The sequence below is a fragment of the Dryobates pubescens genome, chromosome 37, assembly GCF_014839835.1.
Source record: "Dryobates pubescens isolate bDryPub1 chromosome 37, bDryPub1.pri, whole genome shotgun sequence".
In the NCBI taxonomy this organism is placed as follows: domain Eukaryota; kingdom Metazoa; phylum Chordata; class Aves; order Piciformes; family Picidae; genus Dryobates; species Dryobates pubescens.
In genome coordinates, this window is record NC_071648.1 from 656,912 (window position 1) to 720,647 (window position 63,736).

General features: G+C 46.6%; 1 protein-coding gene across 1 annotated transcript; it reads right to left on the reverse strand.

The window, feature by feature from the left end:
• Positions 1–20,930: 20,930 nt before the first annotated feature.
• On the reverse strand, positions 20,931–38,352 carry WDR75 (WD repeat domain 75). The gene is made up of 21 exons (XM_009911218.2): positions 38,242–38,352; positions 37,959–38,088; positions 36,584–36,649; positions 35,268–35,361; positions 34,216–34,340; positions 33,853–33,923; positions 32,810–32,926; positions 31,810–31,898; positions 31,331–31,489; positions 30,943–31,002; positions 30,738–30,853; positions 29,827–29,999; positions 28,869–29,032; positions 27,641–27,824; positions 26,614–26,708; positions 26,110–26,205; positions 25,009–25,178; positions 24,392–24,451; positions 22,470–22,613; positions 22,297–22,388; positions 20,931–21,356 (listed from the first exon to the last, which is right to left on the reverse strand). Exons 1-21 carry the CDS (start codon positions 38,325–38,327, stop codon positions 21,149–21,151), a joined length of 2,499 nt encoding a protein of 832 aa, XP_009909520.2. The 5' UTR covers positions 38,328–38,352; the 3' UTR covers positions 20,931–21,148.
• Positions 38,353–63,736: the final 25,384 nt, after the last annotated feature.

A 63,736-nucleotide genomic window follows, 5' to 3' on the forward strand; every position in this document is an offset into this window, starting at 1 on the left:
ACAGGGCAGGTGATTAAAGGATAATATAGGTTTTACCCTTCTAAAGAGCATTAAGGTGTTTTAATTGGTCAGATGTTACATGGATGGCAGTCAGCCACTGTGGAGAGGTCAAGTCAGCCAGAGGGGTGAGAAGCAACACTCCTAGAATGAGCAGAGAAGATGGCAATAATATTTCTTCCCTTCTTAGGCTTGTCTCTGCAATTTCTCAGTGGCAGTCTCCTGGCAGCTCTGGTGAAGAGGCTGTTGTGCATGACCTGTTCCTCTGGCACCTAACATGCCCAAGGTGATGCCAGCAGCAGCTGTGGTGCATCAGGGCCAAACCAAGAGGCCTGGCACACCAACACAGAGGCTGGAAAGAAGATGAAACTTGGAAGAGGGGTGCCCAGCCACCTTAGATGGACTTTGCCAAGTTCATAACAGTAGCCTCTAGCTGCACCCTGCTGATAAACCCAGGACTTCAATCTAGGGTTCCATTGCAGCAGGGCAGAAAGAATAAGGAAAGAGGTAATGAGAACTCAGAAAGAAGCTCTTGCCTATGAGCTACTGAAAGCCAGGAAACAGAGTCATTATAAAGCCTATTACAGGACAGAATTAACTTCAGCTGGAGCTTTTGAAATCAACTCTTAAAACCCTTCCCTCCTTGTTAAGGGTATTAAGAAGTCATGTTTTTCAGGACCTCAGAGAGTATAACTTTCTTCATCTTAATTCTGTCTTCAGATGAAGAAAGGCTCTTTTCTGCCTATGTTCTAAGAAATAACTTACAGACCATCTACTAAAAACATCACAGTCTCACCAGAGAGGGCTACAACTGAGAGATGAGTGGTAGCTGCTACCCATCAATGCTGTCTTTGGTCAAAGGCAAGTAAAGCCATTTTTTTCCTAAGGTGTCTCAACTCAGAGAGCTCACAGAATGCTTTGAGAATGTGGTGGGGTGGGTGTTTTCTGTTACAAGCTTCTGTTGTGAAAGGGAGAGCTGCTGTAGAAGAAAGCATACTTGCTGTTGTCTTTCAGAAAGTAAGAGAAGTCAGGAGAATGCTTCTTCATCCTTTGTGGTCATCAGCTGTTCAGCAGGCTTTCAACAATAGGGCCATTAATAGCTTGTACGTGCTTTGCCAAGTGGAATGCTGTTTTCAATCTGAGCCTAAAGGCATGATTCAGCAGTTTCCTCGCCAGCAAGTAGTTCAAACCTCTCCCAGAGTATTTTAAGACTTGTTATCACATGCTTCTTAGTAACAGTTTCCCTCTCTCACGTTATCTGTGATTCTATGGTAAATCGATTAATGTATCACTCATTAATAAGTTTGGCTGTGTGTAGGGTTATGTAGTGAGAGGACTTGAGCTGATCCAGTGATCACTGTAGGTATTCCTATTGACTCTCTAGTCCACTCCTTAAGATACTTTTAAGTCTTGTGAGAAACTGAAGTTTGAACTGAAGAAACCTGAAATCCACTAAATATAACCAGGACAGGGTCAACTTATTTGTATTGCAGCCTTCTGCTTGCATGTGAGTTGCACAGAGGTGGGAAGGCTTGTAATCTTCTCCAGGCTACTAACACAGAGGAGGCTACCCCTGAGCTGGGGTTCTTGTTGCAGTTATTTGTTTGACACTGACAATAAAAATACACAGTGAGCAGAGGTTGGAAGTTTGAGCTGACAGTTGAAAGGTGGATGGGAGCATAATAGAAAAGGGAAGAAATGACACGCTTCAAAGAGGGGAGGTGTGTGTGAGGTGCTCTTGTTGAATCTGCAGTAAGGTGTGGAGGGTTCATTCTGTACACAAATACAGTATCAGCAGCAGCAAGCAATGTTCTTGCTGCCTTTACCATAAAAATCTTCATCAGAGCTAAAAAGGAAACAGAACTCATGTGACAGACAGTTCAGCAGTTCATGAATCCCCTCTCTTTATTCACACAGGAAGATGTTTTTACATTTGTCTCTTTATTTTATGTCTCATTATAAAGCAGCAGCCATTTTTGTCATGGACCTGTAACTTCACAGTCTTTTTATGGCCTTTAGTGTCCCAGGACAGCCTTTCCAGGGATTTTCAGTTGCCAAAGAAGCAGAGTCATGCTTTGGCTCTTTGCTGTAGTTACTGCCTGAAGCTGGCAGATGCCCACTAGCCTCAGTGCAAAACTCACGTTATCTGCAGAAGAAGAAAATAGGTCTCAACCACCTCCCTGGGCAACCTGTTGCAGTGTTCCTCTACCCTCATGGTAAAGAACTTGTTCCTAACATCCAATCTAAATGCCCTCTTCTCTAGTTTGAATCCATTGCCCCTCGTCCTTTAACAATTTCCCTTTCCAGTCTTCTTGCAGGCCCCCTTCAGGTACTGGAAGGCTGCTATTAGGTCTCCCTGGAACCTTCTCTTCTCCAGGCTGAACAACCCCAGCTCCTTCATCCTGTCCTCATAGGCAAACGTGTTCCTCTGGGGAAAAATGTAATGCTATTTCCTTTGCAGGGAGGGGCAGGGAATGAGAGGTGCAAAGAATCTGACCTGATAACGCAGTGTGCACTGCGACAGCAAAGAATAACCACAGTTCTCGGTGTAGTTTTGTGATTCCTGTTGTTCACACGGGAATTAGGAACCTAAATGCCTTTGCAGATTCAGTCCGTGATCTACAACTGAAGTTTCCATCTAGGCAAAATAACTTTGTTGGGTCAATGACTGAACTGGGGATAAAGAGATTTTTTCAGAAGGAAGTACCCCATGGATTTTGCTCAGCCTCAAACACTTGATGCTCTTGGAAAAAACAAAACCCAGACAAACAAAATACTAATGAACAAAAGAATGCACCCTCCAAAATGTGCTTTGAGAGAGCCAAAATACAGAGCTTTATCCAAAGCATGACTGAAGAAGCAACATTCTTGAATAGAATTAACCAGGTTGGAAAAGACCTTGGAGATCGAGTCCAGCCTATCACCCAACATCACCTAATCAATTAAACCATGGCACCAAGCACCCCATCCAGTCTCTTCTTAAACACCTCCAGTGATGGTGACTCCACCACCTCCCTGGGCAGCACATCCCAATGGCCAATCACTCTTTCTGTGAAGAACTTCTTCCTAACCTTCAGCCTAAACCTCCCCTGGTGCAGCTTGAGACTGTGTCCTCTCATTCTGTTGGTGGTTGGCTGGGAGAAGAGACCAACCCCCACCTGGCTACAACCTCCCTTCAGGTAGTTATAGAGAGCAGTAAGGTCTCCTCTGAGCCTCCTCTTCTCCAGGCTAAGCAACCCCAGCTCCCTCAGCCTCTCCTCACAGGGCTGTGCTCCAAACCCCTCCCCAGCTTTGTTGCCCTTCTCTGAACAGGTTCCAGCAACTCAGCATCTTTCCTAAACTGAGGGGCCCAGAACTGGAAACCAAAGTAACTCTGCAACATAGAACACAAAAATGTTTTTACATGTCAAACCCCAAAACATTTTTAAATTAGGCTTCATAGGAAGCAATCACCAAATGAGGTCAGCTTCATGAACCTCGTGGCACTCCAGCTCAATGGTTTCTCCCTTTGCCTGTAGTAGTGCTCATTATTGGCTTTATTTCCTGAATTAAACAGAAGCCAGGAGAACTATGCAGTTAACTTGAGAGAGTAGGTGTGAAAAATGCACATTCAAGTTTTCCATAGCAGCCCTGTTTCTTTTGACTGGCTGAGATGTAGGAGTGGGCACAAGACAAAAATTGCCTGCAATAAAAAGTGCTTTAAAAGAAGCAAGTTGGGACTGTTCAGCCTGGAGAGAAGAAGGCTCCAGGGAGAACTTGTAGCAGCCTTCCAGTATTTGGAGTGGGCTACAAGAAAGCTGGGGAGGGAGCTTGTGGTGATAGGGTGAGAGGGAATGGATTAAAGCTGGAAGAGGGGAGATTTGGATTGGAGATTAGGAAGAAATTCTTTACAGTGAGGATGTACACAGGTTACACAGGATGCCCCCTCCTTGGGGGCCAGGTTGGATGAGGCCTTGAGCAACCTGGTCTTGTGGAAGGTGTGCCTGGCCATGTCAGGGGAAGTAGATGATCTTTAAGGTCCCTTCCAGTCCAAACCAGTCTGAATAAGCTGTCATGTTTTGAGAACAGGTTGTTGCACAGCAACCACTGAGAAAAGCAACAAAAGTCTCTGTGATTCTGTAACTCTTCCCCTTAACAACTACCAAGGTGGAAACTGCATCTGTCCTGGTCTCAAACAGTGACTGCAAAGATTCTCGACCAGTTCTAAAGGTTATTCTACCATTCAGACCTGCTGATCGTATTTAGCTTGCCATCCTAGCTTGAGCTTGTTCCTCTACTGTGTTTCCATCTAGATGGTAGCACTTTAAAGAGACTCATTAAGAAAGGGCTGTGAGAGCTCCTGCCCACACTACCATTATCCCCTCTGTTGTCCCTCCAAACACAGTGACACAGGGCTTATGCCACAATCCCAGTGGATCTGTAACTGGAAACTTGTAAGCTGCTTTTGATGGAAAGATCAGTAGTCCTCACTGTATTTTGTTAGGCTTCATATACTGATTTAATGACAAAAGAGTGGAAATGGAATCATAGAAGCTTTGGGATTTGAAAGGACCTTAAAGATCATCTAGTTGCACCCCCCCTGTCAGGGCAGGGACACCTCCTACTAGACCAGGTTGCCCTGGCAGCCTGGCAGGCTTGTAGACTCCACAGCTCTGAGCAACCTGTTTCAGTGCCTCACCCCCATCATAGGGAAGAATTTCTTCCTGGTGTCTAATTCAAATTGAGCTTCTTCCAGTTTGAGGCCATTACCCCTTCTCCTGTTACTCCATGCCTTTGGAAAAAGTCCCTCTACAGCTCTTCTTCTGGTATTTGAAGGGGGCTACAGGCTTCTGCCTCCCTGGAGATTTTATTTCTCCATGCTGAACAACCTTGAATCTCACAGCAGATGTGCTCCAGCCCTCTGTTCATCTTCATGGCCTCCTCTGGACCCATTCTACCAGTTCTAAGTCCTTCCTGTGCTGAGGGCTCCAGATCTGGACACTGCACTGCAGGTGGGATCTCTTGAGAGTGGAGCAGAGGTGGAGAATCCCCTCCCTTGACCTGCTGCCCACACTGCTTTGGCTGTAGCCCAGGACATGGTTGGCTTGTGGTCTGCAAGCACCACAATCAGAGGGGCTTGCCATGACTTTGAACGCAAGGATCTGTCAGCTCCATGTTCACATATGTCTGTGTGGGCTACGTGATGCCCCTTACCTCAGGATCCCTTGTTAGAACAGCTGCTATTCTTTCTGTACTTAAAAAGTCATGTTTCTCAGCACAGATACAGCAAATGTCATCATGCTGATACTTGTAATATGGGAGTTTCATTTCCTTGAAGCTCTTCTCTTTCCACTGTCCTTGGAAAAACAGAAATGCAATTAGGAAGTCAAATTGCTGTCTATTGGCTGTGTGGAGAGCTGGCACATGCCTCACATGATGGTTATTTTTGCCTTGAAAAGAGCTAATGTGCTCTTTCACCTGGCAGATGGTCTGCCGTGAACCCCTAGCTCCTGCAGAGAAGTTTTGTGTCCCTAACACAGACTAAAGGTAAAACAGCAGCAGCAACAACAAAAAGACAAGTTAAAATCTGAGGGTCAATATTTGATGAGCTAAAACTGTGTGTGTGTGTATCTGTATGTATGGGCTGCTCTAGTAAGGCCACATCTGGAGTGCTGTGTCCAGCTCTGGGCTCCCCAGTTCAACAGAGGCAGGGAAATCCTGGAGAGGATCAAGCAGAGGCTATAAAGAGGAAAACTGGGGCTGTTCATCCTGGAGAAGAGCAGAGTGAGGGGATCTCAGTGCTGAATGATACCTAAAGGGCAGGGGCAAGAGGATGGAGCTGGGCTGTTTTCAAGGGTACCCAGTGACAGGTCAAGGGGCAATGGGCACAGGTGTGTTTCCCAGCTAGGTTTTGGTGGTTCTAACTGCTGGAGAACTGCATTTTCAAGGGGAAGCAGGCTATGCTAGATCAGTCTTTGCTGATTTAGTGGCTGAGGGAACTGGGGGTGTTTAGCCTGGAGAAAAGAAGGCTCTAGAGAGACCTTTTCACTCTCTACAGATACCTCAAATGAGGTTGTAGTGAGGTGGGGGTCAGTCTCAAGTGACAGTACAAGAGGAAATAGCCTCAGGTTATGCATGGGAGGTTTTGGATGGATATTAGAAGAATCTTCTTTGCTGAAAGGGTTCTCAAAACTGGAACAGGCTGCCCAGGGAAGTGGTGGAGTCCCTATCCCTAGAGGTGTTTCAAAGAGGCAGAAATGTGGTGCTGAGGGATGTGGTTTAACACCAACCTTGGTTGGTGTTGACTGCATGGTTGCAGTCAACGATCTCAAAGGTCTTTTCCAACTGAAACTATTCTCTGATTCTGTAGTTCAGTACCAGAAGCATACTATGTGCATCATGTACAATGGTGCATCCTTATGTAAGCATACAGCTCAGACTAACTGGTGTGTGTGGGGGGTGGTGTAATTTCAGAAAGAGAACTTTCTTCCAGAAGGAAACTTGTAAATAGTCTCTTTTAATAGATCAAACCCTGAGCTGAGTGCACTCTGATTCCACCAAGAAGCATGCTCTGTGATTTGCCCCTGGGAGCAATCTCATTCATTGTGCTCATGCCATGTGAAAATATACAAGGAATTATACTTCAGAGGTTTCACATCCTTTCACAATGTAATCAGAAGACCCAGGAGGAGCTGCCTGAGCAGTGATAGGAGTAGTGTGCAGTCATATGCTTCCCATGGAAATCAGTTGTGACTTCCCGCTCTTTACTGCCACATGTCTTCAAAGCCCAAACAGCTTCTGTTTGGAGCAGAACAATTATTTGCTTTACATCAAAGTTTGGATGCAGGTCTTCATTCAAACTTTGTTTCAAAGGAGCAGAATTAATGCAGCTCTGTACAACTCATGGGTGGCTTCCGCTCCTGGGACACTTTCTGTTGATAGATCTGGGTGCACTTTACCATCCTGGGCTGCAGCGAAAGCACTGTGACCAGTGGGGCAAGGGAGGTGGTTCTGCCCCTCTGCTCTCAGGAGACTCCACCTGCAGTCCTGAATCCATTCTAGTGCCCCCAGAATAAGAGGGACATGGAGCTGCTGGAGCAGGTGCAGAAGAGGGTTACAAAGGTGATCAGAGGGCTGGAGAATCTCCCTTGTGGGAACAGGCTGAGGGGGTCGAGTCTGTTTGGCCTGGAGAAAAGCAGGTTCCGGAGAGACCTAACAGCAGCCTCCCAGTACTCGAAGGGCCTGTAGAAAAACTGGGAAGGGACTTTTTTTGTAAGGGCTTGTAGTGCTAGGATGAGGGAGAATGGATTGAAGCTTGAGGAGGGCAGATTTAGACTGGAGGTTAACAAGAAATTCTTTCCAGTGAGGGTGGTGAGACACTGGAACAGGTTGCCCAGGGAGGTGGTGGCTGCCCCTTCCCTGGAAGTGTTCAAGGCCAGGCTGGATGAGGCCTTGAGCAACCTGGGCTAGTAGAAGGTGTCCCTACCCATGGTGTGGGGGGCTTGTAACTAGATGATCTTCAAGGTCCTTTTCAACCTAAACCATTCTGTGACTTTATGAACACTAATTCAGCTGCTTGCCAGAAAGAAATAATTAGAACAAGGTCTGCTGAACCCTTCTATTTTGCAGAGAATTATGATAGCAGTCATCTCCACACCTTGTCTGATGCGTGATGGTGGAGTGATTGTAGGCTGATACATCTCCAAGTATTTAAGTTTGAAGTTTCTAGGTGGTATAGTTCTGTATAGTACAACTTTGCCTCTTGGGATCATACCCTTGTTGCTGCTTGTGTTGTCCCTGTGAGGGGATCTCCGAAGAGCCAGGCCTGTTGTCTTATGCTGGACAGGTTAGACCCATGGGCCAAGGCTAATTGCATGAGGTTTGATAAGGCCAAGTGCTAGGTCCTCCACCTGGGTCACAATCTGGTTCTGCAGACTGTAGAAAACCAGTTTTCACAGAATCCTGGCATGGTGGAGTTTGGGAGGGACCTCTGGAGATCAAGTCCAACCCCCCAGCCAGAGCAGGATCACCTAGGGCAGGTCATACAGGAATGCATCCAGGTGGGTTTGGGATCTCTCCAGGGAAAACGACTCCACAACCTCTCTGGGCAGCCTGCTCCAGGGCTCTGCCATCTGCACAACAAAAAAAGTTTGTCTTCATGTTGAGGTGGAGCTTCCTGTGTCCCAGTTTGAACCCATTGTCCTATCACAGGGTCCTGCTGAAAAGACACTGACCCCTTCTTGACCTCCACCCCTCAGATATTCGTCAGCATTAATAAGATCTCCTCCCAGTCTTCTCTGGGCTGAACAGCCCCTAGTCTCTCAGGCTTTCCTCATAGGACAGTTTTTATGTAGAGATTCACCCTCAGTCTAAAACTTGTGCAAACTGAATGTTGTCTGTGTTTCCTGAAAAGGTTTTAAACTAACATGGATGCATCCATGTTATCCATCCAGCCTTTCCACCTGTAGTTCTCTCAGGAAGCTCTATGCCTGCATGTGGCAAGAGAGTGTGGTTGCTTCCAGTCTTAGATTTACCTCTTGATAGCTCTTTACTGAAGTGCTCTTTAGAGTTGAAGATTTTTAAAGGAGGTTAAGTCTGGGAACAAAACTAAGGCTGCAGTTCATAGAATGGTCTGGGTTGGAAGGGACCTCCAGAGGTCATCTAGTCCAACCCTCTCTGCAGTAAGCAGGAGCATCCTCAGCTAGATCAGGTTGCCCTGTTGTTTCCCGTGGTCAGGAGCTGAGGTACCAAAAGCTCTTTTTCATTCCAGGCTGCTGTTGCAGTGGTGACAGCAACAGATGTATGCTGCTGCAGACAAATGACTTTGTTTTCCTGTCTGTGTGACTTAAATAGGCAAAGGCTCCTCTGGGAACAGGGAAACCTCACTCTTTAGTCCCAGATCTCCACCTCGGGCAAAATCCCAGTCAGGAGCAACAGCCAAGTAGCTTTTCTTGGTGCCTAACTACTCAATGCTGGTAACTTTGGTTTATATTTTTACTTTGAAACTCCAGGTTTTCTTTCTCTGCTTACAGGTCCTCAGTTCTTCTGCAAGATGCAGTTCTTTCCAGGCCAACACAAGAGAGGAGTCTTGGAAAGAGAAATAATAATGAAGTGTTTAAGGAGTACAATTTAAACATTGTACTTTCTTCTTATCTCTTCAGCTGCCCTTAGACATCTCTGCCTGCCTTGAGACTGGCTTATTTGTTCAGACTGCCAGACTTGCTGGAGTCAAATCCAAGGGGAACAAAGTGAACTCTATTAACCCCAGTTCTCCCACATGGCAAACTCCTTAGTGACTCTGAAGGATAATTTGCATAGTAAGGGTCAGAAAAATGTGGAAGTTAAAGTTTTCTAGCAAGCAGAGCCTGATGGAAGTCCTCACTCCCTAGCTGCCCTGCAGCACTGGATAGGGTTAATCTACGTGCTCTGCATTTTCTGTCAGGGTGGCTGTGTGGAGTGGCTCAGGGCATGAGAGCTGCTTCCATGCCTGGCTGTATGAAGTATATTTCATCTCTTAAAGGAAGCCAGCTCTCAGGAACCCGAGGAAGGAAATACTTTTCCTGTTTCATAGTAGCCCCAAAGAGTCTAAAGCTACTTTTGTGACCATAATGGAATTGCAGTTTGTCAGTATGAAGAAATGTGTGTTGCTTATCCCTGGTTTTCTTTCCTCTTGGGATCTCAGGCATGATATAAAATCCTTGATGTAGGTGTATTTTTGATAGGAAAGATGGTGTGTTTTCCTTCAGTCATAGAGTTTACCATAGAGTCATAGAATGGTTTGGGTTTGAAGGGTCCTTTAATGATCATCTAGTTCCAACTCCCCTGCCATGGGCAGGGACATCTTTCACTAGACCAGGCTGCTCAAGGCCTCATCCAACGTGGCCTTGAACACCTCTGTGGAGGGGTCATCCACAACCTCCTTGAGCAGCCTGATCCAGTGTCTCAGCATCCTCACTGTAAAGAATTTCTTCCTAATATCCAGTCTAAATCTGCCCTCCTCAAAATTAAAGCTCTTCCCCCTCATCCTATCTTTACAAGCCTTTTTACAAAGTCCCTTCCCAGCTTTCTTGTAGGCTCTCTTCAGGTCCTGGAAGGCTGCTATTAGGTCTCTCTGGAGCCTTCTCTTCTCCAGGCTGAACAGCCCCAACTCTCTCAGCCTGTCCACATAGAAGAGGTTCTCCATCCCTCTGATCATCATTGTGGGCCTCCTCTAGACCTGCTCCAGCAGTTCCATGTCTTTCTTACACTGGGGACACCAGAACTGGATGCAATACTCCAGGTGGGGCCTCATGAGAGCAGAGTAGAGGTGCAGAATCCTCTCCTCCATCCTGCTGCTCTCACTGCTTTTGATGCAGCCCAGCACACAGCTGTCTCGTGGGCTACCAGTGACCATTGCTGGCTCATGGTGAGTTTTTCATCAACTGACACCCCCAAGTTCTTCTCCTTGAGACTAGTCTTGAGCAGCCTTATCACCCAGGCTGTATTTGTGCTTGGCATTGTTCCAACGCAGGTGCAGGACCTTGCACATGGCCTTGTGGAACCACCACCTGAAAAATTAATCTCAGATCAGTCACAGCTGGAAAATAAAAGCACTCAGTGAGAGGCATACCTCATGCTTTCTCCATCGCAGCTGTTTGGTAGTTCTTTCCTAAAAACAGATTTGTAGCTAGAACAGGAGCCACACTTGGATCATTCAGCAGGGTCAGGCCACACAGCACAAGGTATGCTTTGTGGGAAGTGAATGATTAGGAATTGGCTTTGCTTCTGATTCTGGTCATTTCTGTGGTGCTGGAGGTCTTTGTGGGAATATGTTCCAGTGAAACTCCTAACACAGTTCCTTTTGCTACTGGGTGGTTCAATTTTTTGGCAGGATACTTAAACAAACAATGTATAAAACCTAAAGGAAAAGCTGAAATGCATGGAGACAGCAGGAGAGCTCAAAGACAGACAGGGCATTACTCAATAGTTGTGTTTTTTACTGTGGTTAGTCCAAGTGTCCTTTCTCTGCACAGCTGCCAGGATTGCCAAGCATGAAACATCCCCTTCTGTGGCCAAACCGCAGCAGATTTGCTGCGTCAGCTTTCTCATCGGCTTAGGTCCTGGGAGCAGGGGAGAAGTGCTGTGACTCATGCTGGGTTCAGTGACCAGATGTTTCTGAAGTGAAAATGACCTTTCAGTCACGTGAGTTGGAGCTGGAGAAAGGGTTCTTGGGATCGAGGCAAAGTTTGGCAGAGATTTCAGCTTTGACTAAAAGCAAAACTGTTTTGTGTATGGAAAAAGGTGAATTTAAAAACCAGGTGTTGAGGGATTAAAATCCACAGAATACTCAAGTAGGCTCTAAACTGCTTTGGTGAGCAGCTGGCAGTCTTGTTCCCATGTGAGAGCAGCATTTTCTTGGTAGTGGAAATAGTGGTGGATCATGCTTTTGGCTTCAATCTCTGGGATCTACCAGGCCTCAAAACTCTGCAATTTCACAGAATCCCAGCATGATGGGGGGTGGAAGGGACCTCTGGAGATCTAGTCCAACCCCACTGCTGTAGCAGAGTCACTTATATCAGGATGTATGTCCAGGCAAAAGTCTCCAGAGAAGGAGGCTCCACAACTTCTCTGGGCAGTGTGCTCCAGGACACTGACATCCTCACAGCAAAGAAGTGGAGGTGGTGGATGCCCCTTCCCTGGAGGTGTTAAAAGCCAGGCTGGATGGCTGGATGAGGCCTTCAGCAGTCTGTTCTAGTGGAAGGTGACCCTTGCCAAGGCCTCATCCAGCCTGGCCTTGAACGCTTCCAGCAAGGTGTTAGGTTCTAGGAATTTGCTTGAAATTACTTGAGAGAGTCCAGCACAGAGATGAGTGTGGAACATCTCCCTTGAGAGGAAAGGCTGAGGGAACTGGGGCTCTGCACATTGGAGAAGAGGAGACTGAAAGGTGACTTCATTCGTGTTCACAAAGATGTGAAGGGAGAGAGTCAGGAAGACAGAGCCAGGCTCTGCTCAGTGATGACCAATGACAGCACAAGAGGCAATGGGTGCAAGCTGGAGCTTAGGAGGTTCCACATGAACATAAGGAAAAACTTTCACTGTAAGGGCAACAAAACACTGGAACAGGCTGCCCAGAGAGGTTGTGGAGTCTCCTTCTCTGGAGCCATTCCAAATCAGCCTGGATATATTCCTGTGTGACCTGCTCTAGGTGATCCTTCTCTGGCAGGGGAGCTGGACTGCAGGAATTTGAGGTCTAATCCAACCCCTGGCATTCCACAATTCTGTGATACTTCCAGGAAATTTTCCCTCTCCTTTCTCTTGAGAGAGCAGAAGTGTAACTGAGCTGTATCCTCTGGAAACTCGAGGCTGAAGGTAGATTTACTGTCACAAAAGCTTTCAAAGCCTGTCTGTCCCATTTCCTCTTCTATTTCTGTTTGCTCTGTACAAGTGTGGTGTGCCTTCCCCTCCCCTATCCAGATACTGTTGCCATAACAGATCACGTACCTAATTAAATCAGTTAAATTCTAATAGACTACAAATATCTGAAGGATGTGATGGACCTTCTAAAGTATTTTTGAGGTTACTCATTACTTCAATCAATTAATGTTTGTTTAAATGCAAACACAGCTGTTTGGTTGGCTTTTACTCCTCTCACGAGGGACTTGCCGAGTGAGCAAACAGAACATACTGGGTTGACAAACCTTACTTCTTCAAAGTCCATAATCTCAAATGACAAATATTCTTGCTGTCCACATTCAGGGGGGAGGAATCACAGAATGGTTTGGGTTGGAAGGGACCTCCAAGGGTCATGTAGTCCAACCCCCTCTGCAGAAAGCAGGGAAATCCTCAACTAGATCAGGCTGCCCACAGCCCTGTTGAGCCTCTCCTTGGATATCTCCAGAGATGGGGCCTCAGCTACCTCCCTGGATAAGCTGTTCCAGGAGTCCACTGCTCTCACGGTAAAGAACTCGTTTCTAACCAATCTAAATCTGCTCTTGGGGAGGTGGATAGGATATTGGTTTGGGGTTTGGTTAGCTTTTTTTCTGATGTTGTTGCCTCCTGGGTTCTACCTTGAAGCCATCAAGTGAATAAAACTGAGCTTCTAGAAATTGCTTTGATGCTGGATCTTGTCTCTGGCAGTGTGACAGCAAAAGGCAGAGAACTATGTTCACAGGGTCCCCTTTGTGCCACCTCTGGAATACATATTTGGCTTTACAGACCTTGAGTATTAAAACCCAACACATTTGCTTTTGACTCTCATCTCTGTCAGCAACACGATTTCCCCTCTGCCCCGGATGAGGCTTGGGCTCCACTTAAGCAGCAACCACCCCCCATAAGACAAGGCAGGCTTCACCTTGTCAGAAGCAGCACTGGTAACCTTTCCCCCTTAAAAAACCCCAAACTTGGATCCACACAATATTTGCTTGTCCCTTTTAACCCCTGTGATCTGATATATCAACAATGTAGCCCAGTTTTACTATTGCTTCACCAAAACCAACACCAGAAACATCCCCTGCTCTTCCAGCTCCCTCAATAACACTTTTCTGCAGGGCACTGCAGCATTTCCCAGCTGTTCCATGCTTTGCCAATGATCTCTAATATCCTAGGTTTTGTTTCTTTAAGTATCCATTCCCTTCATTTTGTCTTTCTGAACAGGAAATGCCTAGCCTTCTGGATAGCCTGAGCAAGGAGTCAACAGGGGATTAGTGCACTTGTGCAATGGCTTGGTTCCTATTTCTCTCTTTGCAGTGTGAGCTCATTAAGGAATAGTCAAACTGAATTTGGAAAATGAATGCAGGATTAAAACCCCAACACCCCACAAGCTGCTTTGTACCTCTCAGACCCTGCTGAAGGAATAATTACTGTTGACTGGATCTAATAAGAAGCTAGCCTTTTCAATTTAGCATTTCAAATTGAATGCTCACCACAAAATCCCTTATTTCTGGAGACATAACAACACCTAAAGATCCTGAGATCATTTTTCTGGAACCCTGCTGATTTCATTCTCACAAATTCTACTGATCTGAGCTTACAGCTCTTAATGAAACAGAAAAGACAATGGCAGTTGGAGTGATTATTTCAGTAAAATGTTCAGAAAATTAACCTAATCACTGTTGTGGACAGATTTCCACACCCCCCAGTGGAGAAATGAATGATAACAAATACTCAGAAAACCAGACCTTTCTCTGAGTAACTGCATCAAACTATATTTAGATCAGAGCCATGTTTGCATGAGTCTGGATGGTGTTTCTTAGTAACTTTTGAAGCTCTCTTAAAATGATGTCTGTGACAAGCTGTGTGTTTAGATTCCTTAGTGCAAGTAGCCTACTTCTGCAGCTCAGCTCTGCTTGCTTGTTAATGAGCATTTGGCACATTAAACAGAGCACAATGGCTTGTTCCCTTTTCGTGATGGATACCCAGTACACAGTAGCTGTGAGTGCTTCATGTCTAGAGCATTTTGTTTGATCAGCAAGTACTTGTGAATGGAAAAAGTATGTGTGCTCTGAAAACAACAGAAGTTGAGCACCTCTGCCAGTGCTTTGCTTGTGCTGAAGCAAACTGCAGTGCCACAAGCATGATGGCCAGAGCTTGATTACTTGAGGAAATTCAAACAGAAACAAAAAAAGCAACAGCTCCCAGAGGATATCTGCATCACAGAATCACAGGATGTTAGGGGTTGGAAGGGACCTCAAAAGATCATCCAGGCCAACCCCCTGCCACAGCAGGATCACCAGGGCTCTGCCACCCTCATAGTGAGAAAGTTTTTCCTTACATTCTTGTGGAACCTCCTTTGCTTCAGTTTCCACCCCTTGCCTCTGTGCCACTGGACACTGGTGAGAGGAGCCTGACTCTGCCCTCCTGACACTCACTTTTCACCTTTTTATAAACATCAATAAGGTCACCCCTCGGTCTCCTCTGAGCTGAGGGGACCCAGCTCCTTCAGCCTTTCCTCATAAGGGAGGTGTTCCACTCTACCACCTTTGTGGCTCTGCACTGGACTCTCAAGTACTTTCAAGCAAATTCCCAGAACTCAGAGCCCTACACCAAGAAAGTTTCCATTTAAAACACAAAACCAGTGTTGCCTGCAGTCAAAGCCAACCTCTTTTTTTGTCACTTTCTATTGTGCCATCTGCTGTGTTGCTCTTGTGAGTTTTTGGGTTGTCTTTGGTTAAACTCTGATGTGAATTACTGTCAGAAAATGATTACAAGCTTTCAGTAACTCTTCATGCCCATTTGACATGGCTGCAGGAAGCCTCCTTTCTGCTTTCCTCCAAGGATTGTTACTTAGAAACTATGATCTGGGCTGAACTACTTAGATTTTGTTTTCGTGAATATCTTCTAAAGTCTACAGGTCAGCAGGATTTTGATGTAGGATTCTGGTCATCAGCACAGGATCATCTGAATCATTTTCCATAGCCCATTACCAGGGGTGGCCAAGTGTGTGAGTAGAGGGGAAAGGCACAGGAGCACCTCTCCAACTTGGCATGGCTAGGAGAGTTACACAAAAGGAGAAAATTGATTTCTAGGTTGGTTCCATTAGAAAAATGAAGCTGTTGTGTGCAGCTCCCTCCTGTCCCCTCCCCTTCCAAATAACTTTTGAACCCTTTGGTCAGTTTTAAGCCTGTTGGATCAAGAGGTTATGCTCCAGAAAGTTAATTGAGATGAGCAGTTGGTAGGAGGGTAGAACTGTCAGGAGCATCCTGCTGAAGAGGAGTCTGGAGCTTGGCACCAGAAAATGCAGATGGAAGAGACATGAATGCTCCAGGTAGATGGGAAGCAGTTGCTGGAGATCAAGCAAAACCCAGAGCCACAAACCATGGGAAAACTGGCAGCGCTGGGCTGTGCATGGAACTCTTGGCTTTCCTTTTCCTGAAGAATTAAGGCATGTTTCTCTATTCTTTTTGTTTCTGATTGTGTGTCAGTTCCCTTCTGCTATTCCTTCTCTTGCTGGCACTACTCTTGCACTCTGAACAGGCACCCGAGTCTCTGTGCAGATTCCTTTCTTGAGTAACAAAGAGCTAAAGATGTTTAAAATAGATTTGGGATTCAGTTGTATTTAGCCTGAAAAACTGTTTGAGAACTGCTTGGATGTTTATTGTAAACAGGGAGGGCTCTTGGTTTTGAAATGTCTGTTTGAGCTGGTACCCATCTCTGAGCTGAGTTCTCCGGCATGGTTGTATTACATAGAAAGAGACACACACAACAGACATCTTCGCAGCGTTGCTGTGGGGTCTACTGGATTGTTTTGACTCAAACCTCTAAGTGTTTTGATTTCCTACTGAGCTGAGAAGAGCAGCAGAAAACCTCCACTGTTTGTGTGTCCCAGCTCATCTTTAACTGTTTTGTAAGAATTTCTGCTTACAGTGCATTGTTCAAAGCTGAGAGGGTTTGGAAATATTCTTTGCTGGTTAACTGGAGACTTCTTCATTATTGCTTCCAGGTGACTTGCACTGGTCTGCAGTCAGGGTGGCTTTCTGCCTTCCTCTAAACCACTTGCTTTAGAAGTGTGGTGGTTTGGTTTTTTCTTTTGCAAGGGATGGGAGTTTTTCTTTCCACTTAATCCTTGAGATCAGCAAGTGGGCTTCACGTCGAACAGGAACGCTGAACTGTCGGTGTGCCCCCGGCCTGCTCACAGCAGAGGCAGGCCAGCAATAACACCCTGCTGACTGCTGGAGCAAGCACTCTGAACAGTTTTCTTTTCTGCCATATGTGGTAGTTCTCAGAAATCTAGATCCCATTTGCACTGTGCCAAGGGGAAAAGGGCTCTTTTCAGGATGGGATACTGCAGGGTTTAAATAGCCCCCTTGTACTGAGGGCATGTGTGGTGCCTTTTATTCTGCTTGTATTTTTAGTACTTTTCCTGCTATGACTTTGGAGTAACATGGGAAATGGAGCTACCATCTGCAGCTTCTGCACGTGAAAAATAAGGAGACTGAAGTGATGCACTTTGGGACTTGCATTTCACTGTTCTGGCAGCCACAGAGAAGAGAATAGAATAGAATGGAATAGACCAGACCAGAAGAGACCTGGAATGTGCTCCTGATCACTGTGCATAGAGCAGAACATGACCAGCCCACTCTCATTCTTCTTCCAGATCATGTCTTTAAATTTTTAATTGCCTTCAGCACAGAAAAATCCTCTTTAATGTAACTTTAATTAATCCCCTGAACTTCTTATGACACTAATGTTTCAAAGTAAGAAAGTAAAAGCTGTTTCTGCTCTTCCCCATATTTCATTCTTAGAAGAGCTAGGGCTGATAGTAAGAGTGGAGCAGATCCCAAAGAAGCTCAGAGCACAGAGAGAATTTAACCTGGACAAAACCTTTCCTTGCAGAAGAGCAAACTGCATTTTGAGTAACAGACTTTACAAGGGTGCCAAATTATTGTTTGTGTTCTTTATTTGTAAAGCAGGTGGCTAAAAATTGAAGAGATGCCATCCCAGATAACACTGGAGAGTTTGTTGTTTTGGTTGGCTTGTTTGACTGCTGTGAGGAAGACCTGAAAACTCACTGAAGGAAACAAAATAGCCAAGATATCTGAAGCTTTGATCACAGCCTTCATGCTAAAAATAAGCTTCTAAACTAAGCAGCACTGCAAACAAACATGGGTTAAGGCATCAACAACCAAACCTGATAACCAGCTTTATGTCTGTGATGATTTAAAGTCTGTGCTATTTTCAAATAAAGGAGTTGGCTTTATGAGAGAGCCTTTTGGAAACACTGGCACAAAATCAGTCTTGCTTTTCTGGGTACTACCTGGAATCTCAAATCCTCTTCTGTTCCTGCTCTCCTGAAGAAATGAGACAAGTTTGTGGCTGCAGTGTCAGGTAAGCCTAATACTTAGGAAGTGTCTGAGAAGGCCAACAGAGGACAAAGGTCATGCCTCCAATTATACTTCATGTTAAAAAAAGTAATTATTTTCCTTTCAGAAGCTAAGGAAATATTCAGCTCCATAGACTCATAGGATGCCTATGTTAGAAGAGACCTTGAAAATGATCTAGTTTATCCCCCCTACCATAGGCAGGGACACCTTCCACTAGATCAGGTTGCTCAAGGCCTCATCCAGTCTGGCCTTAACAGCTCCAGGGAGGAGGGGGCATTCACAGCCTCCCTGGACAACCTGTTCCAGTGTCTCACTGCTCTCTCTGTAAAAAATAAATCTTGCTAATCTCCAGTCTGAATCTGCCCTCTTCAAGCTTCAATCCATTTCCCTTCATCAAATCACTCCACACCCTTGTTAAAAGTCCCTTTCCAGCTTCCTATTACCCGCTTCAGGTACTGGAAGGCTGCTCTCAGGTCTCCCTGGAGCCTTCTCTTCTTGTTTGTGAACAGCCCCAGCTCTCTCAGCCAGTCTCCACAGAGGATCTCTCTAAGCCCTCTGATCATCTTTGTGGCCCCTGTCTGGACATACTCCAGCAGTTCCATGTCCCTGTTGTGCTGGGGGCCCCAGACTGGATGCAGTGCTCTGGCTGGGGTCTCGCAGGAATAAAGTAGAGGGAGATTGTCACCTCCCTTGTCCTGCTGGTCACACTTTGATGCAGTCAGGACATGGTTGGCCATCTGGGCTGCATTCCTACTCAACAGTTAAATGCTAGAATCAATCTGAAACTCTTGTATTTTAACTGCAGGGTACTGCTTTATTTGAAGTTTGTTTAGCCCATTAGTTTGGGAGACGAGGAAGAGAGGGTAAGAGGAAACCAGGAGCTGCCACATGGGAACTGAAGTGTGTAAGTGCCATGTATCACATCAAACAAACACCTCTCAGGAATGCTCTGTGTGTGGTTGCAGCTCGCCCTAGCACAAGGCACAGGCTTTGTGAGAACAGTGAGATTTTGGGGGTGGGGTATTAAACCCTCAACTTCTGAGCATACAAAAACCTCTTGATGCCCTTCTCTATTCTTGATGGAACTTGGCTGCAGTTATGTGAACATCTTAAACTATTTATTCATTACTTGGTTTCATTCTAAGTCAGATTCCCCCCCTCCACTCCAGCCTAGTTCCCCACAGCTTGTGTTGGCAGAGGGGATGCAGAAACAAGAAGCAGCTGCTGGCTGGAAGGTGGGAAACCTTTCCATGGTAGCTGCTTACACTTCTGAGAAACCTGCAAGGCCAGGAATTGCTGATGCAGGCATTCCCAGAGCTGTGAGGGGCCTCCTCCTCACAGCAGCAGTCTGACATTTGTCCAAAGCCTTCATCCAGTGTCTTGTAAAGAGCTTCTTCATATTGCTCGTAAGTAGCTTTGACTGCTTTCACTTTCAGACCAAACACACTGCTCCCCACACAGCTTACAGCACTGTTTCAAGATTTAGTACTCTGCCTTGCTGTTGGCTCTGTGTCTTTGTTGCCAGGATGCATCCTGGGCTGCAAGTGCCCATTACTGGCTCATGTCCAGCTTCTCATCCACCAGCACCCCAAGCCCTTTCCTGCAGAGCTGCTCTCAATTTCATCATCCCCCAGCCTGTACTGACACCAAGGGTTGCCCTGACCTTGCACTTTGCCTTATTGAACCTCATGAGATCTCTTCAGCCCACCTCTCCAGCCTGTCTAGGTCCCTCTGGATGGCATCCCTCCTGTGAAGATATTCTGTGGTGACAAGTTCTCCACTTTTTGTGGCAAATTAGCAAAGCAGTTAAAATCCTGAGCTGTGCAGTCTTATTTCAATGTCTTTTGCAACCTTAGGGGTGAGTGACCTGCAGCCTTGGCTAAACTCCAGTTTACATGATTATAATCTGTTGAACTCCCCCCAAAAATGCTGTGCAGAGGCCCAAACTATTGCCTGCACTGCTCGGTCTGAACTGGGGTCTGCAGAGGGAACAGAGCCCTGCAGAGGTTCTGTCTGCAGCTGGAGCAATGCTTGCTGTGTAATGCTGTAGGGGTAGCTGGGGTGTAAATTACTGCCTTGCCTTCTGCCATCACCAAAGAAAGACTGCAGCAGATCCTAAAGGTAATCAACAGGGAATACAAGCCAGGACAGTGATATGATGGGCTTTAGGACTATCTAGAAACATTTATCAGTATCAAACAACCCTGACACATCTTGCCCTTGGAATGATAATAAATGAGTCTGAACAACAATTGACCTGTAAGCAATCAGCCTAGAGAAGGGCTGGAGGAGAATTCTGATTCTTCTGAGAGCCTAGGGGAAAGCAAAAATGAAAAGCTAAAGGACAGGATGGACATATCCTAGCAGGACTCTTATCAGAGGGCTGAAAGATGAGCTATCTGTGAGGAGTAAGGATAGCTCAGTTACTCTGCTTCAGGGCAGGACGGTGGAGAAGCTCTGTTGATGTCTCCCTGAGCTACCATTTCAAATTACTGTCAGTCCTGTTTTCTGATGCCTCTAATCCTAGCTCTTACCATGTGCTTTAAAATGCTCCTTGCAGGTACCTCAAATCTGCAACATCCCAGCCTGCAAGAGGCTGGCCCAAGGTGAGGCAGCCAGACCCCTCTGGGGCAGCCATACACGTGGATGACAAAGATCCAGGTGACGCTGAACCGCGCTGTTTGCGGTTCTTGTTTTCACCCTGTCCTTGGACAGCTGAGGAAAAACAGCCACTGCTCTTTAGTAATCCCAGCCTTGAACACAGCTCTCTTGTTAAGCCTGCCCACCAAGGACCAGGGCATGTTTGCTAGTAACCAGCCACAGTGATATTTCCCCCCTCCCCGCCTCGCAGTTGCTGTGGAACTTGACTAGAAGCAGTTGGTTAAAATTGCCTCTCCTCTGCATTTAGAGCAGCACCTGAGCAGTGTCCCATGGAAGCAGCATCTTGCCAACCCCCACTGCCATGACTGAGAACTCTCCTGATTTGCTCTACCAGGCCTTTGATGGCAGCAGCCCAGCCTTACTGGGGCAGACTTTCAGCAGCTTAACTGTCACTTGGCTAATTGATTACTAGCCAGAACATGAACTCAGTTTTACTGTTACCCTTCTAAATATGCCTGCAAGGGGAAAAAAAGCTCAAGCCCCCAGCTTAAACATTTTCTGTAGTCACAGAGTATCTGTAGTAAACCAGGGGCAGAACCAGCTTTCCAAAACCTGAATCCCTCCCCACCAGTTCTCCTTTCTCGTGGAAGTAGCTCTGTGCCAGCTCAAACCAGGACAAGACTGCTAGGGTTCATGGCCAAAGGACTTTTTTGTGTAGAATATTTAACCCACCAAGCTTCATCTTACAGTGTAAGCCCCCTCAAGATGTCTGTTTAGAAAGCTGCTACCCAGCTGTAGTCCATTCTCCTTATTTTCCGAAGCTCTTTTTCCTGGGATTTAGACAGTTTGCAGGGCAGCTCTCCTAACGACTCCACAGGACTTGCATCGCCTTGCTCCATTTCAGTCACGTCTCTTTCCTCCTCTGAATCATCCTCTGCTTCTTCACTTAACATTTCCACTTCATCAGCAACTTCCTCAGCACTGTAAGAAGATGATTGGAAGCAAGCAGTGAGCCACTTTCAGCACCTTCCTGTGCTGAGTAAAACAAAACCAACCTGTCATAGTTTAGAGCAGGACAGATTGCTCTTTTACCTCTTTCAGAAGGGGCAAAAGAAAAACCACACACTCACAGGATGGGAGAATAGTGGAAAGTTTAAAGGGAAAGGCTGTTTAGAATTACACTGCTACAGTGGTATAGTGCAAAGCACACAAAATACAAAGAAAGCCACACAAAAGCTCATTAAACCACAGCTTCACACAAACCGCCCCCTGACAAACCCCAGGCTTCCATGCCCGCCCCCCACTCCCTACCAGGCCTCTCTACCCTCCATACCACTCCATATATGACATGGCACAAAATTCAGCTTGGCAACTCCAGGCCCCAGTTAAGCTGCTCCAGGCCTGATTGGCAGCATTGCCAGAGAGCAGCCAGGCAGAAAGGGACATGGGGGTACTGGTTGACAGTAGGCTGAACATGAGCCAGCAGTGGGGCCAGGAAGGCCAATGGCAGCCTGGCTTGTATCAGGAACAGTGGGGCCAGCAGGAGCAGGGAGGTCATTGTGCCCTGTACTCAGCACTGGTTCCACACCTTGTCCTGTGTCCAGTTCTGGGCCCCTCAGTTTAGGAAAGATGTTGAGCTGCTGGAAGGTATCCAGAGAAGGGCAACAAAGCTGGGGAGGGGTCTGGAGCACAGCCCTGTGAGGAGAGGCTGAGGGAGCTGGGGTTGCTTAGCCTGGAGAGGAGGAGGCTCAGAGGAGACCTTCTTGCTCTCTACAACTACCTGAAGGGAGGCTATTAGGCTTCTCCTAATAAATGTGGGTCAATAGAAGAATGAAGCGTGTTAGAAATCTCCTTTTAAACACAGATGTACATATTCCAAAGTAACTTCAACAGCTGAAGAGAGTTCTGAATTTCTTCTTACCTTTTGCTCTCTTTGGAGATGAGCAGTGAATTAATAAATATGGTGCAGAGGAAGGACGCAGATGGCAAAACATGTGCTGGAGTGTGCAGAAGCTGCAAAGATAAACCAGAAGCCTCATGAAAGCTTTTGTCACTTATGGCTTTGTTTGCACACTGACTGTAATTACTCCCTACCTCTTTGACTGCAGGTGACTCTTGCTCATGCTTCTTCTGAACGACTTGTTTTCCAAGGTCTGTGTCCTCTTGTGATTGAGGGTGCCTGTGCTTTCCCAACAGCAAGCTGAATGGGGTCACAGGAAGACTTTCTTCTACTGCCAGCTGGAAAAAAGTGAAAGTTTTCAGTACAGCTGCAGTGTCAAAAACCTAAGTTCCATCTTGTTTTAAGTCACTAAAATTCAGAATCAACTCAGGTGACAAAACTCTGTGCTCAAGTTAAACTCGGCTGAGCCACGTGGCTCTTTGTACTCTTGCTCTGTCAGACACCCTGAGAGAATCCTACACAGATTTGGATTCAGGAACACTGCATTTCAGTTGCTTGATGTAGCAATTAACTCCCATATATGGAAGCTGGCATGTGTGCCAGAGAAGCCAAGGATGGCTTTCAGATTCCACCTATGACTAAAAGATCATTTGCACCTCCAGCATCATCTGCTGAGTCATTTAATTACAGAGACATAGAGATTGGCTTGGAAAGGGCCTTGAAGATCATCTTGTTCCAACCCCACTGCCATGGGCAGGGACACCTTCCCCTAGACCAGCTTGCTCAAGGCCTCATTCAAGCTGCCATTGAGCACCTCCAGGGAGGGGGGAACCATCACCTCCCTGGGCAACCTGTTCCAGTGTCTCGCTATCCTCACTGGAAAGCATTTCTTCCTGATCTCCAGTCTACATCTCCCCTCTTCCAGATTCAATCCATTCCCTCTCATCCTGTCACTCCAAGCCCTTGTAAAAAGTCCCCTCCCAGCTTTCCTGTAGGCCTTCTTCAGGTACTGGAAGGCTGCTATAAGGTCTCCCTAGAACCTTCTCTTCTTGAGGCTGAACAGACCCAATGCTTGCAGCCTGTCCCCATAGGGGAGGTTCTCCAGTCCTCTGATCAGCTTTGTGGCCTTCCTCTGGACCTGTTCCAACAGTTCCCTGTCCTTCTTCTCTTGGAAGCAAAAGAACTTGGTGCAGTGCTCCAGGTGGGGTCTCAAAAGAGCAGAGGGACAGAATCCCCTTCCTGACCTGCTGGTTACACTGCTTCAGCAGCTGTGTGCTGGGCTGCAAGTGATCCTTGCTGGTTCCTGTTAAGTTTTTCAACTGACACTCCCAAGTCCTTCTCCTGGAGACTGCTCTTGGGCCACTCCTCACTCAGCCTGTGTTTGTGCTTGGGATTGCCTGACCCAGGTGTAGACACCTTGCACTGGGCCTTGCTGAACTTACTGAGGTTGGCTAAAGTGGAAATGAAACATGGCAACTTTCCCTCTGATGCTCCTACATCAATGCACTTTAATCCAGGTACCAAACATTCCCCCCAGCCTCCAGAGAAAGGGATTGTTTCTAACCACATTCCCATTGGATTCTGTACTAGAGAGATGCTAAATTATACTTGGATCTATTTATCCAACAACCACAATCAACCAAGTGCTGCTGTTTTATCCTGCTCAGTGGGCATGAAGCACTTCATCAATGGGAATTTCAAAGCTAAAGTTTCCCAAGCCTAGTTTTCCACACAACACCACACTGGCATGTAACTGAAACTTGTTCTCAGTGAGAAGTCCCAACACACTGACACAGTTCATCCTCATCAGAACATGCAGCTCAGGCCACACTCAAGGTTCCAAGTGTTAATGGAATCAAGAGGGACTCAGGGGAAATGAGAAGAAGAGGCAGAGGCTTATTGATACTTCCTGGAAGTTTTCACAAACAGCAGTTCTGTCAAAAAAACCCAACCCAAACCACTAAGCAAACAGAGACTACTGCCCCTGCAGCTAAGTGCCTGCAACTCCACATAAGGATCTGCTTTTCCTGACAGAGGGGAATCTGAGCCTGAAAACTGAACACCACCAATTCTGAGCTGCTCTGTGCACCTCTGTCAGAGCTGCTCTAAGCAGTACCTGTCTGCTCGACGGCGTGAGCCTTTCTTCCAGGGTCTTTGTGCTAAGAGTCATCAGCTCCTGAAACACAGAATGATTTGCTGTTGGAGTATGTGGAACTGCTTTCCATATTGCCACACCTGGCCTGAAGATGCTTTCAACTGGCCCAAAAGCTTTTGTCAGTCAAGACAAACATCTCTCTCTCTCTCTGTTTTATAAAGGAAACAGGAACAGACCTAGAAGCTCTATCTAAATCTTTTGGTAAGACAAATAAAAAACCACCCAGCCACAAATTACAGAGGAAAACTGAGTATCACATGAAACATCTGGGTAACCAGCAATAATACACTTTCTAGGAGGCTGGCTAACTGAAACAGCTCAGGTCATGATCCTAAATTACCTGGTTCCTTGTATAAATGAGGCAGCAGAAACTACCAGCAGCAACAAACAACTTTGAACTTGAGCTGAGTATTAGCAGTGGAAAGCTTTTCATGTAGAACAACACATGGCTTATGCTGCCTTGAAATCACAAAGAGAGAGTCTTGCACTCAACAGCAGAACTCTGAATTAGTCTCAGTCCACATTCAGGTGAACACTTTCCCCCCCCCAGAAGCCACCTGCCAATCAGTGTTTCTTACTTGTGTCTCTGTAAGGAAGAAGAGCTGGGATCTTCTTAGCCAGAGGTATTTTTCTGAGCTGACCATTTCAGGCTCATCTCTTGGAACGAAGGCAGCGAGCTGGATCTTTAGTCTACAGAGGTTTCTCTGGATGTAGACTGGCTGTGTCTCATTTGGTTTGAACACAAACACTGCAAAACCAAGCATGACTCCTCTTGACATCACAGAATTCTTGCCTTCTATGATAGCTGTCAAAGCCCTAAGCTTAATGGTTGGGCTCAAAGTTCTTCAAGGTCTTTGCCAGCCTGAATGAGTCTACCACAGGCAGTAAGGGCTGGGCAGGATTGACTTTAAGCACTCATCTGCAGGAATTCTAACTGCAGATGCTTAGTACAAAGCCCCTTTCACAGTATTGCCATGCAGAGAACACTGGAAATTAATGTCCCTTTAGAACAACAGCTCTAGGAAGAGTAATCTTCCTTTACAGTCAAAGCCCTAAAATGAAGCTCTACAATTCAGCCACAGTTTTGCATTTACAAGAGAGGGTCAAGAACATTCATGACCCTTACCCAGAGAGGTCAATCCTGCACAGAAATTAACTGTTGGATGAAAAGATGGGGAGCAAGCATGCTCCTACAGCTACCTGAAAGGAGGCTGTAGTGAGGTGGGGGTTGGCCTCATCTCCTTATTAACAAGTGATAGGACAAGAAGAAATGGCCTCAAGTTGCACCAGGGGAATTCATTAGAAGGAGGATATTAGAAGAAACTTCTTCACTGAAAGGGTTCTCAAACACTGCAACAGGTTTCCCAGAGGGGAGGTTGAATCCCCATCCCTGGAGGTGTTTCAAAGAGGCAGAGATGTGGTGCTGAGGTTTAGCACCAAAATTGCTAACTAATGGTTGGACTCCATGACGTTAAAAGGGAGTTTTCCAACCAAAACAGTTCTGTGACATATCTGACTGCTGCTGTCAGACATGGCTCAGTCTTCCACAGGTGCAAACAGGCTTGGGTCTGTCTTGTGGCTTTCATGGGGCTGAATTCTAAGAAAACCTTTTCCAGAAATGATGCTTTCAGCTTCAGATTCCACTGGCTGTGACTTGTCAAAGAAACCTTTGTACTTACGGCTGGACTCATCTGGGAGCCAGGAGACAGCAGCAACATATTCTGAAAGGGGATCGGGCTGCAGAACTGAGATGTTGAGGTGGGTACTCCATTCCACTGAAAAGCAAACACAGCACCAGCCAGGCATTCAGTTCTGCCCCACTCCTTCACCAAACAAAAGGTCAAAAGGGAATGACACCTGGGGCCTGAACCTCTGGCAGAGGGACACAGCCTCACTTACTCCCAGGTGAACAGAACTACACAAATGCTATCAAGTGCTAGCCAAAGAAGGACGTTCTGGCCATGACTGTCGTCAGTGATCAAGGTGAAATTTGCTCTGCACGTGCACCCAAAGCACATTCATGCAGCCCAGGATGGATCTTGGCTGAAGGATGAAAATCATCACAGTTCAGCAGGACATTTGTAATGGGTCAGTCTGGAATCAAACCAGAATCACTTGAAGGTTTCATAGTAAATTCAGGTGTTAAATGTTACCACTGTAGCACACATTGAAGCTGATCTTACATGCACAACTGAGCAGGTTCCAGCAACACAGAAAGCCACAGTCAGTGGTACCAATAAGGTACTTGGAACAGGTTAGTCTCCCAAAGCACATGTTCCTACAGAAGTAAAAAGTCAAAGCAAGTTAGTAACCTTCATCTTTGTCTCTCTATGCAGTAATCACAGTATCACAGTACATTAGAGGTTGGAAGGGACCTCCAGAGATTGAGTCCAACCCACCTGCCAAAGCAGGATCACTTAGGGCGAGCAGGAATGCATCCAGGTGGGTTTTGAAAGTCTCCAGAAGGGGAGAGTCCACAACCCCCCTGGGCAGCCTGTTCCAGTGCTCTGTCACCCTCACTGTAAAGAAGTTTCTCCTCATGTTGAGGTCAAAGCCTCTATGTTCAAGCTTGAACCTGTTGTTCCTTGTCTTATTAGTGTCCACCAGCAAAAGGAGATTGTCCAGTCTAAACCCATTCTCCCTCAGCTTCAATCCATTCCCCTGGTCCTGTCTCTAGACACCCTTATGAGAAGTCCCTCTCCAGCCTTTCAGTATGCTCCCTTCAGGTATTGGAAGGTCCCCCAGCAACCTCTCTTCGTGACAGCACACAAGTGAGCATGCTGGGCCACTCTGCCAGGCAAACACAGATTTAAGAAAGGAGCAGTATTTATCTCTTCCTAATACCAACAAAGCAGATATTTGTGTGTGTGCCTACATGAATAAAGAACAAACTTCTTACATTTGTACTTCTTTCAGTACCTGCACTCATCCCTAGATGAAAGGGGAAAATCAAACGCTGCTGTGTACCCAGTGGCACATATCTGAGCATGGGAGGTACACCAGCCAGAAACAAGTATGATAAAACTGCAAGTTTGAGATTAACTTAACAGCAACTTAAGAACCACCTAAAAGCCATTCTGACGTCTTTTCTATGAACTTACAACGATGAAACTCAACATTTATATGAAGATATACAAGGGCTTGGACTACTATGAACTGGTTCTTTCTGTTCTGAGAGGTCAAGACACACAAAACAGATGGAAGACGTACCTGATTTTTCCAGGTGGATAGCAAAATGTACACTTCAGATCCCAAGTCACTGAGTCCCAGACGGTGACAGTTTCTTCAAAGCTAACAGCGAGCAAAGAGCCATCTTCTGAGAAACAGCAGCTGGTAGCTTGGTAGTTGTGGTAGCTGCCCACAAAGTCACAGCTCCAGCTCACTCTCTGCTGTGCTGCATTGAATAAAGAAGCTGGTTAATTCCAGTCTGCAAGCAAAGAAAGAAGAATTCCAAGTACTAAGGCTGCAAAAGGGGCTCAGGAGCAAGACCCTCCTGTTCCAGGAGGCTTACGTTTGGGAAAGGTACACACCTGGTCGAGGACAAGCAAACACCTAGTAGGTTTTCTGTCTGTCCTCAGTTTTGCATCTGAGTGGTGAATGCTGACAGTACAACATTCATGTTTACTTTGCCAGCTGCACTAACTGTGCCCTACAGCAGGCAGGTGTTAGATAAAAGGGGCAGTGAAGGGAGATTCGGCACGTGGTGTGCTGAAGCAGACTGCTCCTTCAGAACAGCAGCATCACTAAACATCTGAACACAGGTTACATTTCGGTCCAAAGCAGCTCAAGGATCATTTACAGGAAGTTTGAGGCTCACAAAGTGACCCATCAGCCTGCTTCCTTGCCTTGTTAAGCTGCCAGAGCAGTCAGCTGGGAGATCTTCCCCATAAATAAGCAGAAGCAAAGCGATGTGCTTACCAGAGAACATCCATTTCCCAGCATAAATAAATACATACAGCATGCTTTTGAAACATATGAGCAGGGTGAGGAAAGAAAGGAAAAGAAGTTCTCCCAACTCTAAGATATCCTTTAGAGAAGGAGACAAGTTGATGATTAAAAGACCTGCCTGTAAAAAAACCCTAGAAACAGTTCACTACTTCGAACTGCGTGGCGCCACCTAGAGGCACAGTCTAGATCTGCTCTATATACAAACATGCCTGAGGGTGTTCGGCGCAGCAACTAGGCAGCTTAGTCATCTTGGAACCATAGAACTGTTTCAGTTGGAAAAGCCCTCCAAGATCAACTCATAACACAGCAAAACTAGGCAAGAACTCCATCACAGAGGGTGCTCAGGAGAACACAACACTCCATGCAACAGCAGAAACATAAATGTGTGGGGCTTGAGGGCCTAGCTCTGAAAGGCTGAAGTTAGGATCAGAAGTTCTACAGCGTGCTACACGGTGGCAGGAAGAGCAAGTTGAGTTCGGACCACACTCACCTTCTGGGTCAGTGTCTTCCACCATGAGCCAGACTTTAAACACACGGTCTTTGCCAGTTGTTACCAGTACCAGAGAGTCATCTTCCAATTCCTCCACCTCACGGAAGCACATGTCTGTTATGTGGTCCTCATGGGGTGTATTTATCTGAGTATTCAGCTTAAAGCTACAGGGCAAAAAAGCAGAAGCTCACCACTTTGTTTCATTTGCAACTTGGGCAAGATTTCAGTGTAAGATGATTCTGGAAGGGGCAGGGAAGAAGAGGAATCAAAGCAAGCATCTTCAGCCTGAACTCTGGGCAGCCTTTCCAGTACTTAGGGAAAAAACAGTCACGAAGCCACTACACATCACAGAACTGTCAGGGTTGGAAGTGACCTCAAAGATCATCTAGTTCCAACCCCCCTGCCATGGGCAGGGACCCATCACACTCAATCAGGTTGTTCAGAGCGATGTCCAGCCTGACCTTAGAAACCTCCAGGGATGAGGCTTGTACCAGCTCCCTGGGCAACCTGCTCCAGGGTCTCACCACACTCATGGTGAAAGATCAGCTTTATTTTGCTTTGGCTCTTCCCCAGCTAGATCAGGTTGCTTAGGGCCCCACCAAGTCTGACCTTAAATGTCTCCAGGGATGGGACCTCACCCCTGGGCAACATGTTCCAGTGTTTTGCCGTTCTCACTGGGAAGAACTTCCTCCTAACGTCCAGCCTAAATCTCCCCTGCTGCAGTGTCAAACCATTGCCCTTCATCGTATCACCACAGGCCCTTCTGAACAGTCCCTCCCCAGTCTTCCTGTAGGGCCCTTCAGGTACTGGAAGGCTACTATATGGTTTCCCCAGAGCCTTCTCTTCTGCAGGCTGAACCCCAGTTCTTTCAGCCTGTTCCCACAGGAGAGGTGTTCCATCCCTCTGATCATATTTGGACCCACTCCAGCTTTTGGAAGGGCAGCTCTGTTATGGTTACCTTTGTGTTTCTTCATTAAAGAACCACAGCTTCAACTGTAACTCGGGGTCAGTCACTTCTTCTCTCTCTTCCACTGTTGCTAACCACTTGCCCTGTGCACCAAATGCAACTTTCACCAAGTCAGCTTGGTGTAAACCTGCTTGATGAATGTATTCTCGTTGCACGATATCCAACTGCAAAACAAGAAGGCCAACATCAAGTTTCCAAATTCAAGTGCAGACTGAGAGGTATCATTCATAAATCAATGGCAAAAAGAGGTTCTGAAAGCACTCATTTGAGCTGGCTGTGCTGCAGCACACACAAAATACAGGGGCAGCACAATGAGGGCATACACACTGCACAATGAGGTGAAGTGCAGGAAAGCAAATGAAGACAAAAGCTACCTTAGAGGGACTTCTGCTTACAGATTTTGGACATTTAAGAGGAGCAGCACACTGTGTCAAAGCATTTCCTCAACTATTACCAGTTAGCTGTGCTGAGCAAGTCAAACAAGTTTGTGATAAAGCTGAAAACATCTCAGCTTGGAACTCAGCCTTGCAGTAAAGCTGCTGGCTTTCCCCTCTTTGCCACATTAAGACTCTGTTATGGTTTGAGGCTGGACCTTTCTGGTCCTCCTGGAGGTCCTCAATTCTGTGGTTCTCAAAAGCATCCAGCCTCAAATCGTAACAGCCTCCTAACAAATTCTGATGCATAACTTCCTGAACAGGTTGCCCAGTTGAGGCCCCATCCCTGGAGATATTCAAGGTGAGGCTTGACAGGGCTCTGGGCAACCTGGTCTAGTCAAGGATTTCCCTGCTCACTGCAGAGGTGGGCTGGACTAGATGACCTCTGGAGGTCCCTTACAAGCAGACCATTCTATAATTCTATGACTGAAAAGAGTTAAAGATTTAGGACAAGCCCAACCAACTTACACTGAAGAGCTGTTGGTCAGTTTGGAGACAGTAGAACTGTAAGTGGCCAGGCTCTCCATTCAGGACCAAGGCTTTGGTTCTGGGATCAACCACTAGACCAGTCTTGATATTTGGACCTGGAAAGACAAAGCAGATGACAAAAGTTCTGTGAAGGGAAGTGACACATCCTGCCCTCTATGTGGAGGATTAGTTTTATTGCACTTACTTTTGATCAGACCTTGAATGCTTTTGGAGAATCTGAGGTTGCTGTCAATTATTGTAATTCCTGAAAGGAAAAGCAGATAAAGGCTTGCAAAAGGCTTCTGCAGCATAGCTACATCTGATGACAGGGAAGGGACCTCATCCAACTGTATTTCATCCCATAAATCTAGGACACCCCTACATCAAAGCAGACAGCCAGGTGACAGCAGTCACCAGGCAGCTTGATACAAGTCATGAAAGAAGACAAGATCCCTTCCAGCATCAGTGCTCTCAGGCCAGCATTATGTTCTTATGTAGTATCTGTAACTGATCTGGCACCAGCAAAACGAAGCTCCTGAAGCTTTGCATTCCACGCTGCATTAAGTGATACTTAACAACATCTCTGGGCTTACTGTTGTCTGTATGCAAGGTGCAGCACTGTGAACCATCAGCTGCCATGGAGATGTGCTCAATAGGAGATCCCAGCCGCGGAAGGAAATCCCTCTGGCAGTCTGATTCATTCGGCCACACAACCAGAACAGCTTCAACTCCACCGCTCAGCAAGTAGGTCCCTGTTCCAGTAAGAAAAATGCAGTCAGAGATTTTGCTGGAGAAATATGTTCTGTTTACAGTGGCAAAGAGGTCTCTCAAACACTCATGCTGCAACTTTGACACTGAGTTTATTTCTCCTTTTTCTGGAGGGGGGCTTTCAGTTTGCCTTCTTGGTTTTTTGGGTCATTGTTTTGTTTGAGTTTTTTTGTTGGTCTTGGATTGTTTGGTGTGGGGTTTTTTTGTTTGCTGTTTTGGGGTGGGGTTTGTGTGTTGGGTGGGGGTTTTTGTGAGTGTCTGTTAAGCTGGTTTGGGGTGGTTTTTGTTTTGTTTTGTTACTCACCCTCCACAGAATAAGCTAGATCCATGACAGTGTCATGATGCCAGTGCAGCGTGGAGTATGTGTACTCTTTCTTGTGGTGGAAATTCCTCCTGTGTGGGGAGGAACAGAACAGCTCCCTGAGCACAGCATCAGATCAAATGAAAGGAAACACTCAACCAAGTACACCATCTTCTCTTTTAACACCTAGGCTTTCTTTCATGCCATAGCAATGCAGAAGTGTCCCAATTTGAGCTGGGTACCTTTAAAAAGGAAACACAAAGCACACCTCCAGAAGGGAGAGTGTCCAGAAGATATACCAGAACATGTCATCTCTTTATTTCCTCCCATAAATCCTGAATCTCTGTAAATTTGACTGCAGAGTTATTGTCTTTCTCTTTCTTCCCTTTCTCCTCCCAGGATGCAGTGAGCTCCCTTACGTGGTGTGGCAGGAGGATGGTTCCACTCTTATCTGTGGCCTTCAAGGCCTGACTAGTTTTTACTGTGAAATCTTGGCCTGTTTAGCTCTAATGTCAGGGACTAAGGGGAGGCAGTTTCAGGCCAGCCTGAATCCAGCCTAGCAATGGTGGGTAAGAAATGGCCCTGTGGCATATGTTAAACCCCAGGTGGGGAGAAAAGGAGTACTGGGGTTTTGGTCTGATTTGGTGGAGGGTTTGTGTGAAAGGTTTTTGGCTTAACAAGCTTCTATGTTAAACCCAGATCATGCATTCCTCCATACTTTATAGGCTTTGCTATGCTCACCACTACATAACTGTAGCACTAGAGTTTGCTAATAGCCTTTCCATTTAGGCTCCCATCACTTCCCATCCACTCCAACCCTGTCAGCGTTATTCTTTAGCCCCTTTCTGGCGCAACAGAGCAACCTGCCCGCTCGTTAAACCACGACGAACGGGAGGGAAGGGTCTGCATCAGCAAGTCTCTGGCACCTGCCTGGTGCACACTGTGCACCTTGGACACGGTTCCAGCTATGGATGGGTGCCCAGGTGAATCAGGACACGCATACCATATTCGAATCTTGCCATCAGCGTGGCCGGTTGCGATGCAGTCCTCCGCAGGATGGCAGGCTACGCACGAGAACTGGTTGCTTCCACCGACTGCCTTGGATGAGCGCAGAGAAAACCTTCAAGAGTTCAGAAAGTCATGTTGGATTATGTGCCTCCTTTGGCTTTTCTTAATCAAAGCTTCAAAAGGATCACCCAGTACACATAAATGTTCTTCTGACTAGCAAAAATTGAACACCCTCTCCAGAGAAGAGTGACAGATCCATTTTTCTCTTCATTAGTTCTTGGCCTCTAATCAAGCAGAAAGGGTTCTCTCCTTCTCTCTCTCTCTCTCCCCCTGCTCCCACTGCCCCTGTTTTGGCACTGACCACATTAGGTCCCTTGTTTCAGTCCAGCACCAGCCTAAGTATTTACCTGCAAAAAACACAGGCCTGAGCTGGGTAAGATAAGCTACTGATTTCACTGCAGCACCTCACTGTGGGCCTCCACAGGAAACTTCTTATTGGCTGGCAGAGCGAGTCCAGAGGAAGGCTGAACACCTCTGCTATGAGGATAGGCTGAAGGAGCTGGGGTTGTTCAGTCTGGAGAGAAGACTCTGAGGGAACCTTAGAGCTGCCTTCCAATACCTGAAGGGAGACTACCGGAAAGCTGGGAAGGGACTTCACATAAGGGACTCTAGAGACAGGACAAGGGAGAGTAGTTTGAAGCTGAGGGAGAGTAAGTTTAGGCTGGATCTTAGGAAGAAGTTCTTCAGTAGGAAGGTAGTCAGACTCTGGAATAGGTTGCCCAGAAGTATTGTGGATGTCCCCTCCCTGGAGGTGTTTTAAGGCCAGAATGGATGAGGCCTTGAGCAATCAAGGCTAGCTGCAAGGCATGGCAGGGGGGCTGGAGTAGATGATCTTTGAGGTCCCTTCCACCTTGAACCATTCTGATGACTACATCCCCTCCAGCATAAAACCAAATGGTTGCTGATGAACACAAGATGATGTGTGCACATCATTGGATTGGATTGAACTGAATCAATACCCGACATTTTCACTCTTACCTTTGCACCAGCTTCTTTCTAAAGAAGTAAATGGTGAGATCCAACTGCTTCACTGATACCACATATTTACCCTGTCATGGTGAAACAACAACAGAGGATATACAGGTTGTGTTATGCCACATAAAAAAAGACCATGTTTCACTATGAAGTACTTCAAAGTTGGAGGTAACACATGATAGGAAAATATTTACTGTCAGCTTATTAGTAGTGGAGTTTCTTCATAAAGAAAGAAGAGGACTTGCACAGTCATTCAGTTTCAGTTTTGTTTCAGTGCTGCTGTGCTTGTACAAAAGCATAAAGAGCACAGAGAGGACAAGACCCAACCCACCCACCAGAAACAGAAGCCCCCAGAGGAGAGCATACTTCTCTTCCAAATGCGATGCACTTTGGGGACGAGTCCACGCCACTCAAGACCACTGAGAGTTCCTTGGCTTCCACAACTTGCCCTGCTGCTTTTGTAAGCTTGACTGAGATCAGCTGGAATGGACCTAACCCCCCCAAAAATAATAATCAATCATCTGTTGTCAAAAGGCTTCTCAGAACAAGCTTATGTAACGCCCTTTACAAGGAGGATCTATGTGGGGATTGAAGGGATTCTGCCTTGGGGATTCTGCCTTCAAACTAAGAAGTTTAAAACTTCAGACCAGTAGGTTAGCACCTTCTAGTATTTTTCTAAGTGGGAGAAAGTTTGTAAAAGCTTTCAAAAAATCCACTGTTTCAGGTGTTCTGACTCAAGGTTGAAGACTAGATAGTGAATACCAGTGGAACTGCAGGCACAAACCAAGCAAAGCTCTTGCTCCGAAGTGACCTTTGTAACAATATGTAAGAGTAAAGCCAAGCTGTATTTCCACTGATTTCAGGCAAAAGCTAGGGAAAAAAAAGCCTAAACTTGTTGTTGACAAGGACAAGTCTAGTTCTGTTAGCAGTGCTTCAAGTGGAAGGGTAGTCTTGAGTACCCTTCCATGATGGTAAGCACTGCTTTAAGGTTTATTGGAGAGCAGCGTAGGTGAAAAGGACCTGGGGGTCCTAATGGACAGAAGGATGATCATGAGCCAGTAATTGGCCCTTGTGGCCAAGAAGGCCAATGGCATCCTGGGGTGGATTAGAAGGGCTGTGGTTAGTAGGTCCAGAGAGGTTCTCCTTCCCCTCTACGCTGCCCTAGAGAGACCACATCTGGAATATTGTGTCCAGTTCTGGGCCTCTCAGTTCAAGGACCTCAGGGAACTGCTTGAAGGAGTCCATAGCAGAGCCAGAGATCCTGAAAAGAGTGGAACATCTTCCTTCTGAGGAAAGGATGAGGGAGATGGGGCTCTTTAGCTTGGAGAAGAGACTGAGGGGTGACCTCATTCATGTTTATAAAGATGTGAAGGGTGACTGTTAGGAGGATGAGAAGAATTTAGCTGATCATACTGTACCTCTGTTACCAGTCTGGGAAGCCACAACAAACACTGAGTCCTCAAAAGCAGGAGGTGCATAGAGTGCCACAAGTATGGATCCTACAGTGTAGGTCTGATGAAAAACAGACAAGGAACTCACTTGTGACTATGGTTCTCACCAGTGAAAAATGCTGGCTTTAAAGGAACTTGGATGTGTTAATTAAGATTCTCCATTCTAAGACAACTAAAAAGGCTTTTCTGCTTTTAACACAGATGTTAGAACAGTACTGATAAAATATGATGCACTAGATCTGCTAAAAAAACAAGAAGGGGTCTTACCCTCAATGCAAAGCAGAAAACTACAGGAAAGTCCTTCTATTCAGCAGAAAATGGAAGCAACAGGGCAGTTAACAGCCCATGTTTTAAGCCTTCACAGCAATTCCTATTCATAGAACAGAATGCTTTAGGTTGGAAGGGACCTTTAAAGATCATCTAGTCCAACCTCCCCATCAGGACATCTTCATCTAGAGCAGGCTGCTCAGAGCCCTAAACAACCTGACTTTGAATGAGTTCAGGGATGGGGCATCTACCACCTCTCTGGGCAACCTGGGCCAGTGTCTCACTACCTTCAGTGTAAAAAATGTCTTCTTTGCATCTAGTCTACATCTCCCCTCTTCTAGTTTCAAACCATCATCCCTTGTTCTGTCACTACAGGCCCTGCTAAAAAGCCTGTCCCCAGCTTTCTATTCGGCCCTTTAAGTACTGAACAGCCCCAAGGTCCTTCCGGAGCCTTCTCTTCTCCAGGCTGAACAACCCCAACTCTCGGCACAAGGGTTCCAGCCCTTGAATCATTTTTGTGGCCTCCTCTGGACCCTCTCAGACAGGTCCCTGTCTTTCTTGTGCTGAGAACTCCAGAGCTGGACAGGGTACTCCAGGTGAAGTCTCACCAGAGCAGAGGGGTAAAATCCCCTCCCTCAATCTGCTGCCCACGCTGCTGGGGATGCAGCCAAGGGCACATTTGGCTTTCTGGGCTGTGAGTGCACACTGCTGGCTCATGTCCAGCTTTTCACCAACCAAATGACACGCCTGTTGGCACAGTCACAAACTACAGCACTTTCCAAGACTCTGAACTGCAGCAAGTAGCAAAGTTGGCATGTCATTACCTATCCCATCTTTCCCTCCCCTACAAATCCTGACTTTCTACAGCGACACACACCCCCCAGCTGCCACATTCTATTCTGACACAAGCAGTGTCCACACCAGTCAGATTTGTGCCCACTTGTAGCTGCAGGAGTCCTTATCCTTACTCTCAAGAATAACTTTACCGTGTGCTCAACAGAAAGAAAACCACATACCTTAATGGCAATCCCATCCATGAAATCCCACAGCTTAATGGTGCCATCAAGAGAAGAAGAATAGAGCTGAGGAAAAAAAATGATTAAACAGGTAAGTTAAAGTGATGTATCAAAGCCAGCTGTCACATCAAATCACAGCTAGAAAGTCGAAAGGTTGATCAATGGAACTGTGATTCTGAGTGGCTGAATAATCAGAATCAGGGGGGCCAGACCAGGTCTGTGTTGCCCTCAGAGTGCAGTGAAAATACAGTACTGTTACTTTAATCTGAAATACACACTGCCATGGAGCGTGAACAACAGGACAGGCACCTGTGCTTCATCACTTCAGACTAACTGAGGACACACAGAACTCCATTCTGTGAACATTTACTACCATTTGCACCAGATTTTGCAAAGATAACAGGAAGATGCAGTCCAGCAGGTAAAAAATGCTCATTTACATACAGATCCCCCCCAAAAAAAACCAAACCCCAAACCAAAACCAACAAACCCAAGCAAACAGAGCCGAAGCAGCAGCCATCAGGAAAGTCAGGCAGAGAGCAAATGGTCAAATTCAAGGGAATTGGTCAAATCTGCATCACACCAGCACACAGTGAGGGGCAGACATGGTAAACACTCAGTTTTGCAAACACTTTTCCCCTTTCAGAGGAAGCTTTGCTAATGTATTCATTACACCATCATTCCATTCCACAGGTACAATCTTCATGCAGTTTCACATTTTCTTTTGTGGAAGGCAGATGTAACATTTACCCAGATTTCACAGTCATTAAGGTTGGAGAACACCTCCACGATCATTGAGTCCTGCTGTTAACCCAACATTGCCAGGTCACCACTAAACCACATCCCTCAGCACCACCCTCAGCTTCCAGAAACGGCGATTCCACCCCTTCCCTGGGCAGCCTGAGCCCTTTTAATGAGGATTCCCCCCCTAATATCCCGCCTGAACCTCCCCTGGTGCCACCTCGAGGCCGTTTGTCACGCCTGGGAAAAAAATGTTATCTACAGGACACGGTCTCAAGCTGTGCCAGGGGAGGTTTGGCCTGGATGTTAGGAAGAAGCTCGTCACAGAGATTGCCCATTGGAATGGGCTGCCCAGGGAGGTGGTGGAGTCACCATCACTGGAGGTGTTTAGGTAGAGACTGGATGGGGCTCTTGGTGCCTTGGTTTAGTTGATTATATGGTGTTGGATGATAGGTTGGATTCGATGATCTCGAAAGTATTTTCCAACCTGGTTAATTCTGTTCTATTGTCGCTTCCAGCTCGTTCTCAAAAGCCAGCCAACTCTCAAACACTCACGACAGCCCCCCCAGAGTCACGTAGGAGGGGGCAGAAGCCCCCCTAGAATCCCTCACAGCCCAACCTTCCCCTTCCAAACCTGCATGTGGTTGTGAGGGTTGAGCTGGATGTCCGTCACCCGGTCGGCGTGGCCCCCTATTAACCGCAGCATCTCCTCGGTTACCACACTGTAGACCTTCACGAAATCGCCAGAGGCGCAGAGCAGGTACCTGGAGGAGAAGGACGACATCAGTTACCCGCCGCCCGCGGGCGAAGGAACCCAAGCATCCCCGGGGCGCGGCAGGCCGGCAGACTCCAGCCGCCAGCCACCCCCGCTGCAGGCCTCAGAAAGGGCGGAAAGACCAAGCCGCGGTGCCACTTGCTTGGAATCGGCGGAGAAGACGGCCCTGGCCCCGGGGTGGTTGCCGCCGCCACATCGCACCACGCGCAGCCTTGCCGGCGCCACCATCTTGCCTTGGCGGAAGCCGCCACCTTTCACCCCTGACCCCGCGGCCCCTCTAGGCGCTCCTCTGCGGTCACTCTATGGTGCCTGGGAGAACCGCTCCGTGACTTCCGCCCGCCGCCGGCGCCCATTGGCTGCTCGGCTGTGACAGGCGCAGGGCAGGCTGCTCGTGCGCCCTCGTGCGTTCCTCAGGGCGCCTCGCAGTGAGGGGAATGGAGTTAGGCTAGGGAAGGGGCGGGAGTGGAGGGGGGCAAGGGAGGTGAGTGAAGGGAGTGGAGTCAGGGCAGTGGAATGGGGGGGGGGGAAGGGAAGTGGAGGGGGGGAGGGAGCGGAGTGAGGGGAGGGAAGGGGAGGGGAGGGAGGGAGGAGTGAGGAGTGTGGAGTGGAGGGAGGCGAGTGAGGCAGGTGAGGGGAGCAGGGCACGTGAGGAGAGAAGGGCGTGGAGGGAGGGGAGTGGAGGGAGGCAAGGATGTTAAGGGTTGAAGGGTGTCCTGGAGGTCTTGAGTCCAACCCCCATACCAGAGTAGGACCATAAAATGCAGTGCAGGTCATGCAGGAAGGCATCCAGTCAGGTCTTTTTTGTCTCCAGAGGAGGAGACTCCACAACCTCTCTGGGGAGCCTGTTCCAGTGCTGTGTGACCCTCACAGTAAAGTTCTTCCTCATGTTCAGGTGGAATTTCCTGTGCTGTAGTTTTTATCCACTGCCCCCTTTTCTGCCATGGGGTGCAAGTGAGCAGAGGCTGTCCCTTCCTGACACTCAGCCCTCAGGTATTTATAGACATTGATTAGATCCAGTTCCTTCATCATCCACAGAATGTTAGAGGTTGGAAGGGACCTCCAGAGATCATCGAGTCCAAGCCAACCCAACCCATTCTCTGATTCTGATATACCACACCACTCAGTAAAACAGATGCTGTGTAACAAAAGCCCTTTACAAGGTGGCAGAGCTCGCTTCTGCAGTCACAGGTTTGTGGTTTGGATAACAGTTTAAGTTCTCGATGTTTAGGTTTTATATTGTCAATGGGTCTGCTGGAGTGGCAGCCATGACATCAGTCCAAAACAGATTTACATGGAGAATGCAGACTTTGAACTGGCCAGCAGTGAAAGCATGTGCTAGACTGTCAGGGTTTATGCTGTGGAACAGATAGAAGGCCAAGTGTAGCAGCCACCAGCTGAATCATTTCTAAAATAAGCCAGTGGATTTTTTTCAACTAAAAGGTCACTTTTTCCATAGCTTCTCTAATCTTCTGCTTACACTTTCTGCTGCAGGAGCACTACTGCAAAGCAAATGCCCCAATACAGTCCAGGTTTGGTCTTGTTAATGAATTTTTTCTTTACAGCTATGTAAGTTTTTTACAGAATCATAGAATCATTAAGGTTGGAGAAGATGTCCCAGGTCATTGAATCCAACTGCTAACCCGGGACTGCCAAGTCCACACGTAAGCCAGACCCCTAAGTGCCACATCTACACGGTTTTGAACACTCCCAGGGACAGTGATTCCTTCCACTTCCCAGGGCAGCCTGTTCCAGGGCTTAACCACTCTTTTAGTGAAGAAATTTCCCCTAGTATCCAATCCAGACCTGCCCTGGGGCAACTTGAGGCCATTTGCCATTGCCCTATCACTTGTTACCTGGAAGCAGAGACTGAGCCCTATTTTGCTCCAACGTGCTTTCAAGGAGCTGAAGACAGCAATGAGATCTCCCCTCAGCCTCCTTTTCTGCAGACTGAATAACTATTTGGCTCAGCTGCTCCTCACAGGAGCTTCGTTATCCTTCTCTCGACCTGCTCCAGCCCTTCAGTGTCTTGTAGTGAGTGGCTCAAAACTGAGCCCAGTACTCAAGGTGTAGCCTCACCAGTGCTGAGCACAGGAGCATAATTCCTGCCCTGGTCCTGCTGGCCTGGTATTGCTGAGCCAGGCCAGGATGCTGTTGGCCTTCTTGGCTACCTAAGCAGTTAGCTGTCCATCAAGGACCCCCAGGTCCTTTTCCATCTGGCAGTTTCCAGTCGCTCTGCCCCAAGCCTGGAGCATTGCATAGGGCTGTTATGACCCAAGGGCAGGACCCAGCACTTGGGCTTTATCTGAAACCTCTTGGAAGAGAATTGGGAGATCTGTGCCATTTCAGACAATGCTATTAGGTAATGGAAATGGGAGTGGCAAGAGTCCTAGAGCTGATGATAACTTCCAAGTGTTGAAGACTTTGCCTCCTGACCATGTCTTGAAGTGCTGATGCAGGACAGCTGGTGATGTTCCCCTTTTAATTCTCAGCATGGAGCTCTCAAAACTCTTTTCCAGGAATTTTTAAAACAATTGTTTTTCCCTCTTAAAAGTGAAGTGATTTTAAGTGTCAGTTATCAAACTTAGCTTTGTTTGAATGATTGTGTGTGGAAATTATCAGCCCGAGCTTTGTGTACTGTCTGTCCTCTGTGTCATCTGTTCCTCTTGCTTCAGTTACAGGAAGAGAGTTGAAAACCCAATCAGTCTGGAGAAGAGAAGGCTCCAGGGAGACCTAGTTGTGGCCCTTCAGTACTTAAAGGGGGTTTACAAGAAAGATGGGGACAGACTCTTTAGCAGAGTCTGTTGCAACAGGACAAAGGGTGATGGTTTTAAACTAAAAGAGTGCTGATTCAGACTAGGTTTAAAGAAGAATCTTTTTAGAAACACTGGCACAGGCTGTCTGGAGAGGGTGGGAGATGCCCCCTGCCTGGCAACATTCAGCATGTTGGATGGGTCTAGTTGTGGGTGTCCCTGCTGGCTGCAGGGGGAGGTTGGACCAGGTGACCTTTCAAAGTCCTTCCAACCTGAACAGTTCTGTAATTCAATGATTGTGTGATTTCAGCTTGGAGTAGCAATCTACTTATATCTGATCAGTAGCAACTTGCTGACATTTTTGTCTGTCTGAGGAAATTGCAGGAAGTTTAGTCCAAGCAGGGGCAAAAAAAGAACAGCACCAAACAACAACTTTTTTCATCTCTACCAGCCTTTGGAACATCCTGTGCTATTTATTGCAGCTCTTTCCACCTTGGCATAGGATTTGGTGTTACAGCTACAAACCTCTGCCTGGTTTTGTAATCTCACTTTTCCTTCCAACAAAACTCAATACAAATATGAAGCCCTGGGTTTGTAGAAGATCAGGAATATGAAAACAAGGTTAACTTAAGAAGTGAACTATTCTTCCCTTCAGAGCCAGCCTTCAAAGATCTCTTTTAAGTCAGACTTGAGAACTATGTATGTCTTTCCTGTGCTGGGCTGTCATGTTCTGCTTGCCTCCTTGGTTTCTCATAGTGATACTTTAATTTTGCCTCTGTTTAGCCTTCACTTGGTTCTGTTGACTCCAACTCCTTGATGGGAATGACATCAGCATCACCTGATCATCCCCCCACGGCAGGGATGATCTTTTAGGACCCTTCCAACCCAAGCCATTCTGTGAATTTATGATTTTAATCTTACATCTGAGGGACGACGTGTATGTAAGAACAGAACAGAATAGACTAGACTAGACTAGACTAGAATAGACCAGGTTGGAAGAGACCTTCAGGATCATCGCATCCAACCCATCAACCAATCCAACACCACCTAAACAACTAACCCATGGCACCAAGCTCCCCATCAAGTCTCCTCCTGAACACCTCCAGTGATGGTGACTCCACCACCTCCCCAGGCAGCCCATTCCAATGGGCAATCACTCCCTCTGTACAGAACTTCTTCCTAACCTCCAGCCTAATATAACCAGATGACCAATTTTGAGTCTAAAGCTTCTTTTGAACTCTGCACAATTTGGACCTCAAATACATATCTAATTTAAAAAAATGATCTTTTGTGGCCAACAAGAGTGTCTCTTTTCTGCATGCTTCTGATCCACTCTGCTAGGCAGCTGTTAGTTGCAGTATTTTCACAGGTGTTAGGGGATATGCTTGATTTCTGTTTTGTTTCTTGGCAAGCTCTAAACTGAAACTAAAGAAATCATCCACAGCTTGGTAGTTAATGTGCAAAACAGTGGAACCATTTCTCCAAACACTTACAAATGCTGAGTGTGCTCAAAAAGAGCCAGCAACTGAACTTCCCTGGCCTTGTCTTGCTGTAGTTGTTTTGTTCTCCTTAATGGTCTTTCTGTGTATACCATCAGTGCCAGGTAGCATTCTGCTTCCCTATGATTTATGAACTACCCTTCAAGCTGGTTTTGAAGGTGCTTGCTAGAATTCACAGTATGATATTGTTCTCTCATAAAACACACCCATCCAACTCCTTGAAAGTACCATCTGTGGCAGATTACAGAGCAGAGCACACATGGTTCACATAAGGGGGGAAAATATCCATTGTTTACTAAAACTTTAGATTCTGCAACAGATTGCCACATGAAACTCAGAGCCCTTTATTTTCAGGGTTCTGTGTCAAATGTCAGGGCATAAAGCAGGAGGAATGCATGAATGTAGTGGCAGAAAATCTAGTGTTAGGTGTCTTGTACCTTGAAGTATGCCAAAAATCTGTTTGTTCTCAGAAAGGGCAGCTGTAAGGAGGGACAGAACCATGGCCTTGGTCTGACTGTCTAGGAAGGCAAAGCCAGGACAACCTCAGCTATTCTCTGCCTGCCACTGTGTTCACCAGGATGTAATAAAGCTTTCCAGGCATGGATACAGCCCAGACTTTCATCCCCACCGTTCAATACCCTTCTCACACAGCAGGTGATTTTTCCATTGCTGTCAGTAATGAGGTGACAACCTACCTTGCCACCATCAGTGAGAAGCAGCTGAAGGAACTGGGATTGCTTAGTCTGGAGAAGAAGAGGCTGAGGGGAGACCTCATTGCTCTCTACAACCACCTGAAAGGAGGTTGGAGTGAGGTGGGGATCAGTCATAACCCAGCTAGAGGCTTCTGAACATGCTTATTGAGTTGGTTTAAAACCATTCCAAGTACTTGGAGTTTGAGAGCTGACCAACCTGTTGTATAGGCAGCTGGAGCTGTATTGGTTTTTAAACCCCATCTAGAATGCTGAGAGCATTTTCACACACATTAATGTGTGGAAGTTTCACACATATTAAAATACATGTGGAACAGTTGTAGTAAAGTGTTATATCTCAGGCTAAACTCGCAGAATTCCAACATAGTAGATGTTGGCAGGGACCTCTGGAGAACATCCAGTCCAATTCCACTGCTACAGCAGGGCCACCCAGAGCACGTTTCTCAGGATCACAATGGCCAGGTGGGTTTGGAATCTCTCCAAAGAAAGAGACTCCACAACCTCTCTGGACAACCTGCTAGAGCTGCAGCACCCTCACAGCAAAGAAGCTTTTCCTTAAGTTCAGGTGTAGCCTCCTGCATTCCTGTTTGTGCCCATTGCCCCTTGTCCTGTCACTGAGCACCACTGAAAGGAACCTGGCCCCATCCTTGTACCCTCCACCCTTTAGGACTTGATCAGCATTGCTAAGATCCCCTCCCAGACTTCTCTAGGCTAGACAACCCCAGGTCAAAGAGATGGTCCAGCCCCCTCAGTGTCTGCTGGACTCTCTCCACTAGTTCTTTGTCTGTTTTGAATCATATCCCAGTGAAATCCATGGAAAACAAATGTTATTGTTTATATTGAGTGCAGGTTTAACTGAAACTGGTAAATCTATGCTTAAAAATAGGCATAGTAGACCAAAGTTGGTCTCAGGATGCTTATTACAGCTCCTATAAACTTTTTAGGTGCCACTTGTATGTCTTGTTTAATAACTTCTTATTCAGAACTCAACTGTCCCACTACAGGGACTACAGGGTGAGCATCAGCACCTGTGCTACTTCCATAGTGCCTGGAAGAGTTCTGGTTGATGCTGGTGGAAAGCTGAACCTCACTTAGGCAAGGTCTTCATACCATCAACTGAAGGAAGGGCAAAAGGTTCCCTCTGGCATTGTGCCTTTGCCCAGGGAACAAACCTGTACCAGTGGAAACTCTTTTCTTGTGGCCATCTCTATGTCTCCTTCACCCTGGCTGTAGCTGTTGGTGAAGGGACCAGCCAGAGGATGACAGCAGGTTGCAAAGGATAGAATCATTATTAGGTCATTATTAGGTCTCCCCAACACACACTCTGGGCAATCTGATCTAGTTTAGGATGCCCTTACTGAGGTGGGGTTGGACCATGGGGATGACCACTGGAGGTCCCTTCCAACCCAGGCCATTCTATGATTCCATGATTCCATGACTGCTTTTCCACTCATGGAACTTGCAGAGCTTATTACTGTTTCCATGATTTTTAAAGAGATGGGGTTACAAGAGTTAGCCAAAGTGTTCCCTTTGGATGGAGGTTTGATGTGTTTCTCAGATCAGGCTTTACCCATGTAATCACAGATTTCTGAGGTTTTAAGGTAACAGAGATGCCTTTGTTTGAAACCTCCACATTCTAGAAATACCAAAAGCCCAAGTGTGGCTTAGGAAAAAAAAGAAGCAAACCAGAAATAAGAAACATCTGGTAAGGCAGGATACTGTCTGCACTGGCACAAAGATGCAACAAGAAAAAGCCTTTTTTTTCCAAGTCTGGTCTTGCAAACAATATTATTCCAACAGTCTGCTGGCTGCAGACAGCCTTATAGGGAATGAGAACATGTTGCAAAGTGTCTTGATGCACAGAACAGCTATGCTTTGGGAACAGCTCTTTCTTGGCCAGTTGCATGAGAAAACAGTGAGGGTGGCTTGTAATTGTGGCAGGTTTGTGCATCTTCCACAGACATGCTTGAGCTAGCAGCTGATGGCAGAGCCCAGGGCAGTGTATAAGTTTAGTTCCTGGTTGCTTAAGACAGTCAGGGAGTCACAGAACATCACTGTACTCTGTGGTAATTGGTTCTTCCTGGTCCTGAAAGCAGCTATTGGGAGCATCCTCTCTGGTTTGTCAGCCTGTCTTTGGTATTCTTGGCAGTGACAGGCTGTGGTCTGCAAGAGGCTGGGGTCAGAGTGGCTGTAGAGCAGCCAGGCAGAAAGAGACCTGGGGGTACTGGTTGACAGCTGGCTGGACATGAGCCTGCAGTGTGCCCAGGTGGCCAAGAAGGCCAATGGCATCCTGGCCTGCATCAGAAATAGTGTGGCCAGCAGGAGCAGGGAGGTCATTGTGCCCCTGGACTCAGCACTGGTTAGGCCACACCTTGAGTCCTGTGTCCAGTTCTGGGCCCCTCAGTTTAAGAAGGACATTGAGACTCTTGAACATGTCCAGAGAAGGGCAATGAGGCTGGGGAGAGGCCTCGAGCACAGCCCTGTGAGGAGAGGCTGAGGGAGCTGGGGTTGCTTAGCCTGGAGAAGAGGAGGCTCAGGGGAGACCTCATTGTCCTCTACAACTACCTGAAAGGTGGTTGTAGACAGGAAGGGGTTGGTCTCTTCTCCCAGGCAACCAGCACCAGAACAAGAGGACACAGTCTCAAGCTGCACCAGGGGAGGTTCAGGCTTGAGGTGAGGAGAAAGTTCTTCATAGAAAGAGTGATTGGCCATTGGAATGAGCTGCCCAGGGAGGTGGTGGAGTCACCATCCCTGGAGGTGTTCCAAAAAGGATTGGACATGGCCATTGAAGCCATGGTTTAGTTAGTCATCAGGTGTTAGGTAATAGGTTGGACTTGATGATCTCTCAGGTCTTTTCCAACCTTATTTATTCTATGATTCTGTGAATAGCCCTTGGGAGACCTTCTCACTCTCTACAGCTTCTTGAAAGGAGGCTATAAGGAGGTAGAGGTTGGTCTGTGCTCTCAAGTAATAAGCAACAGAATGAGAGGAAATGGCCTCAAGTTGTGCCAAGGGAAGTTGAGGTTGGACAGCAGGAAAAACTTCTTCACTGAAAGGGTTGTCCAGGGAAATGGTGGAGTCCCCTGGAGGGATTTAAAAGCTGTGCAGATGTGGTGCTGAGGGATATGGTTTAGTGGTGACCTGGCAGTGCTGGGTTAATAGTTGGTCTCATTGAACTCACAGGTCTCTTCCAACCAAAATGATATCATGATTCTCTGATTTCAAGATGAGCACATACAAAAGGTGGATCCCAGCCCTAACTGTGCTAGACTCAGTGGTATGGGCTGGGCTGAATGGCCCATTGCTTGCAGGCGTTTTTCTCTGGGCAAGGAGCTGGCACAGAGTGATTTCCCCAGCCCACAAAATGGGACCTGTAGTGACTGTAGCAGTTCAAGCAAGGCAAGCTGATGCCAGCCATGGTTTGAACACTTACATTCAGAACACAGACAGCTCTTATATCTTTCCAGTATGCAAGCTCTGCATGCCCTGGCAGAGATAATTCTCACCAATATAGTGAGCTCCCTGATTTAGCAGCAGTGGATACAACGATCTTGCTCTATGACAGCCCACATCACCATCCTGGGACAAAGTGCACTGCAGAAGCAAATCCTGGGAGGGTACTGTCTTCTCCTGGCTCTAAGGACATGCATGGTATGTCTCTTCTTTACTTTCTTTTCCCTATTGCCACACTGATGTGGTTTGGTGCTGAGTTACCTTAATGTCAAACTAGCAACTCCTCAGTGGGCTATGGAGTTGAATCTTTGCCCCAGTGTAAAATGGCTCTGCTGGCACCAGATGTCAGTGTTGGTCTGTGCTAACAAGCTTGGAAGGCACGTTCTTGTGTCCCCCTCTGCACAGAGGCTGAGCAAATGCCTCAGCTGCTCAAAATGGTGACAGCCTACTCGTGAGCTGCCATTGCCTGCTGCTGAACTACTGGTGAACAGTGCTATCAAAATGTAATCATTACAATAAATGTATCAACTAAGCTCAGATTGGAAAGTGATGTCTGGTCCTGTGGAATACTGGGAGCAGGAAGAGAAACTGGGATGTTTTCTGTGCTCTCTTAAACATGATTAGCTTCACTTTCTTACAGGCTTCCACTTAATGAGTCACTGCTTTGATTCCACAAAGTAAGTAAGTTGAAATGTTTGCTAATTGTAGAATCATAGAATGCTAGGGGTTGGAAGAGACCTCAGAGATAATCAACTCCAACCTCCATGGGCAGGTTGCCAGAGGCCTCATCCAGTCTAGCCTTCAACACCTCCAGGGAGGGGACATCCACAACCTCCCTGGGCAATGTGTTCCAGCAAACTTGCTGAGAGCACAATCTGTGCCTTCATCCAGGTCACTGATGCATATACTGAGCAAGACTGGACCCAGCACTGACCCCTGAGGAACACCACTGGGCACCAGCCCATTAGAACAGATTCCCCAGAGAGGTGGTTGAAGCCACATCCCTGATCAGGCTCAACAAAGCTCTGGGAGACCTGATCTTGTTGAGGATGTCCCTGCTGACTGCAGGCAGGTTGGACCAGATGACCTTTAGATGTCCCTTCCAACCCAGGTGACTCTGTGATTCTATGTGGCTGTAGTTTGGGGGAGGCTGTGAAGTAGATGTTCAAAGTGGTACTTAAAATACCATCGGCATTTTTATTTTGCTCCCTTGCTCCCCAGCCTCCAGGCCTCAGATATCAATCCTCCATTAAACTGAAATTACATTAACTGATTTCTGATGGGAAAGTTGGGTTTGGTCCTCAGAGAAGGGAGGAGGTGAAGAAAAGCAGAACTTCAGCTTAGTAGTACTCAGGGAAAAAAACTTATCTCCTTGGAAAGAGAGACTAGTGACAGTGGAAGAATTGGAGCATTGCTAAACTAATGTTTGTATTAGAATAAATGGCTGGAAAAAAATCAGGGAAATGATGAAAGTATGAAAGCAGCAGACCACAGAGTCAAAATAGATTCAATTTTAAGAGGACATGGAAGGGAAACTTGAAACTTCCTGTTATTCTCCTAAGTTAGACTGGGGATAGAAGTAAGAAAGTGATCCTAGTAAGACATACATTTCCTTGTCATCTCTGTCTCTCTCTTCTCATTATTGCCTTGGAAAACCATGATAACGAAGAGAAAAAAGCAGAGCTCCACCACCCCACTCCCTCAGTCATACAAGCTGTGCTGGTTTGTTTTTGTGGTGAAGACACTCTAGGTCATGTTGTCTGTGGTATAAATGATGGTGCAAAATTCTGTGGAAAAGTTACTTTTCCCTTAGTTGAAAGTAGAGTGGAGGGAACTCCACATCCCCTGCCAGATCTCAACACTGCAAAAGCTCCTGGCCAAAGAATGTGAAGGGTGGGAACAGTGGGTGGGACTCTCAAATGGGACAGGATTTGAGCAGGTGCTTTTGGATACTGACAGCCTCTAAAGGAGGTGGTGACTAATTGTGGAATCATTATGGCTGGAAAAGACCTTCAAGATCATCCAGTCCAAGAGTGATCTAACTCTACCAAGCCTGGTGCTAAACCATGCTCCTCAGCACCACAGCTCTGCCTCTTGGAAACATCTCCAGGGATAGTGACTCAGCCACCTCCCTGGGAGCCCTGTCCCAGATTTTGAGGACTCTTTCAGTGAAGGAGTTTCTTCTCATGGTCAACCTAAATGTCCCCTGCTGCAACATGAGGCCATTTCCACTTGTCCTTTCACTTGTTGCTGGAGAGAAAAGACCAACACCCACCTGGCTCTAACCTCCTCATAGGGAGTTAACAGAAAGCAAGGAGGTCTTCCCTCAGCCTTCTTTTGTCTAGAGACTCGGATTTGTTTTGTGATTTTACATCATAATTGATGCCAGCCATTCTAAATCTGCTTTGTGGAAGTCCAACAAATGACAGCACAACTTGCCTTGCATACCAAAGCCTTTTTTTTCCTGCAAGAAACATGCAAAGTGTGTTATGAGTTATAAAGACTGCTTCTGGAATGTTGGCCTCCACACTATTGCTACTCCTTAAAGGGATGGCCATTTCACAGAACCAGCTTCATGAACTTCTAATCACTGAAGATGTTTTCTCTGACACTCCTTTTTGCAAATGAGCTTCTAGGTCAGCCTAGAGAGAGTCTAGACTGTGATTGAGCACAGCCTATGAATAAGAGAGGAGCTAGACATTTGTATTGTCCATTTGCGAGTGTGTTTCACACGCTGTCTCACAAACTATTCCTGTGGCAAGGAAGTAATGACTTGAATCATTTTGTTAAGCAATTAGCTTAACAGCTTTAAAGACTTTATAAAAGCAATTCTGTCAGAGTCATGTCTGTGTTTGAGCTAGAACAGAACCAATTCTGCTCAGGGATTTGACTTCTCAGCTCAGTCTCAGCTCAGTGCTGGCACTTTCTGCAGTTCAGGGCATGTCTGCACAGCCAGAGGCTGCTGCTGGCAGTGAGAACGCTGGCAGGGAGAGGTACTGCCAAGGGCTGGGCTGTAGACCAAGGGCACTGCTGAATCTTTTGCCCTATGTTGGGGTGCACTAAGATGTAGCACCTGTGGGGAGGAAGGGACACACAAGTGACCCTGAACTGGCCAGCAAAGAATTCCATTCCATGGGTGGCATCTTCAGGATATAGCTTGACCCTGGATCACCCGAGATCACCAGGGTCAAGCTTCATCTTCCATGGCTGATATCCTTGGAGGACTCTGCCCCTTCTGTTCCCAGTCCATGAGTTCCTGAATCTAGTTTGAGAATCCAGCTCCTGAACCTGTTTTCCATCTACCACTGAGTTCAGTCTGGGACTTCCCCAGAGTCTGCCTCGGTATCAGTGGTGGCAGTGATCTCATTGCCATCTGGGGCTGGTTTCCGTGCTGGTTCGTATCTGTCTGTATCCTTTCCATTTTGTTGTTATTGTTTCCATTAAAGATGGCTAAGTTTCTGTCCCACCCCGTTAGTCTCTCTCCCTTATTCCCTTTCTATTCCCTTTGGGAAGGCAGAGGGGTTCATAGAGACCCTCTGTCATTCCTCTAGTGACCATCCCAGCTCTAACCCTTGACCTGTTGTTACATGTGTACAAAGATGATTGACTAAAAACTTGCAACCTTAGTGCGCAATGCAATGGGTGCTCTGATACACAGTAATGGCTTAACAACCACCACCCCATCCAAAAACCCAAACCAACCAAAAACCCAAGCAAACCAACAACAGCCAAATCCCAAACCTTTGGAACTCCTGTCAACCCAGGGATCTATCCACTCACCCAACATTATTCAGCCAGGGGATTAGCTCTGCAGTTCTGTCTGTGACTTGCAGCCTCACCTGTTGCACACACTCTAATATTTCTCTCTCCTTGCCATGCTGCTGTTGTAACACAGTCTTTGAGTGGTCCTTCTGAGCCCTTCCACAAACTCAGGCCATCAGTTCTGTGATGGTATTGTGATATTTGTTAAAGCTGTAATAACTTGGTTAAAGAATGGAAATACTGCTCTGGTTCAGAAGTATCTAAAAGCCAAGAAGTAGCCACAGAATGTATTACAGCTTATTACCCTGGAAGAACTGCAGCCTGCTGGTGTGTTTCTAGCTGTGTAGTAAGACTGCAAATTAAATACTCCACTTACTCAAATTTTCCTGCTTGGTGGGAGTACCACCAACTGATGTTAGGGGAATGGTATTTTCATAGTGCTCTGGGGGGTGAGGCAGTGTGTGGATCACTGAGAGGAACTGCCTTTCTGTGAGGGTTTTTGTCTTGGTTGACTAAAAATACCGACGGTTTCTAATCGCTGTGGGGTTTTGCTGTGTGCTTTATCCAGGGAAGAAGTGCAGTGCACAGTTTGTGTGGTTATCCAGTGCTGCTGAGCCAGGGTTCAAAACTTTGCATCTATTTCTGTAGAGCTGATGGAGTGGGTCCAGAGGAAGGGCCACAAAGGTGATCGTGGTGTTGGAGCACCTCTGCTACAAGGACAGGCTGAGGGAGGTGGGGTTGTTCAGCCTGGAGAGGAGGAGACCTCAGGGAGACATAATAACAGCCTTGCAGTGTGTGAAGGGGGGCTACGAGAAGGGACTGTTCCCAAAGGCCTGCAGTGATAGGATGAGGGGTTTGAAATGAGAGGAGATTTAGATGGGATGTTAGGAACAAGTTCTGCACCATGAGGGTAGTGGGACACTGCAACAGGGTGCCCAGGGAGGTAGTTGGTGCCTCATCCTTGGAGACGTTCAAAGTCAGGCTCAAGGCTCTGAGGAACCTGATCTAGTGGAGAATGACCCTGGTCACTGCAGGGGGGTTGGAGTAGATGACCTTTGGAGCTCCCTTCCAACCCAAACCATTCTATGATTCTATGTTTCTATGATTTGTTCATCAGGTTAAAAACCTAAATAAATCCTTTTGGCTTTCATGCCAGTGAACAACCTGTCTGTCAGCTCATAAATCCCCAGTGGAAGTCAGACAGGAGAATCCCCTTTGAAGGCATTTTGCTGTGGTCTGGGATTTTCACGTTCTTTCTTCTTGAGCACAAATAGTGACTAAGCAGGACTCAGCTTTCCAAAGCTGAGGGCTTATAACTCTCTTGTTCCCTATTTTTATCTCAAGGATCAGACAAACCCTTGGGCAACCAAGTCAAATTGAGAGGCATCCCTGACGATGGCAGGGAGGTTGGAGTAGTTGATCTCTGAGGTCCCTTTCAACCTAGGCCATTTTATCATTCCTCCTTTCCCAAGGTTACCCGGCATGGTATCTTCCTAAGAAGGCAAGAATGAGGAGGGGCTTAGGACTCCTCTTTCCCACATTTCCTCCTTTAATGAGTTTTGTGCTTTATTTTTCTTGTCCTGGATTTACTCCAAAATGAGCACAGAGTTTTACTTATGTCTTGCATCTGTTAAATGAATCGGTTTGTGTGCGGCAGGCTGCTAGGGTGATTAATATTTCCCATCTTGCTGTGGACAGTTGATGCAAAACACAGGAGAATGTTTTTCAGAACTGCCCATTTCTAACTGAAGTCCTATTAGTCATCTTTTCTAGACAAAAATGAAGGGCCATGTCTGCATTCCAAGTGAGGTTACTTAAAAAGCAGACAGAAAACACCACGTAAAAGTTCACCACACTTCCAGAGCATGCATTATGATCTATGGTAGCTCTAAAAAATTCCAGGCTGTGGGTTTTTTTCTTTTCTGGAAGAAAGGATAGATGTTTGAACTCCAGCATTACCCACAGCACTAGTCATGTTTTCCAGGTTGGCTTCCTAGATGAACTGTGCCTTCCAGTCTTTATATCTTTGGGATTCCTCTTCTTCTACATCAACATCTGGTGTAAGGATTTTGTTCAGTGTCGTGATTACTTTCCCCACTTAAAATACAGACACTGTTAAAAATGTTACAAGTGGAGTCACTGTCTCTGGAGGTGTTCAAGAAGCATGTGGACATGGCACTTGTCACTTGGTTTAGTGGCTGTGGTGGTGGTCAGGTTGACAGTTGGACTCGATGATCTTAGGGGTCCTTTCCAACCAGAACAGTTCTGTGATTCTATGGTGGTGCTCCTCCGATTCGAGGGCCATTGGCTGATGAATGAAGGCATGAACCCTGATGCCATATAGCAACAAGATCCCAGCAATGCAGAGCAGAGAATCTCAGAAGTCCTCCCAGGAGTCCTTTATTACTCATTGTGGAATCCCCAGCACTACAGAGTCTCAGAGTCCCACTTACAGAAGTAGTGCTGGAAGCCCTTAAGAGATGAAGCAGCTAACAGAAGTGGAAGTCCTGAGCATATCCCTAGCAGTATCTCTACACCAAAGCCCTAGCTGAATCCTTAACCACGCTCCCTAGAGAAGCCTTAACCCCTCAGTCTGTTCCTAAGCTAAGTCCCTAACCAAAGTAACTGTTGCTCAGAGGGGCTGTTTATCTGCTCTTCATTATCAATCACTTAACTGGTATATATAAGCTAAATCACATATGTAAGCTGAAATCTCTTGCCAGCATGTCAAGGCGGTGGCTCCTGCAGCATGTTCCAATCCAAGGGTGCCAGTGTGAGGATGTTGTTCTTGGCACACATGGAATGTTACTGTTGTGCTCTAGGCAGCATGCTAAGGAATTGGTCAGCTAAGGAATCGTGAACTCTGCGTGTGTCCAGCAGCTGCCCTCAGAACAGTGGCTGCAACCTGTGTGTCTATGAGTTCTGCATGATATAGAAATAGTTTGATCTGGGTGACTTCTGGGAATACTGGTAAAGAAAACATGCCTCTGCCATGCACATCAAATGCTTGAGTTTTAATGTATGGAGGAGGAATGTAGTAGCTAGCCAAGGTTTTGTGTGTTAGCTTCACTGTGTTTTAGCATATCGTGTAATGAAATTAAGTCATCTCCAGCTTTAGTGGTAGAGTTTTCAAGAAATGGGTTTAACTTTAAATTAATAATATACTGAATAAATGTATAAATTCTTGCATTTAGCCTAGTCCATACCCTACAGCAGAAAGGCTGATTTATAATGTAATCAACTTTTATATGCTACATTGTGCATTTCATCAATGTCTGCCTTTTTTCACTAGTCTGAAAAGAGTCGCTGGAATTGACTGCTTCTGTGGAATGAGAGGGGCAGGTGACCTCTGAGTACAGCAGTAAATGTAACACTCCTTATACTTCTTCCTAGAAAGGACACCCACTAATCAGAATCAGAGAATACTAGGGGATGGAGGGAACCTCCAGAGATCAGTAAGTCCAATCCCCTGCAAAGCAGGATCCTTAGGGGAGGTGACACAAGAATGTGTCCAGGTGGGTTTTAAAGATTTCTAGAGAAGACTCCACAACCTCTCTGGGCAGCCTGCTCCATGGCTCCATCACCCTCACAGTAAAAAGGTTTCTGCCCATGTTGAGATGGAATTTGCTGTGATTGAGTTTATGTCTATTGCTCCTTGTCCTGTTACTGGATATCACTGAAAAGAGACTGGATCCATCCTCCTGACAGCCACTCTTCAGGTATGTGTGGACATTAATAAGGTCTCCTCTCAGCCTTCCCTTCTCCAGACTAAATACCCTCAGGTCTCTCAGTCTTTCCTCGTAAGAGAGATGCTGTATTCCCTTAATCATCCTTGTAGCTCTCTATTGAAATCTGTCCTGTAATTCCCTGTCCCTCTTGAACTGGGGAGCCCAGAACTAGACACAGTATTCCAGATGTGGTCTAACCAGGGCTAAGTAGAGAGGGAGGAGAAGAACCTTCCTCAGTCTGCTGGATGCATTCCTCTTAATGTACCTGAGTATACTTTTGGCCTTCTTGGCCACTAGGGCACATTGCTGTCTCATGGATAACTTATTATCAAAGAATCACAGAATGTTAGGGGCTGGAAGGGACCTTGAAAGATCATCTGTCCAACCCCCCTGCCAGAGCAGGATCACTTAGAGAAAGTCACACAGGAATGCATCAAGGCAGGTCTTGAAAATCTCCATAGCAGCAGACTCCACAACCCCCCTGTGCAGCCTGTTGCAGGGCTCTGGCACCCTCACAGTGAAAAAGTTTCTTCCTCGTGTTTCCATGGAACTTCTGATGCCTCAGGTTCCACCCATTGCCCCTTGTCCTGTCACTGGGCATCACTGAGCAGAGCCTGAGTCCATCCTCTTGGCACTCACCCTTTACATCTTATATAAACATGAATGAGTCTCCTCTTCTCCAAGCTACAGGGCCCCAGCTCCCTCAGTCTCTCCTCGTAAGGAAGGTGTTCCACTCCCTTAATCATTTTTGTGTCTCTGTGCTGGAGTCTTTCAAGCAGTTTCCTGAGGTCCTTCCTGAGCTGAGGGTCCCAGAACTGGACACAACATTCCAGATGCAGCCTCACCAGGGCAGAGTAGAGGGGAAAGAGAACCTTATTATCCTTCAATGATCCTCTCATTCAGAGAGGGATGATCAAAGCTACCTTCAAACAGTCATAAACCATGAGTCTTTTCAGTGATATGAATGTACAAATAAATCCATTCATAAACACATTTAGCACTCACAAACTTCCATACCAGTTCTGCTGCTGTAGTGTCTTGCTTCCCAGTCAGTGCTTGCATTCCCAAAAGCTTCCGAGTACAGCATTGACTTCCTACTGTAGCCACTAACATTTGCCAGACTTTCTTCACTGTAGTCATCTTTGTAGCTGCAATCATGGCCAAGCCTCTTGTCTGCTACTCCCTTGAGACTGCCTCTATTGGGATTCTTGGAAAACAAATCAGTGACTCTTTCAGCCCACATTCTAGTGAGTGGATGACCTCTGTGTCCCTTTGGATAGCTCTGCAGTGACTCACAAGCTTTGTCCAATCCTGGCTTCCCTAACATTTTCCCATTGCCTGTAGTTGCAGAACTGTGATTTTTCTGCAGTTCAGCTGTAAGAGCATGAGGGAATTCTGTTTAGCATAAATTAGGGTGGTTGACTCAATCTGTGCTCCCTTATTGGCTCTTTGTGTGGCAGTTAATTTCATTGTCTCTGTGCTGAGTTTCTGCTGGACACATGAGTGCTCTGAGCAGCTACCAAACAGAGCTGCTACCTCCTGAATTTCTGATTGGCAAATACTGCTCTGAGCAGCTACCAAACAGACCTGGTATTTCCTGGCCACTCAGTGTGACCTCTGACTGGCTCTCTGTAGGCTGCTTCATGTTCAACCTGATTTGAGCTATCAGTTTGCACAGATTTGATTCTGGAAAAGAAATTTGGCTGTGCTGCTATGTGGAACTATTTGATCCCAGAATGTCTGTGCTACACAGTGGGAAGCTAGTTATCTGTTTGCAAAAAAACCCCCACAAACCAAAAACCAGTCTGAGTAAATCTGCCAGGACTTGGGATCTTTAAAGGTACAGAAAACTACCAGCTAATAAGTAAATGATTTCAGTGATTTCTCTGGATGTGCCAGCATTGGCCTGGTTTTGAAATGGTGATTTTAAAAGTCTTCTTTTGTTTGAGCTTCTGCATGCAGGCCTGTGTGGGCTGCTAAACTGCAGTTATTTACAGAATCACAGCATCACAGAGTGTTAGGGGCTGGAAGGGATCTCAAGAGATCCTCCAGTCCAACCCCCCTGCCAGAGCAGGATCACCTACACCAGGCCACACAGGAGCTCCAGAGGGGGAGACTCCACAACCCCCCTGGGCAGCCTGTGCCAGTGTTCTGTCACCCTCACAGTGAAATCATTCTTCCTCATGTTTCCATGGAACTTCTTATGCCTCAACTTCTCCCATTGTGCCTTGCCCTGTCATTGGGCATCACCCAGCAGAGCCTGGCTCCATCCTCTTGGCACTCACCCTTTATGTATTTGTAAACATGAATGAGGTCAGGAATTTATCAGGAATAAGTTCACAAGTGGAATATTCTGGATCAAATTGACATACCTGTGTTGAGGGCTAGGGTTGGGCTGGCCATTAGTGAGTGACAGATGGTTAACAGACTCTCTCTGTGAAACCCTTTCTCTTCCCAAAGGGAGAGACTGACATGAAAGCAGCTTTAAGGGAAACAGTCACAGAGCAATATTGAAGCCAGCCCCTTGATGACTGTGATGTCGCTGTCACCACTGCTGCTTGTGGCAGGCATTGGGGAAATTCCAGGCTGCACTTAACAGCAGATGGGAACTGGATTCAGGAGCTGGATTCTGAAACTAGATTCAGGAACTCATGGACTGGGATTGAAAGCAGAATGGACAGAGTCCTCTTGGGATACCAGCCACTGAAAGAAGAGGCTTGCCCCTGGTGATTCCTCTGCTTTGCCTGAATACAATGTCCAGGGGATGGAATCCCTTACTGGTCAGTTCAGGGGCACCTGCCCTCATGGCTCCTCCCCACAAGTGCAGCCTTTTAATCTGCACCCTTAATGTGGCACACAAGATTCAGCTGGGTCTGCAGCCCAGGCCTTGGCCCTTCTCACTGTCAGCAGCAGCCCCTGGCTGTGCAGTCATGCCCTGAACTGCAGAAAGTGCCAGCACTGAGCAGAGACTGAGCTAAGGAGTCAAATCCCTGATCAGCTGAAGCCAGGACAACCTGCTTCCATACAAGCCTGTAAGTTCTAAAGATATGATTGGATATTTTATGTGAGTCATACCTAAGAATGATTGTGTATTATTAATTGTGAAAGAAGCAAAACTGGCACAAACTGTTTGCCTTAGCCTTTGATGTGTATTATTTGTAGCATCTTGCAGTCTGCTGTAGCTTCCTGGCATGGTTGCAGAAATGCTTTTTTGAATGTTAAAGAAATGGTAGCAACTACACTTGAGCTCAGCTGCTTTGGAGGCTCCAGGCTTGGGAGTATGGTCCTTATGACTTCCACAGAAACTGGGCAACCTAGAGGCCTTGGAGCAAAGCTAGAAGTGGTGGAGCCAAACTAGAAGTGGGTAGATTCAGACTGGATGTTTGAAGAATTTCTTCCCCATGAGGGTAGTGAGGCACTGGAATAGGTTGCCCAGGGAGGTGGTAGAAGCCTCATCCCTGGAGGTTTTTCGGGCCAGGCTGGGGCTCTGAGCAACCCCATACAGTGTGAGGTGCCCCTGCCTGTGGCAGGGGGAATGGAACTAGATGATCCTTGAGATCCCTTCCAACCCTGATAATTCTATGAACCTGATCTTGTGGAAGGTGTCCCTGCCCATAGCTTTTCAGTACATGAAGAGAGTCTACAAGGAAGCTGGGAAGGGACTTCTGACAAGGGCTTTGGGTGATAGGATGAGATGGAATGGATAGAAGCTTGAGAAGGGCAGATTGAGACTGCAAGAAATTCTTCCCAGTGAGGGTGGTGAGACACTGGAACAGGTTATGGATGCCCCCTCCCTGGAGGTGTTCAAGACCAAGTTGTATGAGGCCTTGAGCAAGCTGGTCTAGTGGAAAGTGTCCCTGCTCATAGCAGGGCCTTTGAACTAGGTGATTTTTAAGGTCTCTTCCAACCCAAACCATTCTATGATTCTAAGCCTTGTCTGTAACTTGACAAGTTTGTAACTTGTATTGAAAAGTTGACAGTAAGATAATGCCTGCAGCTCCTAGAAAATTTGCAGGGTTGAACTCTTAAGACTCAGTTCTGTATTTCTTCTATATAGAACAGAATTCTAGCCTTTCTGCTCATCAAGACTGAATTCATTCCCTCTCCTCTTTGCCCCCCATCAGGATTCTAACAGGCACTTAAGGCACTGCAGGAAGTCCCTCTGGGATTGATGGTTTTCCATGCTGCACAGATGTGTGGGGTTTTTCTTCGCTGCAATTCTCATCAGGTAGTCTGGGCTCTTTACTAAGTTATGTAGCAGAGGGGAAAAGGGAAGAGGCTTGTGAAAAGGAAGACATTTGAGTTTGAGACCAAATAACAAATCAGGAAGGAGAATAGCAACTTTGTTGTCATTAAAAAAGGTTAAAAGTTGCTTTTTCTTGTGTTTTTCTTTCTTTTTCTTCCCCCTCCCCCAACTATTTCCCTCATCTTTGGTAGGCTCTGAGCGTGGTTTGTGCATTCTTAAAACATAAGGTTTTATGGAAAAGTCTAAAAGGTACAATAGCTGGAGAGGTGGCCCCAAGCCAGCTTCATGAGGCTCAACAAAACCAAGTGCAGGGTCCTGCATCTGGGTCAGGGCAATCCCAGGCACCGATACAGGCTGAGCAGTGAGTGGCTTGAGAGCAGCCCTGAAGAAAGGACTTGGGGGTGCTGGTGGGTGAGAAGCTCAACATGAGCTGCCAGTGTGCAGCTGCAGCCCAGAAAGCCAATCACATCCTGGGCTGCAGCAAGAGAAGTGTGGCCAGCAGGTCGAGGGAGGGGATTCTCCCCCTCTGCTCCACTCTGATGAGACCCCACCTGGAGTACTGTGTCCAGTTCTGGAGCCCCTATTACAAGAATGGGTGTGCTGGAAGGTGTCCAGAGAAGGGCCATGAGCATGATCAGAGGGCTGGAGCTGCTCTCCTGTGAGCAAAAATGTTGCCTGTGTTTAGGGTTCTGGTTTCCCAGTGGGTTAAACCCTAGGCAATGCAGTTCTCTGAACAGCTCTGTAAAAGTGAAATTTAATAGAGAATTTAAAATCTATATTGTTTTTGGAGGTGGAAAGGTTTAATAACTACTCCACCCTTGGAGGATGAGAAGCTTGCATACTGCAAAATCAGGACTGTGGAGACCACAGAGGGGAATGCAGGAGTAAACGCTGCCAGATGCCAGAGAAGCAGTGCTTCCTGTCACAGGGGTATGGCAGCTCCAGTGGCCTTGTAATATTTCTTTGCTTGCTGTGTGAAATTTGCTGACAACTAACTTTATATTCATCAGAAAGAGAGTTACATTTTAGAGGAGCTCTTGTAAATTACTTTAGCTTTCTGCTTATGGAATCATAGGGTTGAAAGGGACCTCAAATTGCATCTAGCTCCAATCCTTCTGCCATGGGCAGGGACACCCCACACTATATCAGGTTGCTCAGAGCCACATCCAGCTTGGCCTTTAAAACCTCCAGGGATGGGGCTTCTACCACCTCCCTGGGCAATCTGTTCCAGTGTCTCACCACCCTCGTGGTGAAGAGCTTCTTCCTGACATCCAATCCGAGTCTCCCCATTTCTAGCCCTATCCCTCCCTGACGTCCTAAGGAGTCCCTCACCACTTTCTGGTAGGCCCCCACAATCAGGTCTCCTCGGAGCCTTCTTCTCTCCAGACTGAAGAAGGCCTGAGCTCCTTAAAGCTTCATCTGAGCTTGTTGTCTCTGCATTTTCCGTCAGCAGTTTGGGCAGAGGCTGCTGTGTGCGGCGTCTCTCGCCCCAAGCTGTGCTGGAGCAGTGAACACGCAGGGTAGGATTTGCTTCTCTGATGGAATTACAAAAATAGCACTGTCTGGAAGCAATTTGAAGAGCCCCTGCAACATGTTCTGGGCACTATAAAGGCTTTCTGATTTGGGAAGGATTTTCTACTCCATCAGGCTTAACCCTTTTGGCTACTGTAAGACATGTGGCAGTTGATGTGTTACATAGAGGGCTGTGATCTAACAGTGTACGGCTGCATGGGATGTAAGGTTAAGTAGTGATAAAGTCAGAGTGTTCCAGGGATGTAGGGATGAATTATACAGCTAGATGCATACTGCAGATTAAAGATCCTAAATGGTTTGGGGTAGGTTGGTTTGGTTGGTTGGGTTGGGTTGGGTTTTTTTCTTTCCTTTTTAAATTTTGTTTTGTTTTTGTTTCTTTGCTAAATATTATATAAATACATAGTGGACAGAGATAGAGAGAGATCCACAATTCATATATTCACAGAATGGTTTAGGTTGGGAGGGACCTTAAAGATCATCTAGTTCCAACTCCCCTGCCATAGGCAGGGACACCTTCCACTAGACCAGCGTGCTCAAGGCCTCATCCAGCCTGGCCTTGAACACATCTGGGGAGGGGGCATCCGTGACCTCCCTGGGCAACCAGTGCCAGTGTTGTCTGACCTGTCTCAGAACTGGATTTACACTGATACCATCCCTGGAGGTGTTTAAGCAGCCTGTGGACTTGGTGCTTAGGGACATGGTTTAGTGGTGACCCTTCAGTGCTGAGTTGAAGTTTGGACTGGATGATCTTTGAGGTCTCTTCCAACCAGATGTTTTCTGTGCTTCTGTGGTATTGCAGAGTGCACTCATTCATAAACTCTTGCCTGTTTCAGGGAAATGGAGTCTGGGCTGACATCTGGGCATCTCAGGTGTAAGTAGGACTTGTGACTTCCATAGTGGTAGGAATTCACCCTTGGATTATGCTTTGAGTTCCCACTCAGCTTCAGTAATTTTTGTTATTTTTGGGGGGGGCAATAAGAAGTCCTTTCAGGCTTATGTCAGAATTGATCTGAGTGGGTATGGAAGTGGGCAAGCTCCAAAATCACTTCAAATTAAAGATCAGGCCAATGATAGTTTGTGTTCCCTGTAAGCTGCCTCTGCTTTTCAGTATCCAAATATAGCTGTGAAATATGTAGCCTCGAGGAAGGATTACTACCATCTTATGATAAATATGATTAAATAGAATCATCTATTTGAAGTTCCTCTGGAATTTGCCACTCCTCTGTTTGTACACCTTCAGCTGCTCCTGGAGGAAAGTGAGCAAAAGGAATTTGCCTGTGATTTGTATTTGCAAGCTGCTGCTGTTGTGTGTGGGGTTTTTTTTGGTACTGGGTGGTTGCTGTGTCGTTGTTGTTGTCTTTTCCCATGAGCAAATGACTCCTGAAGTTACTTGGAAAATGAAAAAGAGAATCCATGCCCTGTTCTGTGTTTATCATATTGCTGATTGACAAAATACTGTGGTGTTTCATCAGCAAACCTGGAGAAGCTTAGTCAGCTTTCTAATGCAGTGGAAGATCAGTCAGCTGGGGGAATGGTTTGTGTCTTGAATGCTCAGTAAAAGAAGTGGGAAGGCTGCACAGATGGATTTTACATTCTGAAGCTTCATCTTGTGGTGAAGGGATGGAAGGACAGCCAAAGGCTGTCTTCTGCACAAGAGTCACAGGGGGGGAAGTATGGAGAAAAAAGAGCCTCACACTGAAATATGACAGTGTAATCTTCAGGCTTTGTGAGAAGTAACAGGCTGTGGACTGGGGCCTAAGCAGAAAATTAATGCCATTAAAACTTGGTGAGAAAATGTGGAGGGACACACCCCAGGAATGTCTGGGGAGTTGTACAATATGGTATTTTGGCAGATAATGGCACTAAGCTGTGTGTGATGGTGCTGTGGCACATGATGGCTCAGTGGGTCTTCTCCTTCTTCATTTGGGTGATGGCTTGCATATCCCCACGACCTTCACAGGAACAATTCTTTTTGTTATGGAGATCACAAAGTAAGCAGAGAGCAGTTCTGTAACTGATTAGTAGCACAGTGACTGTCTTTGGTACAGGGGTGGAATTTTGTGGCTACTAAAGCTGTTGCAGCCATGTGTATGAGATCACAGGCTGGAAAAGACCTTCAAGATTTAGTCCAACCTTAACCTAAGTCTGACAACCACATTCCAAAGTGCCACATCTACATGGGGTGATGACTCCACCACCTCCCTGGGCAGCCTGTTCCAATGCCTGACCACTCTTCCAGTAAAGACATTTTTCCTGATAGCCAATCTAAACCTCCCCTGGTGCAACTTGAGGCCACTTCCTCTCATTCTGTTGCTTATTACTATGAAGACTACACCAATCCCTACTCTGCTGTAACCTCCTTTCAGGTAGTTGTAGAAAGCAAGGAGGTCTCCCCTCAGTTTCACATTCTGCAGAATAAACAATCCCAGTTCCCTCAGCCACTCCTCATAGAATTTGTGCTCCAGACCCTTCAACAGCTTTGTTGCCCTCATTTGATTGCTCTCCAGCACCTCAACATCTCTCTTATCGTGAGGGGAAGCTTGTAACTTCTTCCTCGTTAGGGCAGTTCAAGAGGGATGGGGACCTGCTCGAGAGAATCCAACAGAGGACTACAAGGATGATTACGGAACTGGAGCACTGCCTTATGAGGAGAGGCTGAGAGACCTGGTGCTTTCTAGTCTGGAGAGAAGACTGAGAGGGGATCTAGTCAATGTCTATAAATATCTGAGGGCTGGGTGTCAGGAAGGAAGGGACAGCCTCTGCTCACTTGTGCTCCATGACAGGACAAGACAGCACAGGAAATTCCACCTGAACATGAGGAAGAACTTCTTTACTGTGAGGGTCACAGAGCACTGGAACAGGCTCCCCAGAGAGGTTGTGGAGTCTCCTTCCCTGGAGACTTTCAAGCCCCATCTGGATGCCTTCTTGTGTGACCTGTGCTAGATTCTATGGTCCTGTTCTGGCAAAGGGATTGAACTCGGTCTCCAGAGGTCCTTTCCAACCCCTGTGATCCTGTATGCTGCCCTGATCCTTCATTCAGTACCTGTAGATTTATGTAGGTGTGTACAAATATGTGTGTAGAGTCTGCAGACTGTTCTGGGAACAGGCTTGGGTTGGACAGGTGTAGATCAAGCTGCTAATTTCTTCCTTCTGATTCAGAGAGACAAGTCTGCAGCATGTTTCAGCCCCCAGGGCATCTTTTGATGGATAGTTATGACAATCTATGTACTAATAACACTTGTTCACCAGAAAATAATTTTGAAACCATAAGTCACCTCTGTAGACTCCTACAATTCCATGTTCAGTCGTTGCTGGAGCTCATTCCATTTGGATTAGGAGCCTTCCAGTAAACAACAGTCTGCAACTGCCTGGAAGGAGGTTAGTGAGGTGGGGGTTAGTCTCTTCTCCCAAGGATCTAGTGACAGAATGAGAGGAAATGGCCTGAAGTTGCACCAGGGGAGGTTTAGACTGACCACTCTTGTTGGGAAAAATGTTTTCCTAATGTCCAGTCTAAACCTACCCAGCTGCAGCTTGAGGCCCTTCCCTCTTGTTCTATTGCTAAGTACCTTGGAGACAAGGCCAGCACCAGCCTCTCCACAATGTCCTCTCAGGTATGGCAGAAAGTGATAAGGTCTTCCCTCAGCCTCCTCCTCTTCACACTGAACAGCCCAAACTCCTTCAGGCGCTGAATTTAGTCTCCAGAGCCTTCTCCAGCTCTGTTACCCTCCTCTGCCCCCACTCCAGCTCCTCCCCATCTCGCTTGTGTTGGGGTATATGATCAGCTGAATTACACAGACACCACAGCAGCATATTGGCCTCAAGTTTACTGTAGAAGATTTAATACAATTTGCAATTCTTAGTTACTTCTACTCTTAACATTGCATTATCTGCATCTTTCCACCTTCTTGACTGGCTACAGTGTTTATTTTTCACAGTGGAAAACTTGATGGCTGCTG

Excerpts from the sequence above, each read along its gene's own strand:
- WDR75 (XM_009911218.2), bottom strand. The coding sequence starts at position 38,327 with ATGGTGGCGCCGGCAAGGCTGCGCGTGGTGCGATGTGGCGGCGGCAAC. Across the intron at positions 34,341-35,267 it reads TTCCCAGACTGGTAACAGAG|GTCCATTCCAGCTGATCTCA; the intron begins GTACAGTATGAT and ends TGGGGGGGTTAG. Across the intron at positions 33,924-34,215 it reads GCATCGCATTTGGAAGAGAA|GGTAAATATGTGGTATCAGT; the intron begins GTATGCTCTCCT and ends TCACCATGACAG.